We start from the raw sequence: 72,089 nt of genomic DNA, 5'->3' as shown, positions 1-72,089 counted from the left end.
GGCCCTTTTAGGCCACTTGATGTCACAATGAATCATTTGATTCTTGGCCTCCACGGTGGCATAATTGATCCTTGCTTCTATTGGTCCCCGTGCTGTAACAATCCATCCCTGGCCCTTTTTATAGCCCCTGGTGCCACAAGGGATCATTAGATTGTTAGCCTGCATTGGGTCACAATGGTTCCTTGCTTCTCTTAACCCCTGTGGTGTCACAATGCATTCCAAGCCCTTTTAGGCCACTTGGTCTTACAATGAACCATTTGATTCTTGGCCTTCATGGTGTCATAATGGTTCCTTGCTTCTATAGGTCCCCATGCTGTCAGAGATCATCCGTGGTCCTTTTGCGCCCCCTGGTTTCAAAAGGGATTCTTAGATTGTTAGCCTGCATTGGGTCACAATGGTTCCTTGCTTCTCTTAACCCCTGTGGTGTCACAATGCATCCCATGCCCTTTTAGGCCACTTGATGTCACAATGAATTATTAGTTTCTTGGCCTCCATGGTGGCATAATAGATCCTTGCTTCTATTGGTCCCCGTGCTGTAACAATTCATTCCTGGCCCTTTTAGGCCCATTGGTGTCACAAGGGATCATGAGATTGTTAGCCTGCATTGGGTCACAATGGTTCCTTGCTTCTCTTAACCTCTGTGGTGTCACAATGCATCCCATGCCCTTTTAGGCCACTTGATGTCACAATGAATCATTTGATTCTTGGCCTCCATGGTGTCATAATGGTTCCTTGTTTCTATTGGGCCCCATGCTGTCACAATTCATCCCTGGCCCTTTTACGCCCCCTGGTGTCAAATGGGATCCTGGGATTATTAGCCTCCATTGGGTTACAATGGATCCTTGTTTCTCTTAACCTCTGTGGTGTCACAATGCATTCCAAGCCCTTTTAGGCCACTTGGTCTTACAATGAGCCATTTGATTCTTGGCCTTCATGGTGTCATAATGGTTCCTTGCTTCTATAGGTCCCCATGCTGTCAGAGTTCATCCATGGTCCTTTTGCGCCCCCTGGCGTCAAAAGGGATTCTTAGATTGTTAGCCTGCATTGGGTCACCATGGTTCCTTGCTTCTCTTAACCCCTGTGGTGTCACAATGGATCCCATGCCCTTTTAGGCCACTTGATGTCACAATGAATCATTTGATTCTTGGTCTCCATGGTGGCATAATTGTACCAGGTTTTACTTGGGCCCCATGCTTTCACAATTCATCCCAGCCCCTTTTAGGCCCATTGGTGTCACAAGGGATCATTAGATTGTTAGCCTGCATTGGGTCACAATGGTTCCTTGCTTCTCTTAACCCCTGTGGTGTCACAATGCATCCCATGCCCTTTTAGGCCACTTGATGTCACAATGAATCATTTGATTCTTGGCCTTCACGGTGGCATAATAGATCCTTGCTTTTATTGTTCCCCGTGCTGTAACAATCCATCCCTGGCCGTTTTTATACCGCCTGGTGCCACAAGGGATCATTAGATTGTTAGCCTGCATTGGGTCACAATGGCTCCTTGCTTCTCTTAACCTCTGTGGTGTCACAATGCATCCCATGCCCTTTTAGGCCACTAGATGTCACAATGAATCATTTGATTCTTGGCCTCCATGGTGTCATAATGGTTCCTTGTTTCTATTGGGCCCCATGCTGTCACAATTCATCCCTGGCCCTTTTACGCCCCCTGGTGTCAAATGGGATCCTGGGATTATTAGCCTCCATTGGGTCACAATGCATCCTTGCTTTTCTTAACCCCTGTGCTTTCACAATGCATCCCATGCCCTTTTAGGCCACATGATGTCACAATGAATCATTTGATTCTTGGCCTCCACCGAGGCATAATTGATCCTTGCTTCTATTGTTCCCCGTGCTGCAACAATCCATCCCTGGCCCTTTTTATACCCCCTGGTGCCACAAGGGATCATTAGATTGTTAGCCTGCATTGGGTCACAATGGTTCCTTGCTTCTCTTAACCTCTGTGGTGTCACAAAGCATTCCAAGCCCTTTTAGGCCACTTCATGTCACAATGAATCATTTGATTCTTGGCCTTCATGGTGTCATAATGGTTCCTTGCTTCTATAGGTCCCCATGCTGTCAGTGTTCATCTGTGGTCCTTTTGCGCCCCCTGGTGTCAAAAGGGATTCTTAGATTGTTAGCCTGCATTGGGTCACAATGGTTCCTTGCTTCTCTTAACCCCTGTGCTGTCACAATGCATCCCATGCCCTTTTATGCCACTTGATGTCACAATGAATTATTAGTTTCTTGGCCTCCATGGTGGCATAATAGATCCTTGCTTCTATTGGTCCCCGTGCTGTAACAATTCATTCCTGGCCCTTTTAGGCCCATTGGTGTCACAAGGGATCATGAGATTGTTAGCCTGCATTGGGTCACAATGGTTCCTTGCTTCTCTTAACCTCTGTGGTGTCACAATGCATCCCATGCCCTTTTAGGCCACTTGATGTCACAATGAATCATTTGATTCTTGGCCTCCATGGTGTCATAATGGTTCCTTGTTTCTATTGGGCCCCATGCTGTCACAATTCATCCCTGGCCCTTTTACGCCCCCTGGTGTCAAATGGGATCCTGGGATTATTAGCCTCCATTGGGTTACAATGGATCCTTGTTTCTCTTAACCTCTGTGGTGTCACAATGCATTCCAAGCCCTTTTAGGCCACTTGGTCTTACAATGAGCCATTTGATTCTTGGCCTTCATGGTGTCATAATGGTTCCTTGCTTCTATAGGTCCCCATGCTGTCAGAGTTCATCCATGGTCCTTTTGCGCCCCCTGGCGTCAAAAGGGATTCTTAGATTGTTAGCCTGCATTGGGTCACCATGGTTCCTTGCTTCTCTTAACCCCTGTGGTGTCACAATGGATCCCATGCCCTTTTAGGCCACTTGATGTCACAATGAATCATTTGATTCTTGGCCTCCATGGTGGCATAATTGTACCAGGTTTTACTTGGGCCCCATGCTTTCACAATTCATCCCAGCCCCTTTTAGGCCCATTGGTGTCACAAGGGATCATTAGATTGTTAGCCTGCATTGGGTCACAATGGTTCCTTGCTTCTCTTAACCCCTGTGGTGTCACAATGCATCCCATGCCCTTTTAGGCCACTTGATGTCACAATGAATCATTTGATTCTTGGCCTTCACGGTGGCATAATAGATCCTTGCTTTTATTGTTCCCCGTGCTGTAACAATCCATCCCTGGCCGTTTTTATACCGCCTGGTGCCACAAGGGATCATTAGATTGTTAGCCTGCATTGGGTCACAATGGATCCTTGCTTCTCTTAACCTCTGTGGTGTCACAATGCATCCCATGCCCTTTTAGGCCACTAGATGTCACAATGAATCATTTGATTCTTGGCCTCCATGGTGTCATAATGGTTCCTTGTTTCTATTGGGCCCCATGCTGTCACAATTCATCCCTGGCCCTTTTACGCCCCCTGGTGTCAAATGGGATCCTGGGATTATTAGCCTCCATTGGGTCACAATGCATCCTTGCTTTTCTTAACCCCTGTGCTTTCACAATGCATCCCATGCCCTTTTAGGCCACATGATGTCACAATGAATCATTTGATTCTTGGCCTCCACCGAGGCATAATTGATCCTTGCTTCTATTGTTCCCCGTGCTGCAACAATCCATCCCTGGCCCTTTTTATACCCCCTGGTGCCACAAGGGATCATTAGATTGTTAGCCTGCATTGGGTCACAATGGTTCCTTGCTTCTCTTAACCTCTGTGGTGTCACAAAGCATTCCAAGCCCTTTTAGGCCACTTCATGTCACAATGAATCATTTGATTCTTGGCCTTCATGGTGTCATAATGGTTCCTTGCTTCTATAGGTCCCCATGCTGTCAGTGTTCATCTGTGGTCCTTTTGCGCCCCCTGGTGTCAAAAGGGATTCTTAGATTGTTAGCCTGCATTGGGTCACAATGGTTCCTTGCTTCTCTTAACCCCTGTGGTGTCACAATGCATCCCATGCCCTTTTATGCCACTTGATGTCACAATGAATCATTTGATTCTTGGCGTCCATGGTGGCATAATTGTACCAGGTATTACTGGGGCCCCATGCTTTCACAATTCATCCCTGCCCCTTTTAGGCCCATTGGTGTCACAAGGGATCATTAGATTGTTAGCCTGCATTGGGTCACAATGGTTCCTTGCTTCTCTTAACCTCTGTGGTGTCACAATGCATCCCATGCCCTTTTAGGCCACTTGATGTCACAATGAATCATTTGATTCTTGGCCTGCATGGTGTCATAATGGTTCCTTGCTTCTATAGGTCCCCATGCTGTCACAATTCATCCCTGGCCCTTTTACGCCCCCTGGTGTCAAATGGGATCCTGGGATTATTAGCCTCCATTGGGTCACAATGGATACTTGCTTCTCTTAACCCCTGTGGTGTCACAATGCATCCCATGCCCTTTTAGGCCACTTGGACTTACAATGAACCATTTGATTCCAGGCCTTCAGGGTGTCATAATGGTTTCTTGCTTCTATAGGTCCCCATGCTGTCAGAGTTCATCCGTGGTCCTTTTGCGCCCCCTGGTGCCACAAGGGATTCTTAGATTGTTAGCCTGCATTGGGTCACAATGGTTCCTTGCTTCTCTTAACCCCTGTGGTGTCACAATGCATCCCATGCCCTTTTAGGCCACTTGATGTCACAATGAATCATTTGATTCTTGGCCTCCATGGTGGCATAATTGTACCAGGTTTTACTTGGGCCCCATGCTTTCACAATTCATCCCTGCCTCTTTTAGGCCCATTGGTGTCACAAGGGATCATTAGATTGTTAGCCTGCATTGGGTCACAATGGTTCCTTGCTTCTCTTAACCCCTGTGGTGTCACAATGCATCCCATGCCCTTTTAGGCCACTTGATGTCACAATGAATCATTTGATTCTTGGCCTCCACGGTGGCATAATTGATCCTTGCTTCTATTGGTCCCCGTGCTGCAACAATCCATCCCTGGCCCTTTTTATAACCCCTGGTGCCACAAGGGATCATTAGATTGTTAGCCTGCATTGGGTCACAATGGTTCCTTGCTTCTCTTAACCTCTGTGGTGTCACAATGCATTCCAAGCCCTTTTAGGCCACTTGGTCTTACAATGAACCATTTGATTCTTGGCCTTCATGGTGTCATAATGGTTCCTTGCTTCTATAGGTCCCCATGCTGTCAGAGTTCATCCATGGTCCTTTTGCGCCCCCTGGTGTCAAAAGGGATCATTAGATTGTTAGCCTACATTGGGTCACAATGGTTCCTTGCTTCTCTTAACCCCTGTGGTGTCACAATGCATCCCATGCCCTTTTAGGCCACTTGATGTCACAATGAATCATTTGATTCTTGGCCTCCATGGTGGCATAATTGTACCAGGTTTTACTGGGGCCCCATGCTTTCACAAATCATCCCTGCCCCTTTTAGGCACATTGGTGTCAAAAGGGATCATTAGATTGTTAGCCTGCATTGGGTCACAATGGTTCCTTGCTTCTCTTAACCCCTGTGGTGTCACAATGCATCCCATGCCCTTTTAGGCCACTAGATGTCACAATGAATCATTTGATTCTTGACCTCCATGGTGTCATTATGGTTCCTTGTTTCTATTGGGCTCCATGCTGTCACAATTCATCCCTGGCCCTTTTACGGCCCCTGGTGTCAAATGGGATCCTGGGATTATTAGCCTCCTTTGGGTCACAATGGATCCTTGCTTCTCTTAACCCCTGTGCTGTCACAATGCATCCCATGCCCTTTTAGGCCACTTGATGTCACAATGAAAAATTTGATTCTTGGCCTCCACGGTGGCATAATTGATCCTTGCTTCTATTGGTCCCCGTGCTGTAACAATCCATCCCTGGCCCTTTTTATACCCCCTGGTGCCACAAGGGATCATTAGATTGTTAGCCTGCATTGGGTCACAATGGTTCCTTGCTTATCTTAACCTCTGTGGTGTCACAATGCATTCCAAGCCCTTTTAGGCCACTTGGTCTTACAATGAACCATTTGATTCTTGGCCTTCATGGTGTCATAATGGTTCCTTGCTTCTATAGGTCCCCATGCTGTCAGAGTTCATCCGTGGTCCTTTTGCGCCCCCTGGTTTCAAAAGGGATTCTTAGATTGTTAGCCTGCATTGGGTCACAATGGTTCCTTGCTTCTCTTAACCCCTGTGGTGTCACAAAGCATCGCATGCCCTTTTAGGCCACTTAATATCGCAATGAATCATTTGATTCTTGGCCTCCATGATGGCGTAATTGTACCAGGTTTTAATTGGGCCCCATGCTTTCACAATACATCCCTGCCCCTTTTAGGCCCATTGGTGTCACAAGGGATCATTAGATTGTTAGCCTCCATTGGGTCACAATGGATCCTTGCTTCTCTTAACCCCTGTGCTGTCACAATGCATCCCATGCCTTTTTGGCCACTTGATGTCACAATGAATTATTTGATTCTTGGCCTCCATGGTGGCATAATAGATCCCTGCTTCTATTGGTCCCCGTGCTGTAACAATTCATTCCTGGCCCTTTTAGGCCCATTGGTGTCACAAGGGATCATGAGATTGTTAGCCTGCATTGGGTCACAATGGTTCCTTGCTTCTCTTAACCTCTGTGGTGCCACAATGCATCCCATGCCCTTTTAGGCCACTTGATGTCACAATGAATCATTTGATTCTTGGCCTCCATGGTGGCATAATTGTACCAGGTTTTACTTGGGCCCCATGCTTTCACAATTCATCCCTGCCCCTTTTAGGCCCATTGGTGTCAAATGGGATCATTAGATTGTTAGCCTGCATTGGGTCACAATGGTTCCTTGCTTCTCTTAACCTCTGTGGTGTCACAATGCATCCCATGCCCTTTTAGGCCACTAGATGTCACAATGAACCATTTGATTCTTGGCCTCCATGGTGTCATAATGGTTCCTTGTTTCTATTGGGCCCCATGCTGTCACAATTCATCCCTGGCCCTTTTACGGCCCCTGGCGTCAAATGGGATCCTGGGATTATTAGCCTCCATTGGGTCACAATGGATCCTTGCTTTTCTTAACCCCTGTGCTGTCACAATGCATCCCATGCCCTTTCAGGCCACTTGATGTCACAATGAATCATTTGATTCTAGGCCTTCATGGTGTCTTAATAGATCCTTGGTTCTACTTGTCCCCGTGATGTAACAATTCATCGCTGCCCCTTTTAGGCCCATTGGTGTCACAAGGGACCATTAGATTGTTAGCCTGCATTGGGTCACAATGGTTCCTTGCTTCTCTTAACCCCTGTGGTGTCACAATGCATCCCATGCCCTTTTAGGCCACTTGATGTCACAATGAATCATTTGATTCTTGGCCTCCATGGTGGCGTAATTGTACGAGGTTTCTCTTGGGCCCCATGCTTTCAAAATTCATCCCTGCCCCTTTTACGCCCCATGGTGTCAAAAGGGATTCTTAGATTGTTAGGCCGCATTGGATCACAATAGTTCCTTGCTTCTCTTAACCCCTGTGCTGTCACAATGCATCCCATGCCCTTTTAGGCCACTAGATGTCACAATGAATCATTTGATTCTTGGCCTTCATGGTGGCATAATAGATCCTTGCTTCTATTGGTCCCCGTGCTGTAACAATCCATCCCTGGCCCTTTTTATACCCCCTGGTGCCACAAGGGATCATTAGATTGTTAGCCTGCATTGGGTCACAATGGTTCCTTGCTTCTCTTAACCCCTGTGGTGTCACAAAGCATCGCATGCCCTTTTAGGCCACTTAATATCGCAATGAATCATTTGATTCTTGGCCTCCATGATGGCGTAATTGTACCAGGTTTTAATTGGGCCCCATGCTTTCACAATACATCCCTGCCCCTTTTAGGCCCATTGGTGTCACAAGGGATCATTAGATTGTTAGCCTCCATTGGGTCACAATGGATCCTTGCTTCTCTTAATCCCTGTGCTGTCACAATGCATCCCATGCCCTTTTAGGCCACATGATGTCACAATGAATCATTTGATTCTTGGCCTCCACGGTGGCATAATTGATCCTTGCTTCTATTGGTCCCCGTGCTGCAACAATCCATCCCTGGCCCTTTTTATACCCCCTGGTGCCACAAGGGATCATTAGATTGTTAGCCTGCATTGGGTCACAATGGTTCCTTGCTTCTCTTAACCTCTGTGGTGCCACAATGCATCCCATGCCCTTTTAGGCCACTTGATGTCACAATGAATCATTTGATTCTTGGCCTCCATGGTGGCATAATTGTACCAGGTTTTACTTGGGCCCCATGCTTTCACAATTCATCCCTGCCCCTTTTAGGCCCATTGGTGTCAAATGGGATCATTAGATTGTTAGCCTGCATTGGGTCACAATGGTTCCTTGCTTCTCTTAACCTCTGTGGTGTCACAATGCATCCCATGCCCTTTTAGGCCACTAGATGTCACAATGAACCATTTGATTCTTGGCCTCCATGGTGTCATAATGGTTCCTTGTTTCTATTGGGCCCCATGCTGTCACAATTCATCCCTGGCCCTTTTACGGCCCCTGGCGTCAAATGGGATCCTGGGATTATTAGCCTCCATTGGGTCACAATGGATCCTTGCTTTTCTTAACCCCTGTGCTGTCACAATGCATCCCATGCCCTTTTAGGCCACATGATGTCACAATGAATTATTTGATTCTTGGCCTCCATGGTGTCATAATAGATCCTTGGTTCTACTTGTCCCCGTGATGTAACAATTCATCGCTGCCCCTTTTAGGCCCATTGGTGTCACAAGGGACCATTAGATTGTTAGCCTGCATTGGGTCACAATGGTTCCTTGCTTCTCTTAACCCCTGTGGTGTCACAATGCATCCCATGCCCTTTTAGGCCACTTGATGTCACAATGAATCATTTGATTCTTGGCCTCCATGGTGGCGTAATTGTACGAGGTTTCTATTGGGCCCCATGCTTTCACAATTCATCCCTGCCCCTTTTACGCCCCATGGTGTCAAAAGGGATTCTTAGATTGTTAGGCCGCATTGGATCACAATAGTTCCTTGCTTCTCTTAACCCCTGTGCTGTCACAATGCATCCCATGCCCTTTTAGGCCACTAGATGTCACAATGAATCATTTGATTCTTGGCCTTCATGGTGGCATAATAGATCCTTGCTTCTATTGGTCCCCGTGCTGTAACAATCCATCCCTGGCCCTTTTTATACCCCCCTGGTGCCACAAGGGATCATTAGATTGTTAGCCTGCATTGGGTCACAATGGTTCCTTGCTTCTCTTAACCTCTGTGGTGTCACAATGCATTCCAAGCCCTTTTAGGCCACTTGATGTCACAATGAATCATTTGATTCTTGGCACACATGGTGGCATAACTGTAGCAGGTTTTACTGGGGCCCCATGCTTTCACAATACATCCCTGCCCCTTTTAGGCCCATTGGTGTCACAAGGGATCATTAGATTGTTAGCCTGCATTGGGTCACAATGGTTCCTTGCTTCTCTTAACCCCTGTGGTGTCACAATGCATCCCATGCACTTTTAGGCCACTTGATGTCACAATGAATCATTTGATTCTTGGCCTCCACGGTGGCATAATAGATCCTTGCTTCTATTGGTCCCCGTGCTGTGACACTCCATCCCTGGCCCTTTTTATAGCCCCTGGTGCCACAAGGGATCATTAGATTGTTAGCCTGCATTGGGTCACAATGATTCCTTGCTTCTCTTAACCTCTGTGGTGTCACAATGCATTCCAAGCCCTTTTAGGCCACTTGGTCTTACAATGAACCATTTGATTCTTGGCCTTCATGGTGTCATAATGGTTCCTTGCTTCTATAGGTCCCCATGATGTCAGAGTTCATCCATGGTCCTTTTGCGCCCCCTGGTGTCAAAAGGGATCCTTAGATTGTTATCCTGCATTGGGTCACAATGGTTCCTTGCTTCTTTTAACCTCTGTGGTGTCACAATGCATCCCATGCCCTTTTAGGCCACTTGATGTCACAATGAATCATTTGATTCTTGGCCTGCATGGTGGCATAATCGTACGAGGATTCTATTGGGCCCCATGCTGTCACAATTCATCCCTGCCCCTATTAGGCCCATAGGTGTAACAAGGGATCATTAGATTGTTAGCCTGCATTGGGTCACAATGGTTCCTTGCTTCTCTTAACCTCTGTGGTGTCACAATTCATCCCATGCCCTTTTAGGCCACTTGATGTCACAATGAATCATTTGATTCTTGGCCTCCACGGTGGCATAATAGATCCTTGCTTCTATTGGTCCCCGTGCTGTAACAATCCATCCCTGGCCCTTTTAGGCCCTTTGGTGTCACAAGGGATCATTAGATTGTTAGCCTGCATTGGGTCACAATGGTTCCTTGCTTCTCTTAACCTCTGTGGTGTCACAATGCATTCCAAGCCCTTTTAGGCCACTTGATGTCACAATGAACCATTTGATTCTTGGCCTTCCTGGTGTCATAATGGTTCCTTGCTTCTATAGGTCCCCATGCTGTCAGTGTTCATCCGTGGTCCTTTTGCGCCCCCTGGTGTCAAAAGGGATTCTTAGATTGTTAGCCTGCATTGGGTCACAATGGTTCCTTGCTTCTCTTAACCCCTGTGGTGTCACAATGCATCCCATGCCCTTTTAGGCCACTTGATGTCACAATGAATCATTTGATTCTTGGCCTCCATGGTGGCATAATTGTACCAGGTTTTACTGGGGCCCCATACTTTCACAAATCATCCCTGCCCCTTTTAGGCCCATTGGTGTCACAAGGGATCATTAGATTGTTAGCCTGCATTGGGTCACAATGGTTCCTTGCTTCTCTTAACCCCTGTGGTGTCACAATGCATCCCATGACCTTTTAGGCCACTTGATGTCACAATGAATCATTTGATTCTTGGCCTCCATGGTGGCATAATTGTACCAGGTTTTACTTGGGCCCCATGCTTTCACAAATCATCCCTGCCCCTTTTAGGCCTATTGGTGTCACAAGGGATCATTAGATTGTTAGCCTGCATTGGGTCACAATGGTTCCTTGCTTCTCTTAACCCCTGTGGTGTCACAATGCATCCCATGCCCTTTTAGGCCACTTGATGTCACAATGAATCATTTGATTCTTGGCCTCCACGGTGGCATAATAGATCCTTGCTTCTATTGGTCCCCGTGCTGTAACAATCCATCCCTGGCCCTTTTTATAGCCCCTGGTGCTACAAGGGATCATTAGATTGTTAGCCTGCATTGGGTCACAATGGTTCCTTGCTTCTCTTAACCTCTGTGGTGTCACAATGCATTCCAAGCCCTTTTAGGCCACTTGGTCTTACAATGAACAATTTGATTCTTGGCCTCCATGGTGGCATAATTGTACCAGGTTTTATTGGGGCCCCATGCTTTCACAAATCATCCCTGCCCCTTTTAGGCCCATTGGTGTCAAAAGGGATCATTAGATTGTTAGCCTGCATTGGGTCACAATGGTTCCTTGCTTCTCTTAACCTCTGTGGTGTCACAATGCATCCCATGCCCTTTTAGGCCACTTGATGTCACAATGAATCATTTGATTCTTGGCCTCCTCGGTGGCATAATAGATCCTTGCTTCTATTGGTCCCCGTGCTGGAACAATCCATCCCTGGCCCTTTTACGCCCCCTGGTGTCAAATGGGATCCTGGGATTATTAGCCTCCATTGGGTTACAATGGATCCTTGTTTCTCTTAACCTCTGTCGTGTCACAATGCATTCCAAGCCCTTTTAGGCCACTTGGTCTTACAAAGAGCCATTTGATTCTTGGCCTTCATGGTGTCATAATGGTTCCTTGCTTCTATAGGTCCCCATGCTGTCAGAGTTCATCCATGGTCCTTTTGCGCCCCCTGGCGTCAAAAGGGATTCTTAGATTGTTAGCCTGCATTGGGTCACAATGGTTCCTTGCTTCTCTTAACCCCTGTGGTGTCACAATGCATCCCATGCCCTTTTAGGCCACTTGATGTCACAATGAATCATTTGATTCTTGGCCTCCATGGTGGCATAATTGTACCAGGTTTTACTTGGGCCCCATGCTTTCACAATTCATCCCTGCCCCTTTTAGGCCCATTGGTGTCAAAAGGGATCATTAGATTGTTAGCCTCCATTGGGTCACAATGGATCCTTGCTTTTCTTAACCCCTGTGCTGTCACAATGCATCCCATGCCCTTTCAGGCCACTTGATGTCACAATGAATCATTTGATTCTAGGCCTTCATGGTGTCTTAATAGATCCTTGGTTCTACTTGTCCCCGTGATGTAACAATTCATCGCTGCCCCTTTTAGGCCCATTGGTGTCACAAGGGACCATTAGATTGTTAGCCTGCATTGGGTCACAATGGTTCCTTGCTTCTCTTAACCCCTGTGGTGTCACAATGCATCCCATGCCCTTTTAGGCCACTTGATGTCACAATGAATCATTTGATTCTTGGCCTCCATGGTGGCGTAATTGTACGAGGTTTCTCTTGGGCCCCATGCTTTCAAAATTCATCCCTGCCCCTTTTACGCCCCATGGTGTCAAAAGGGATTCTTAGATTGTTAGGCCGCATTGGATCACAATAGTTCCTTGCTTCTCTTAACCCCTGTGCTGTCACAATGCATCCCATGCCCTTTTAGGCCACTAGATGTCACAATGAATCATTTGATTCTTGGCCTTCATGGTGGCATAATAGATCCTTGCTTCTATTGGTCCCCGTGCTGTAACAATCCATCCCTGGCCCTTTTTATACCCCCTGGTGCCACAAGGGATCATTAGATTGTTAGCCTGCATTGGGTCACAATGGTTCCTTGCTTCTCTTAACCCCTGTGGTGTCACAAAGCATCGCATGCCCTTTTAGGCCACTTAATATCGCAATGAATCATTTGATTCTTGGCCTCCATGATGGCGTAATTGTACCAGGTTTTAATTGGGCCCCATGCTTTCACAATACATCCCTGCCCCTTTTAGGCCCATTGGTGTCACAAGGGATCATTAGATTGTTAGCCTCCATTGGGTCACAATGGATCCTTGCTTCTCTTAATCCCTGTGCTGTCACAATGCATCCCATGCCCTTTTAGGCCACATGATGTCACAATGAATCATTTGATTCTTGGCCTCCACGGTGGCATAATTGATCCTTGCTTCTATTGGTCCCCGTGCTGCAACAATCCATCCCTGGCCCTTTTTATACCCCCTGGTGCCACAAGGGATCATTAGATTGTTAGCCTGCATTGGGTCACAATGGTTCCTTGCTTCTCTTAACCTCTGTGGTGCCACAATGCATCCCATGCCCTTTTAGGCCACTTGATGTCACAATGAATCATTTGATTCTTGGCCTCCATGGTGGCATAATTGTACCAGGTTTTACTTGGGCCCCATGCTTTCACAATTCATCCCTGCCCCTTTTAGGCCCATTGGTGTCAAATGGGATCATTAGATTGTTAGCCTGCATTGGGTCACAATGGTTCCTTGCTTCTCTTAACCTCTGTGGTGTCACAATGCATCCCATGCCCTTTTAGGCCACTAGATGTCACAATGAACCATTTGATTCTTGGCCTCCATGGTGTCATAATGGTTCCTTGTTTCTATTGGGCCCCATGCTGTCACAATTCATCCCTGGCCCTTTTACGGCCCCTGGCGTCAAATGGGATCCTGGGATTATTAGCCTCCATTGGGTCACAATGGATCCTTGCTTTTCTTAACCCCTGTGCTGTCACAATGCATCCCATGCCCTTTTAGGCCACATGATGTCACAATGAATTATTTGATTCTTGGCCTCCATGGTGTCATAATAGATCCTTGGTTCTACTTGTCCCCGTGATGTAACAATTCATCGCTGCCCCTTTTAGGCCCATTGGTGTCACAAGGGACCATTAGATTGTTAGCCTGCATTGGGTCACAATGGTTCCTTGCTTCTCTTAACCCCTGTGGTGTCACAATGCATCCCATGCCCTTTTAGGCCACTTGATGTCACAATGAATCATTTGATTCTTGGCCTCCATGGTGGCGTAATTGTACGAGGTTTCTATTGGGCCCCATGCTTTCACAATTCATCCCTGCCCCTTTTACGCCCCATGGTGTCAAAAGGGATTCTTAGATTGTTAGGCCGCATTGGATCACAATAGTTCCTTGCTTCTCTTAACCCCTGTGCTGTCACAATGCATCCCATGCCCTTTTAGGCCACTAGATGTCACAATGAATCATTTGATTCTTGGCCTTCATGGTGGCATAATAGATCCTTGCTTCTATTGGTCCCCGTGCTGTAACAATCCATCCCTGGCCCTTTTTATACCCCCCTGGTGCCACAAGGGATCATTAGATTGTTAGCCTGCATTGGGTCACAATGGTTCCTTGCTTCTCTTAACCTCTGTGGTGTCACAATGCATTCCAAGCCCTTTTAGGCCACTTGATGTCACAATGAATCATTTGATTCTTGGCACACATGGTGGCATAACTGTAGCAGGTTTTACTGGGGCCCCATGCTTTCACAATACATCCCTGCCCCTTTTAGGCCCATTGGTGTCACAAGGGATCATTAGATTGTTAGCCTGCATTGGGTCACAATGGTTCCTTGCTTCTCTTAACCCCTGTGGTGTCACAATGCATCCCATGCACTTTTAGGCCACTTGATGTCACAATGAATCATTTGATTCTTGGCCTCCACGGTGGCATAATAGATCCTTGCTTCTATTGGTCCCCGTGCTGTGACACTCCATCCCTGGCCCTTTTTATAGCCCCTGGTGCCACAAGGGATCATTAGATTGTTAGCCTGCATTGGGTCACAATGATTCCTTGCTTCTCTTAACCTCTGTGGTGTCACAATGCATTCCAAGCCCTTTTAGGCCACTTGGTCTTACAATGAACCATTTGATTCTTGGCCTTCATGGTGTCATAATGGTTCCTTGCTTCTATAGGTCCCCATGATGTCAGAGTTCATCCATGGTCCTTTTGCGCCCCCTGGTGTCAAAAGGGATCCTTAGATTGTTATCCTGCATTGGGTCACAATGGTTCCTTGCTTCTTTTAACCTCTGTGGTGTCACAATGCATCCCATGCCCTTTTAGGCCACTTGATGTCACAATGAATCATTTGATTCTTGGCCTGCATGGTGGCATAATCGTACGAGGATTCTATTGGGCCCCATGCTGTCACAATTCATCCCTGCCCCTATTAGGCCCATAGGTGTAACAAGGGATCATTAGATTGTTAGCCTGCATTGGGTCACAATGGTTCCTTGCTTCTCTTAACCTCTGTGGTGTCACAATTCATCCCATGCCCTTTTAGGCCACTTGATGTCACAATGAATCATTTGATTCTTGGCCTCCACGGTGGCATAATAGATCCTTGCTTCTATTGGTCCCCGTGCTGTAACAATCCATCCCTGGCCCTTTTAGGCCCTTTGGTGTCACAAGGGATCATTAGATTGTTAGCCTGCATTGGGTCACAATGGTTCCTTGCTTCTCTTAACCTCTGTGGTGTCACAATGCATTCCAAGCCCTTTTAGGCCACTTGATGTCACAATGAACCATTTGATTCTTGGCCTTCCTGGTGTCATAATGGTTCCTTGCTTCTATAGGTCCCCATGCTGTCAGTGTTCATCCGTGGTCCTTTTGCGCCCCCTGGTGTCAAAAGGGATTCTTAGATTGTTAGCCTGCATTGGGTCACAATGGTTCCTTGCTTCTCTTAACCCCTGTGGTGTCACAATGCATCCCATGCCCTTTTAGGCCACTTGATGTCACAATGAATCATTTGATTCTTGGCCTCCATGGTGGCATAATTGTACCAGGTTTTACTGGGGCCCCATACTTTCACAAATCATCCCTGCCCCTTTTAGGCCCATTGGTGTCACAAGGGATCATTAGATTGTTAGCCTGCATTGGGTCACAATGGTTCCTTGCTTCTCTTAACCCCTGTGGTGTCACAATGCATCCCATGACCTTTTAGGCCACTTGATGTCACAATGAATCATTTGATTCTTGGCCTCCATGGTGGCATAATTGTACCAGGTTTTACTTGGGCCCCATGCTTTCACAAATCATCCCTGCCCCTTTTAGGCCTATTGGTGTCACAAGGGATCATTAGATTGTTAGCCTGCATTGGGTCACAATGGTTCCTTGCTTCTCTTAACCCCTGTGGTGTCACAATGCATCCCATGCCCTTTTAGGCCACTTGATGTCACAATGAATCATTTGATTCTTGGCCTCCACGGTGGCATAATAGATCCTTGCTTCTATTGGTCCCCGTGCTGTAACAATCCATCCCTGGCCCTTTTTATAGCCCCTGGTGCTACAAGGGATCATTAGATTGTTAGCCTGCATTGGGTCACAATGGTTCCTTGCTTCTCTTAACCTCTGTGGTGTCACAATGCATTCCAAGCCCTTTTAGGCCACTTGGTCTTACAATGAACAATTTGATTCTTGGCCTCCATGGTGGCATAATTGTACCAGGTTTTATTGGGGCCCCATGCTTTCACAAATCATCCCTGCCCCTTTTAGGCCCATTGGTGTCAAAAGGGATCATTAGATTGTTAGCCTGCATTGGGTCACAATGGTTCCTTGCTTCTCTTAACCTCTGTGGTGTCACAATGCATCCCATGCCCTTTTAGGCCACTTGATGTCACAATGAATCATTTGATTCTTGGCCTCCTCGGTGGCATAATAGATCCTTGCTTCTATTGGTCCCCGTGCTGGAACAATCCATCCCTGGCCCTTTTACGCCCCCTGGTGTCAAATGGGATCCTGGGATTATTAGCCTCCATTGGGTTACAATGGATCCTTGTTTCTCTTAACCTCTGTCGTGTCACAATGCATTCCAAGCCCTTTTAGGCCACTTGGTCTTACAAAGAGCCATTTGATTCTTGGCCTTCATGGTGTCATAATGGTTCCTTGCTTCTATAGGTCCCCATGCTGTCAGAGTTCATCCATGGTCCTTTTGCGCCCCCTGGCGTCAAAAGGGATTCTTAGATTGTTAGCCTGCATTGGGTCACAATGGTTCCTTGCTTCTCTTAACCCCTGTGGTGTCACAATGCATCCCATGCCCTTTTAGGCCACTTGATGTCACAATGAATCATTTGATTCTTGGCCTCCATGGTGGCATAATTGTACCAGGTTTTACTTGGGCCCCATGCTTTCACAATTCATCCCTGCCCCTTTTAGGCCCATTGGTGTCAAAAGGGATCATTAGATTGTTAGCCTGCATTGGGTCACAATGGTTCCTTGCTTCTCTTAACCTCTGTGGTGTCACAATGCATCCCATGCCCTTTTAGGCCACTTGATGTCACAATGAATCATTTGATTCTTGGCCTTCACGGTGGCATAATAGATCCTTGCTTTTATTGTTCCCCGTGCTGTAACAATCCATCCCTGGCCGTTTTTATACCGCCTGGTGCCATAAGGGATCATTAGATTGTTAGCCTGCATTGGGTCACAATGGTTCCTTGCTTCTCTTAACCTCTGTGGTGTCACAATGCATCCCATGCCCTTTTAGGCCACTTGATGTCACAATGAATCATTTGATTCTTGGCCTCCATGGTGTCATAATGGTTCCTTGTTTCTATTGGGCCCCATGCTGTCACAATTCATCCCTGGCCCTTTTACGCCCCCTGGTGTCAAATGGGATCCTGGGATTATTAGCCTCCATTGGGTCACAATGGATCCTTGCTTTTCTTAACCCCTGTGCTTTCACAATGCATCCCATGCCCTTTTAGGCCACATGATGTCACAATGAATCATTTGATTCTTGGCCTCCACGGTGGCATAATTGATCCTTGCTTCTATTGGTCCCCGTGCTGCAACAATCCATCCCTGGCCCTTTTTATACCCCCTGGTGCCACAAGGGATCATTAGATTGTTAGCCTGCATTGGGTCACAATGGTTCATTGCTTCTCTTAACCCCTGTGGTGTCACAATGCATCCCATGCCCTTTTAGGCCACTTGATGTCACAACGAATCATTTGATTATTGGCCTCCATGGTGGCGTAATTGTACGAGGTTTCTATTGGGCCCCATGCTTTCACAATACATCCCTGCCCCTTTTAGGCCCATTGGTGTCACAAGGGATCATTAGATTGTTAGCCTGCATTGGGTCACAATGGTTCCTTGCTTCTCTTAACCTCTGTGGTGTCACAAAGCATTCCAAGCCCTTTTAGGCCACTTCATGTCACAATAAATCATTTGATTCTTGGCCTTCATGGTGTCATAATCTTTCCTTGCTTCTATAGGTCCCCATGCTGTCAGTGTTCATCCGCGGTCCTTTTGCGCCCCCTGGTGTCAAAAGGGATTCTTAGATTATTAGCCTGCATTGGGTCACAATGGATCCTTGCTTCTCTTAACCCCTGTGGTGTCACAATGCATCCCATGCCCTTTTAGGCCACTTGGACTTACAATGAACCATTTGATTCTAGGCCTTCATGGTGTCATAATGGTTCCTTGCTTCTATAGGTCCCCATGCTGTCCGAGTTCATCCGTGGTCCTTTTGCGCCCCCTGGTGCCACAAGGGATTCTTAGATTGTTAGCCTGCATTGGGTCACAATGGTTCCTTGCTTCTCTTAACCTCTGTGGTGTCACAATGCATCCCATGCCCTTTTAGGCCACTAGATGTCACAATGAATCATTTGATTCTTGGCCTCCATGGTGGCATAATAGATCCTTGCTTCTATTGGTCCCCGTGCTGTAACAATCCATCCCTGGCCCTTTTAGGCGCATTGGTGTCACAAGGGATCATTAGATTGTTAGCCTGCATTGGGTCACAATGTTTCCTTGCTTCTCTTAACCTCTGTGGTGTCACAATGCATCCCATGACCAGTTAGGCCACTTGATGTCACAATGAATCATTTGATTCTTGGCCTCCACGGTGTCATAGTGGTTCCTTGTTTCTATTGGGCTCCATGCTGTCACAATTCATCCCTGGCCCTTTTACGCCCCCTGGTGTCAAATGGGATCATTAGATTATTAGCCTCCATTGGGTCACAATGGATCCTTGCTTCTCTTAACCCCTGTGGTGTCACAATGCATCCCATGCCCTTTTAGGCCACTTGATGTCACAATGAATCATTTGATTCTTGACCTCCACGGTGGCATAATAGATCCTTGTTTCTATTGGTCCCCGTGCTGTAACAATCCATCCCTGGCCCTTTTTATACCCCCTGGTGCCACAAGGGATCATTAGAGTGTTAGCCTCCATTGGGTCACAATGGTTCCTTGCTTCTCTTAACCTCTGTGGTGTCACAATGCATTCCAAGCCCTTTTAGGCCACTTCATGTCACAATGAACCATTTGATTCTTGGCCTTCATGGTGTCATAATGGTTCCTTGCTTCTATAGATCCCCATGCTGTCAGAGTTAATCCGTGGCCCTTTTCCGCCCCCTGGTGTCAAAAGGGATTCTTAGATTGTTAGCCTGCATTGGGTCACAATGGTTCCTTGCTTCTCTTAACCCCTGTGGTGTCACAATGCATCCCATGCCCTTTTAGGCCACTTGATGTCACAATGAATCATTTGATTCTTGGCCTCCATGGTGGCATAATTGCACCAGGTTTTACTTGGGCCCCATGCTTTCACAATTCATCCCTGCCTCTTTTAGGCCCATTGGTGTCACAAGGGATCATTAGATTGTTAGCCTGCATTGGGTCACAATGGTTCCTTGCTTCTCTTAACCCCTGTGGTGTCACAATGCATCCCATGCCCTTTTAGGCCACTTGATGTCACAATGAATCATTTGATTCTTGGCCTCCATGGTGTCATAATGGTTCCTTGTTTCTATTGGGCCCCATGCTGTCACAATTCATCCCTGGCCCTTTTACGCCCCCTGGTGTCAAATGGGATCCTGGGAATATTAGCCTCCATTGGGTCACAATTGATCCTTGCTTCTCTTAACCTCTGTGGTGTCACAATGCATTCCAAGCCCTTTTAGGCCACTTGATGTCACAATGAATCATTTGATTCTAGGCCTTCATGGTGTCATAATGGTTCCTTGCTTCTATAGGTCCCCATGCTGTCAGAGTTCATCCGTGGTCCTTTTTCGCCCCCTGGTGTCAAAAGGGATTCTTAGATTGTTAGCCTGCATTGGGTCACAATGGTTCCTTGCTTCTCTTTACCCCTGTGGTGTCACAATGCATCCCATGCCCTTTTAGGCCACTTGATGTCACAATGAATCATTTGATTCTTGGCCTCCATGGTGGCGTAATTGTACGAGGTTTCTATTGGGCCCCATGCTTTCACAATACATCCCTGCCCCTTTTAGGCCCATTGGTGTCACAAGGGATCAATAGATTGTTAGCCTGCATTGGGTCACAATGGTTCCTTGCTTCTCTTAACCTCTGTGGTGTCACAATGCATCCCATGCCCTTTTAGGCCACATGATGTCACAATGAATTATTTGATTCTTGGCTTCCATGGTGGCATAATAGATCCTTGCATCTATTGGTCCCCGTGCTGTAACAATTCATCCCTGGCCCTTTTAGGCCCATTGGTGTCACAAGGTATCATTAGATTGTTAGCCTGCATTGGGTCACAATGTTTCCTTGCTTCTCTTAACCTCTGTGGTGTCACAATGCATCCCATGCCCTTTTAGGCCACTTGATGTCACAATGAATTATTTGATTCTTGGCCTCCATGGTGTCATAATGGTTCCTTGATTCTATTGGGCCCCATGCTGCCACAATTGATACCTGCCTCTTTTACGCCCCCTGGTGTCAAAAGGGATTCTTAGATTGTTAGCCTGCATTGGGTCACAATGGTTCCTTGCTTCTCTTAACCCCTGTGGTGTCACAATGCATCCCATGCCCTTTTAGGCCACTTGTTGTCACAATGAATCATTTGATTCTTGTCCTCCATGGTGGCATAATCGATCCTTGCTTCTATTGGTCCCCGTGCTGTAACAATCCATCCCTGGCCCTTTTTATACCCCCTGGTGCCACAAGGGATCATTAGATTGTTAGCCTGCATTGGGTCACAATGGTTCCTTGCTTCTCTTAACCTCTGTGGTGTCACAATGCATTCCAAGCCCTTTTAGGCCACTTGATGTCACAATGAATCATTTGATTCTTGGCCTCCATGGTGGCATAATTGTACCAGGTTTTACTTGGGCCCCATGCTTTCACAATTCATCCCTGCCCCTTTTAGGCCCATTGGTGTCACAAGGGATCATTAGATTGTTAGCCTCCATTGGGTCACAATGGTTCCTTGCTTCTCTTAACCTCTGTGGTGTCACAATGCATCCCATGCCCTTTTAGGCCACTAGATGTCACAATGAACCATTTGATTCTTGGCCTCCATGGTGTCATAATGGTTCCTTGTTTCTATTGGGCCCCATGCTGTCACAATTCATCCCTGGCCCTTTTACGCCCCCTGGTGTCAAATGGGATCCTGGGATTATTAGCCTCCATTGGGTCACAATGCATCCTTGCTTTTCTTAACCCCTGTGCTTTCACAATGCATCCCATGCCCTTTTAGGCCACATGATGTCACAATGAATCATTTGATTCTTGGCCTCCACCGAGGCATAATTGATCCTTGCTTCTATTGTTCCCCGTGCTGCAACAATCCATCCCTGGCCCTTTTTATACCCCCTGGTGCCACAAGGGATCATTAGATTGTTAGCCTGCATTGGGTCACAATGGTTCCTTGCTTCTCTTAACCTCTGTGGTGTCACAAAGCATTCCAAGCCCTTTTAGGCCACTTCATGTCACAATGAATCATTTGATTCTTGGCCTTCATGGTGTCATAATGGTTCCTTGCTTCTATAGGTCCCCATGCTGTCAGTGTTCATCTGTGGTCCTTTTGCGCCCCCTGGTGTCAAAAGGGATTCTTAGATTGTTAGCCTGCATTGGGTCACAATGGTTCCTTGCTTCTCTTAACCCCTGTGGTGTCACAATGCATCCCATGCCCTTTTATGCCACTTGATGTCACAATGAATTATTAGTTTCTTGGCCTCCATGGTGGCATAATAGATCCTTGCTTCTATTGGTCCCCGTGCTGTAACAATTCATTCCTGGCCCTTTTAGGCCCATTGGTGTCACAAGGGATCATGAGATTGTTAGCCTGCATTGGGTCACAATGGTTCCTTGCTTCTCTTAACCTCTGTGGTGTCACAATGCATCCCATGCCCTTTTAGGCCACTTGATGTCACAATGAATCATTTGATTCTTGGCCTCCATGGTGTCATAATGGTTCCTTGTTTCTATTGGGCCCCATGCTGTCACAATTCATCCCTGGCCCTTTTACGCCCCCTGGTGTCAAATGGGATCCTGGGATTATTAGCCTCCATTGGGTTACAATGGATCCTTGTTTCTCTTAAACTCTGTGGTGTCACAATGCATTCCAAGCCCTTTTAGGCCACTTGGTCTTACAATGAGCCATTTGATTCTTGGCCTTCATGGTGTCATAATGGTTCCTTGCTTCTATAGGTCCCCATGCTGTCAGAGTTCATCCATGGTCCTTTTGCGCCCCCTGGCGTCAAAAGGGATTCTTAGATTGTTAGCCTGCATTGGGTCACCATGGTTCCTTGCTTCTCTTAACCCCTGTGGTGTCACAATGGATCCCATGCCCTTTTAGGCCACTTGATGTCACAATGAATCATTTGATTCTTGGCCTCCATGGTGGCATAATTGTACCAGGTTTTACTTGGGCCCCATGCTTTCACAATTCATCCCAGCCCCTTTTAGGCCCATTGGTGTCACAAGGGATCATTAGATTGTTAGCCTGCATTGGGTCACAATGGTTCCTTGCTTCTCTTAACCTCTGTGGTGTCACAAAGCATTCCAAGCCCTTTTAGGCCACTTCATGTCACAATGAATCATTTGATTCTTGGCCTTCATGGTGTCATAATGGTTCCTTGCTTCTATAGGTCCCCATGCTGTCAGTGTTCATCTGTGGTCCTTTTGCGCCCCCTGGTGTCAAAAGGGATTCTTAGATTGTTAGCCTGCATTGGGTCACAATGGTTCCTTGCTTCTCTTAACCCCTGTGGTGTCACAATGCATCCCATGCCCTTTTATGCCACTTGATGTCACAATGAATCATTTGATTCTTGGCGTCCATGGTGGCATAATTGTACCAGGTATTACTGGGGCCCCATGCTTTCACAATTCATCCCTGCCCCTTTTAGGCCCATTGGTGTCACAAGGGATCATTAGATTGTTAGCCTGCATTGGGTCACAATGGAATCTTGCTTCTCTTAACCTCTGTGGTGTCACAATGCATCCCATGCCCTTTTAGGCCACTTGATGTCACAATGAATCATTTGATTCTTGGCCTGCATGGTGTCATAATGGTTCCTTGCTTCTATAGGTCCCCATGCTGTCACAATTCATCCCTGGCCCTTTTACGCCCCCTGGTGTCAAATGGGATCCTGGGATTATTAGCCTCCATTGGGTCACAATGGATACTTGCTTCTCTTAACCCCTGTGGTGTCACAATGCATCCCATGCCCTTTTAGGCCACTTGGACTTACAATGAACCATTTGATTCCAGGCCTTCAGGGTGTCATAATGGTTTCTTGCTTCTATAGGTCCCCATGCTGTCAGAGTTCATCCGTGGTCCTTTTGCGCCCCCTGGTGCCACAAGGGATTCTTAGATTGTTAGCCTGCATTGGGTCACAATGGTTCCTTGCTTCTCTTAACCCCTGTGGTGTCACAATGCATCCCATGCCCTTTTAGGCCACTTGATGTCACAATGAATCATTTGATTCTTGGCCTCCATGGTGGCATAATTGTACCAGGTTTTACTTGGGCCCCATGCTTTCACAATTCATCCCTGCCTCTTTTAGGCCCATTGGTGTCACAAGGGATCATTAGATTGTTAGCCTGCATTGGGTCACAATGGTTCCTTGCTTCTCTTAACCCCTGTGGTGTCACAATGCATCCCATGCCCTTTTAGGCCACTTGATGTCACAATGAATCATTTGATTCTTGGCCTCCACGGTGGCATAATTGATCCTTGCTTCTATTGGTCCCCGTGCTGCAACAATCCATCCCTGGCCCTTTTTATAACCCCTGGTGCCACAAGGGATCATTAGATTGTTAGCCTGCATTGGGTCACAATGGTTCCTTGCTTCTCTTAACCTCTGTGGTGTCACAATGCATTCCAAGCCCTTTTAGGCCACTTGGTCTTACAATGAACCATTTGATTCTTGGCCTTCATGGTGTCATAATGGTTCCTTGCTTCTATAGGTCCCCATGCTGTCAGAGTTCATCCATGGTCCTTTTGCGCCCCCTGGTGTCAAAAGGGATCATTAGATTGTTAGCCTACATTGGGTCACAATGGTTCCTTGCTTCTCTTAACCCCTGTGGTGTCACAATGCATCCCATGCCCTTTTAGGCCACTTGATGTCACAATGAATCATTTGATTCTTGGCCTCCATGGTGGCATAATTGTACCAGGTTTTACTGGGGCCCCATGCTTTCACAAATCATCCCTGCCCCTTTTAGGCACATTGGTGTCAAAAGGGATCATTAGATTGTTAGCCTGCATTGGGTCACAATGGTTCCTTGCTTCTCTTAACCCCTGTGGTGTCACAATGCATCCCATGCCCTTTTAGGCCACTAGATGTCACAATGAATCATTTGATTCTTGACCTCCATGGTGTCATTATGGTTCCTTGTTTCTATTGGGCTCCATGCTGTCACAATTCATCCCTGGCCCTTTTACGGCCCCTGGTGTCAAATGGGATCCTGGGATTATTAGCCTCCATTGGGTCACAATGGATCCTTGCTTCTCTTAACCCCTGTGCTGTCACAATGCATCCCATGCCCTTTTAGGCCACTTGATGTCACAATGAAAAATTTGATTCTTGGCCTCCACGGTGGCATAATTGATCCTTGCTTCTATTGGTCCCCGTGCTGTAACAATCCATCCCTGGCCCTTTTTATACCCCCTGGTGCCACAAGGGATCATTAGATTGTTAGCCTGCATTGGGTCACAATGGTTCCTTGCTTATCTTAACCTCTGTGGTGTCACAATGCATTCCAAGCCCTTTTAGGCCACTTGGTCTTACAATGAACCATTTGATTCTTGGCCTTCATGGTGTCATAATGGTTCCTTGCTTCTATAGGTCCCCATGCTGTCAGAGTTCATCCGTGGTCCTTTTGCGCCCCCTGGTTTCAAAAGGGATTCTTAGATTGTTAGCCTGCATTGGGTCACAATGGTTCCTTGCTTCTCTTAACCCCTGTGGTGTCACAAAGCATCGCATGCCCTTTTAGGCCACTTAATATCGCAATGAATCATTTGATTCTTGGCCTCCATGATGGCGTAATTGTACCAGGTTTTAATTGGGCCCCATGCTTTCACAATACATCCCTGCCCCTTTTAGGCCCATTGGTGTCACAAGGGATCATTAGATTGTTAGCCTCCATTGGGTCACAATGGTTCCTTGCTTCTCTTAACCCCTCTGCTGTCACAATGCATCCCATGCCTTTTTGGCCACTTGATGTCACAATGAATTATTTGATTCTTGGCCTCCATGGTGGCATAATAGATCCCTGCTTCTATTGGTCCCCGTGCTGTAACAATTCATTCCTGGCCCTTTTAGGCCCATTGGTGTCACAAGGGATCATTAGATTGTTAGCCTGCATTGGGTCACAATGGTTCCTTGCTTCTCTTAACCTCTGTGGTGCCACAATGCATCCCATGCCCTTTTAGGCCACTTGATGTCACAATGAATCATTTGATTCTTGGCCTCCATGGTGGCATAATTGTACCAGGTTTTACTTGGGCCCCATGCTTTCACAATTCATCCCTGCCCCTTTTAGGCCCATTGGTGTCAAATGGGATCATTAGATTGTTAGCCTGCATTGGGTCACAATGGTTCCTTGCTTCTCTTAACCTCTGTGGTGTCACAATGCATCCCATGCCCTTTTAGGCCACTAGATGTCACAATGAACCATTTGATTCTTGGCCTCCATGGTGTCATAATGGTTCCTTGTTTCTATTGGGCCCCATGCTGTCACAATTCATCCCTGGCCCTTTTACGGCCCCTGGCGTCAAATGGGATCCTGGGATTATTAGCCTCCATTGGGTCACAATGGATCCTTGCTTTTCTTAACCCCTGTGCTGTCACAATGCATCCCATGCCCTTTTAGGCCACATGATGTCACAATGAATTATTTGATTCTTGGCCTCCATGGTGTCATAATAGATCCTTGGTTCTACTTGTCCCCGTGATGTAACAATTCATCGCTGCCCCTTTTAGGCCCATTGGTGTCACAAGGGACCATTAGATTGTTAGCCTGCATTGGGTCACCATGGTTCCTTGCTTCTCTTAACCCCTGTGGTGTCACAATGCATCCCATGCCCTTTTAGGCCACTTGATGTCACAATGAATCATTTGATTCTTGGCCTCCATGGTGGCGTAATTGTACGAGGTTTCTCTTGGGCCCCATGCTTTCACAATTCATCCCTGCCCCTTTTACGCCCCATGGTGTCAAAAGGGATTCTTAGATTGTTAGGCCGCATTGGATCACAATAGTTCCTTGCTTCTCTTAACCCCTGTGCTGTCACAATGCATCCCATGCCCTTTTAGGCCACTAGATGTCACAATGAATCATTTGATTCTTGGCCTTCATGGTGGCATAATAGATCCTTGCTTCTATTGGTCCCCGTGCTGTAACAATCCATCCCTGGCCCTTTTTATACCCCCTGGTGCCACAAGGGATCATTAGATTGTTAGCCTGCATTGGGTCACAATGGTTCCTTGCTTCTCTTAACCCCTGGGGTGTCACAAAGCATCGCATGCCCTTTTAGGCCACTTAATATCGCAATGAATCATTTGATTCTTGGCCTCCATTATGGCGTAATTGTACCAGGTTTTAATTGGGCCCCATGCTTTCACAATACATCCCTGCCCCTTTTAGGCCCATTGGTGTCACAAGGGATCATTAGATTGTTAGCCTCCATTGGGTCACAATGGATCCTTGCTTCTCTTAACCCCTGTGCTGTCACAATGCATCCCATGCCTTTTTGGCCACTTGATGTCACAATGAATTATTTGATTCTTGGCCTCCATGGTGGCATAATAGATCCCTGCTTCTATTGGTCCCCGTGCTGTAACAATTCATTCCTGGCCCTTTTAGGCCCATTGGTGTCACAAGGGATCATTAGATTGTTAGCCTGCATTGGGTCACAATGGTTCCTTGCTTCTCTTAACCTCTGTGGTGCCACAATGCATCCCATGCCCTTTTAGGCCACTTGATGTCACAATGAATCATTTGATTCTTGGCCTCCATGGTGGCATAATTGTACCAGGTTTTACTTGGGCCCCATGCTTTCACAATTCATCCCTGCCCCTTTTAGGCCCATTGGTGTCAAATGGGATCATTAGATTGTTAGCCTGCATTGGGTCACAATGGTTCCTTGCTTCTCTTAACCTCTGTGGTGTCACAATGCATCCCATGCCCTTTTAGGCCACTAGATGTCACAATGAACCATTTGATTCTTGGCCTCCATGGTGTCATAATGGTTCCTTGTTTCTATTGGGCCCCATGCTGTCACAATTCATCCCTGGCCCTTTTACGGCCCCTGGCGTCAAATGGGATCCTGGGATTATTAGCCTCCATTGGGTCACAATGGATCCTTGCTTTTCTTAACCCCTGTGCTGTCACAATGCATCCCATGCCCTTTTAGGCCACATGATGTCACAATGAATTATTTGATTCTTGGCCTCCATGGTGTCATAATAGATCCTTGGTTCTACTTGTCCCCGTGATGTAACAATTCATCGCTGCCCCTTTTAGGCCCATTGGTGTCACAAGGGACCATTAGATTGTTAGCCTGCATTGGGTCACAATGGTTCCTTGCTTCTCTTTACCCCTGTGGTGTCACAATGCATCCCATGCCCTTTTAGGCCACTTGATGTCACAATGAATCATTTGATTCTTGGCCTCCATGGTGGCGTAATTGTACGAGGTTTCTATTGGGCCCCATGCTTTCACAATTCATCCCTGCCCCTTTTACGCCCCATGGTGTCAAAAGGGATTCTTAGATTGTTAGGCCGCATTGGATCACAATAGTTCCTTGCTTCTCTTAACCCCTGTGCTGTCACAATGCATCCCATGCCCTTTTAGGCCACTAGATGTCACAATGAATCATTTGATTCTTGGCCTTCATGGTGGCATAATAGATCCTTGCTTCTATTGGTCCCCGTGCTGTAACAATCCATCCCTGGCCCTTTTTATACCCCCCTGGTGCCACAAGGGATCATTAGATTGTTAGCCTGCATTGGGTCACAATGGTTCCTTGCTTCTCTTAACCTCTGTGGTGTCACAATGCATTCCAAGCCCTTTTAGGCCACTTGATGTCACAATGAATCATTTGATTCTTGGCACACATGGTGGCATAACTGTAGCAGGTTTTACTGGGGCCCCATGCTTTCACAATACATCCCTGCCCCTTTTAGGCCCATTGGTGTCACAAGGGATCATTAGATTGTTAGCCTGCATTGGGTCACAATGGTTCCTTGCTTCTCTTAACCCCTGTGGTGTCACAATGCATCCCATGCACTTTTAGGCCACTTGATGTCACAATGAATCATTTGATTCTTGGCCTCCACGGTGGCATAATAGATCCTTGCTTCTATTGGTCCCCGTGCTGTGACACTCCATCCCTGGCCCTTTTTATAGCCCCTGGTGCCACAAGGGATCATTAGATTGTTAGCCTGCATTGGGTCACAATGATTCCTTGCTTCTCTTAACCTCTGTGGTGTCACAATGCATTCCAAGCCCTTTTAGGCCACTTGGTCTTACAATGAACCATTTGATTCTTGGCCTTCATGGTGTCATAATGGTTCCTTGCTTCTATAGGTCCCCATGATGTCAGAGTTCATCCATGGTCCTTTTGCGCCCCCTGGTGTCAAAAGGGATCCTTAGATTGTTATCCTGCATTGGGTCACAATGGTTCCTTGCTTCTTTTAACCTCTGTGGTGTCACAATGCATCCCATGCCCTTTTAGGCCACTTGATGTCACAATGAATCATTTGATTCTTGGCCTGCATGGTGGCATAATCGTACGAGGATTCTATTGGGCCCCATGCTGTCACAATTCATCCCTGCCCCTATTAGGCCCATAGGTGTAACAAGGGATCATTAGATTGTTAGCCTGCATTGGGTCACAATGGTTCCTTGCTTCTCTTAACCTCTGTGGTGTCACAATTCATCCCATGCCCTTTTAGGCCACTTGATGTCACAATGAACCATTTGATTCTTGGCCTTCCTGGTGTCATAATGGTTCCTTGCTTCTATAGGTCCCCATGCTGTCAGTGTTCATCCGTGGTCCTTTTGCGCCCCCTGGTGTCAAAAGGGATTCTTAGATTGTTAGCCTGCATTGGGTCACAATGGTTCCTTGCTTCTCTTAACCCCTGTGGTGTCACAATGCATCCCATGCCCTTTTAGGCCACTTGATGTCACAATGAATCATTTGATTCTTGGCCTCCATGGTGGCATAATTGTACCAGGTTTTACTGGGGCCCCATACTTTCACAAATCATCCCTGCCCCTTTTAGGCCCATTGGTGTCACAAGGGATCATTAGATTGTTAGCCTGCATTGGGTCACAATGGTTCCTTGCTTCTCTTAACCCCTGTGGTGTCACAATGCATCCCATGACCTTTTAGGCCACTTGATGTCACAATGAATCATTTGATTCTTGGCCTCCATGGTGGCATAATTGTACCAGGTTTTACTTGGGCCCCATGCTTTCACAATTCATCCCTGCCCCTTTTAGGCCTATTGGTGTCACAAGGGATCATTAGATTGTTAGCCTGCATTGGGTCACAATGGTTCCTTGCTTCTCTTAACCCCTGTGGTGTCACAATGCATCCCATGCCCTTTTAGGCCACTTGATGTCACAATGAATCATTTGATTCTTGGCCTCCACGGTGGCATAATAGATCCTTGCTTCTATTGGTCCCCGTGCTGTAACAATCCATCCCTGGCCCTTTTTATAGCCCCTGGTGCTACAAGGGATCATTAGATTGTTAGCCTGCATTGGGTCACAATGGTTCCTTGCTTCTCTTAACCTCTGTGGTGTCACAATGCATTCCAAGCCCTTTTAGGCCACTTGGTCTTACAATGAACCATTTGATTCTTGGCCTCCATGGTGGCATAATTGTACCAGGTTTTATTGGGGCCCCATGCTTTCACAAATCATCCCTGCCCCTTTTAGGCCCATTGGTGTCAAAAGGGATCATTAGATTGTTAGCCTGCATTGGGTCACAATGGTTCCTTGCTTCTCTTAACCTCTGTGGTGTCACAATGCATCCCATGCCCTTTTAGGCCACTTGATGTCACAATGAATCATTTGATTCTTGGCCTCCTCGGTGGCATAATAGATCCTTGCTTCTATTGGTCCCCGTGCTGGAACAATCCATCCCTGGCCCTTTTACGCCCCCTGGTGTCAAATGGGATCATTAGATTGTTAGCCTGCATTGGGTCACAATGGCTCCTTGCTTCTCTTAACCTCTGTGGTGTCACAATGCATTCCAAGCCCTTTCAGGCCACTTGGTCTTACAAAGAGCCATTTGATTCTTGGCCTTCACGGTGGCATAATAGATCCTTGCTTTTATTGTTCCCCGTGCTGTAACAATCCATCCTTGGCCGTTTTTATACCGCCTGGTGCCATAAGGGATCATTAGATTGTTAGCCTGCATTGGGTCACAATGGTTCCTTGCTTCTCTTAACCTCTGTGGTGTCACAATGCATCCCATGCCCTTTTAGGCCACTTGATGTCACAATGAATCATTTGATTCTTGGCCTCCATGGTGTCATAATGGTTCCTTGTTTCTATTGGGCCCCATGCTGTCACAATTCATCCCTGGCCCTTTTACGCCCCCTGGTGTCAAATGGGATCCTGGGATTATTAGCCTCCATTGGGTCACAATGGATCCTTGCTTTTCTTAACCCCTGTGCTTTCACAATGCATCCCATGCCCTTTTAGGCCACATGATGTCACAATGAATCATTTGATTCTTGGCCTCCACGGTGGCATAATTGATCCTTGCTTCTATTGGTCCCCGTGCTGCAACAATCCATCCCTGGCCCTTTTTATACCCCCTGGTGCCACAAGGGATCATTAGATTGTTAGCCTGCATTGGGTCACAATGGTTCCTTGCTTCTCTTAACCCCTGTGCTGTCACAATGCATCCCATGCCCTTTTAGGCCACTTGATGTCACAACGAATCATTTGATTATTGGCCTCCATGGTGGCGTAATTGTACGAGGTTTCTATTGGGCCCCATGCTTTCACAATACATCCCTGCCCCTTTTAGGCCCATTGGTGTCACAAGGGATCATTAGATTGTTAGCCTGCATTGGGTCACAATGGTTCCTTGCTTCTCTTAACCTCTGTGGTGTCACAAAGCATTCCAAGCCCTTTTAGGCCACTTCATGTCACAATAAATCATTTGATTCTTGGCCTTCATGGTGTCATAATCTTTCCTTGCTTCTATAGGTCCCCATGCTGTCAGTGTTCATCCGCGGTCCTTTTGCGCCCCCTGGTGTCAAAAGGGATTCTTAGATTATTAGCCTGCATTGGGTCACAATGGATCCTTGCTTCTCTTAACCCCTGTGGTGTCACAATGCATCCCATGCCCTTTTAGGCCACTTGGACTTACAATGAACCATTTTATTCTAGGCCTTCATGGTGTCATAATGGTTCCTTGCTTCTATAGGTCCCCATGCTGTCCGAGTTCATCCGTGGTCCTTTTGCGCCCCCTGGTGCCACAAGGGATTCTTAGATTGTTAGCCTGCATTGGGTCACAATGGTTCCTTGCTTCTCTTAACCCCTGTGGTGTCACAATGCATCCCATGCACTTTTAGGCCACTTGATGTCACAATGAATCATTTGATTCTTGGCCTCCACGGTGGCATAATTGTACCAGGTTTTACTTGGGCCCCATGCTTTCACAAATCATCCCTGCCCCTTTTAGGCCCATTGGTGTCACAAGGGATCATTAGATTGTTAGCCTGCATTGGGTCACAATGGTTCCTTGCTTCTCTTAACCTCTGTGGTGTCACAATGCATCCCATGCCCTTTTAGGCCACTAGATGTCACAATGAATCATTTGATTCTTGGCCTCCATGGTGGCATAATAGATCCTTGCTTCTATTGGTCCCCGTGCTGTAACAATCCATCCCTGGCCCTTTTAGGCGCATTGGTGTCACAAGGGATCATTAGATTGTTAGCCTGCATTGGGTCACAATGTTTCCTTGCTTCTCTTAACCTCTGTGGTGTCACAATGCATCCCATGCCCTTTTAGGCCACTTGATGTCACAATGAATCATTTGATTCTTGGCCTTCATGGTGTCATAATGGTTCCTTGCTTCTATAGGTCCCCATGCTGTCAGTGTTCATCTGTGGTCCTTTTACGCCCCCTGGTGTCAAAAGGGATTCTTAGATTGTTAGCCTGCATTGGGTCACAATGGTTCCTTGCTTCTCTTAACCCCTGTGGTGTCACAATGCATCCCATGCCCTTTTATGCCACTTGATGTCACAATGAATCATTTGATTCTTGGCGTCCATGGTGGCATAATTGTACCAGGTATTACTGGGGCCCCATGCTTTCACAATTCATCCCTGCCCCTTTTAGGCCCATTGGTGTCACAAGGGATCATTAGATTGTTAGCCTGCATTGGGTCACAATGGAATCTTGCTTCTCTTAACCTCTGTGGTGTCACAATGCATCCCATGCCCTTTTAGGCCACTTGATGTCACAATGAATCATTTGATTCTTGGCCTGCATGGTGTCATAATGGTTCCTTGCTTCTATAGGTCCCCATGCTGTCACAATTCATCCCTGGCCCTTTTACGCCCCCTGGTGTCAAATGGGATCCTGGGATTATTAGCCTCCATTGGGTCACAATGGATACTTGCTTCTCTTAACCCCTGTGGTGTCACAATGCATCCCATGCCCTTTTAGGCCACTTGGACTTACAATGAACCATTTGATTCCAGGCCTTCAGGGTGTCATAATGGTTTCTTGCTTCTATAGGTCCCCATGCTGTCAGAGTTCATCCGTGGTCCTTTTGCGCCCCCTGGTGCCACAAGGGATTCTTAGATTGTTAGCCTGCATTGGGTCACAATGGTTCCTTGCTTCTCTTAACCCCTGTGGTGTCACAATGCATCCCATGCCCTTTTAGGCCACTTGATGTCACAATGAATCATTTGATTCTTGGCCTCCATGGTGGCATAATTGTACCAGGTTTTACTTGGGCCCCATGCTTTCACAATTCATCCCTGCCTCTTTTAGGCCCATTGGTGTCACAAGGGATCATTAGATTGTTAGCCTGCATTGGGTCACAATGGTTCCTTGCTTCTCTTAACCCCTGTGGTGTCACAATGCATCCCATGCCCTTTTAGGCCACTTGATGTCACAATGAATCATTTGATTCTTGGCCTCCACGGTGGCATAATTGATCCTTGCTTCTATTGGTCCCCGTGCTGCAACAATCCATCCCTGGCCCTTTTTATAACCCCTGGTGCCACAAGGGATCATTAGATTGTTAGCCTGCATTGGGTCACAATGGTTCCTTGCTTCTCTTAACCTCTGTGGTGTCACAATGCATTCCAAGCCCTTTTAGGCCACTTGGTCTTACAATGAACCATTTGATTCTTGGCCTTCATGGTGTCATAATGGTTCCTTGCTTCTATAGGTCCCCATGCTGTCAGAGTTCATCCATGGTCCTTTTGCGCCCCCTGGTGTCAAAAGGGATCATTAGATTGTTAGCCTACATTGGGTCACAATGGTTCCTTGCTTCTCTTAACCCCTGTGGTGTCACAATGCATCCCATGCCCTTTTAGGCCACTTGATGTCACAATGAATCATTTGATTCTTGGCCTCCATGGTGGCATAATTGTACCAGGTTTTACTGGGGCCCCATGCTTTCACAAATCATCCCTGCCCCTTTTAGGCACATTGGTGTCAAAAGGGATCATTAGATTGTTAGCCTGCATTGGGTCACAATGGTTCCTTGCTTCTCTTAACCCCTGTGGTGTCACAATGCATCCCATGCCCTTTTAGGCCACTAGATGTCACAATGAATCATTTGATTCTTGACCTCCATGGTGTCATTATGGTTCCTTGTTTCTATTGGGCTCCATGCTGTCACAATTCATCCCTGGCCCTTTTACGGCCCCTGGTGTCAAATGGGATCCTGGGATTATTAGCCTCCATTGGGTCACAATGGATCCTTGCTTCTCTTAACCCCTGTGCTGTCACAATGCATCCCATGCCCTTTTAGGCCACTTGATGTCACAATGAAAAATTTGATTCTTGGCCTCCACGGTGGCATAATTGATCCTTGCTTCTATTGGTCCCCGTGCTGTAACAATCCATCCCTGGCCCTTTTTATACCCCCTGGTGTCACAAGGGATCATTAGATTGTTAGCCTGCATTGGGTCACAATGGTTCCTTGCTTATCTTAACCTCTGTGGTGTCACAATGCATTCCAAGCCCTTTTAGGCCACTTGGTCTTACAATGAACCATTTGATTCTTGGCCTTCATGGTGTCATAATGGTTCCTTGCTTCTATAGGTCCCCATGCTGTCAGAGTTCATCCGTGGTCCTTTTGCGCCCCCTGGTTTCAAAAGGGATTCTTAGATTGTTAGCCTGCATTGGGTCACAATGGTTCCTTGCTTCTCTTAACCCCTGTGGTGTCACAAAGCATCGCATGCCCTTTTAGGCCACTTAATATCGCAATGAATCATTTGATTCTTGGCCTCCATGATGGCGTAATTGTACCAGGTTTTAATTGGGCCCCATGCTTTCACAATACATCCCTGCCCCTTTTAGGCCCATTGGTGTCACAAGGGATCATTAGATTGTTAGCCTCCATTGGGTCACAATGGTTCCTTGCTTCTCTTAACCCCTGTGCTGTCACAATGCATCCCATGCCTTTTTGGCCACTTGATGTCACAATGAATTATTTGATTCTTGGCCTCCATGGTGGCATAATAGATCCCTGCTTCTATTGGTCCCCGTGCTGTAACAATTCATTCCTGGCCCTTTTAGGCCCATTGGTGTCACAAGGGATCATTAGATTGTTAGCCTGCATTGGGTCACAATGGTTCCTTGCTTCTCTTAACCTCTGTGGTGCCACAATGCATCCCATGCCCTTTTAGGCCACTTGATGTCACAATGAATCATTTGATTCTTGGCCTCCATGGTGGCATAATTGTACCAGGTTTTACTTGGGCCCCATGCTTTCACAATTCATCCCTGCCCCTTTTAGGCCCATTGGTGTCAAATGGGATCATTAGATTGTTAGCCTGCATTGGGTCACAATGGTTCCTTGCTTCTCTTAACCTCTGTGGTGTCACAATGCATCCCATGCCCTTTTAGGCCACTAGATGTCACAATGAACCATTTGATTCTTGGCCTCCATGGTGTCATAATGGTTCCTTGTTTCTATTGGGCCCCATGCTGTCACAATTCATCCCTGGCCCTTTTACGGCCCCTGGCGTCAAATGGGATCCTGGGATTATTAGCCTCCATTGGGTCACAATGGATCCTTGCTTTTCTTAACCCCTGTGCTGTCACAATGCATCCCATGCCCTTTTAGGCCACATGATGTCACAATGAATTATTTGATTCTTGGCCTCCATGGTGTCATAATAGATCCTTGGTTCTACTTGTCCCCGTGATGTAACAATTCATCGCTGCCCCTTTTAGGCCCATTGGTGTCACAAGGGACCATTAGATTGTTAGCCTGCATTGGGTCACCATGGTTCCTTGCTTCTCTTAACCCCTGTGGTGTCACAATGCATCCCATGCCCTTTTAGGCCACTTGATGTCACAATGAATCATTTGATTCTTGGCCTCCATGGTGGCGTAATTGTACGAGGTTTCTCTTGGGCCCCATGCTTTCACAATTCATCCCTGCCCCTTTTACGCCCCATGGTGTCAAAAGGGATTCTTAGATTGTTAGGCCGCATTGGATCACAATAGTTCCTTGCTTCTCTTAACCCCTGTGCTGTCACAATGCATCCCATGCCCTTTTAGGCCACTAGATGTCACAATGAATCATTTGATTCTTGGCCTTCATGGTGGCATAATAGATCCTTGCTTCTATTGGTCCCCGTGCTGTAACAATCCATCCCTGGCCCTTTTTATACCCCCTGGTGCCACAAGGGATCATTAGATTGTTAGCCTGCATTGGGTCACAATGGTTCCTTGCTTCTCTTAACCCCTGGGGTGTCACAAAGCATCGCATGCCCTTTTAGGCCACTTAATATCGCAATGAATCATTTGATTCTTGGCCTCCATGATGGCGTAATTGTACCAGGTTTTAATTGGGCCCCATGCTTTCACAATACATCCCTGCCCCTTTTAGGCCCATTGGTGTCACAAGGGATCATTAGATTGTTAGCCTCCATTGGGTCACAATGGATCCTTGCTTCTCTTAACCCCTGTGCTGTCACAATGCATCCCATGCCTTTTTGGCCACTTGATGTCACAATGAATTATTTGATTCTTGGCCTCCATGGTGGCATAATAGATCCCTGCTTCTATTGGTCCCCGTGCTGTAACAATTCATTCCTGGCCCTTTTAGGCCCATTGGTGTCACAAGGGATCATTAGATTGTTAGCCTGCATTGGGTCACAATGGTTCCTTGCTTCTCTTAACCTCTGTGGTGCCACAATGCATCCCATGCCCTTTTAGGCCACTTGATGTCACAATGAATCATTTGATTCTTGGCCTCCATGGTGGCATAATTGTACCAGGTTTTACTTGGGCCCCATGCTTTCACAATTCATCCCTGCCCCTTTTAGGCCCATTGGTGTCAAATGGGATCATTAGATTGTTAGCCTGCATTGGGTCACAATGGTTCCTTGCTTCTCTTAACCTCTGTGGTGTCACAATGCATCCCATGCCCTTTTAGGCCACTAGATGTCACAATGAACCATTTGATTCTTGGCCTCCATGGTGTCATAATGGTTCCTTGTTTCTATTGGGCCCCATGCTGTCACAATTCATCCCTGGCCCTTTTACGGCCCCTGGCGTCAAATGGGATCCTGGGATTATTAGCCTCCATTGGGTCACAATGGATCCTTGCTTTTCTTAACCCCTGTGCTGTCACAATGCATCCCATGCCCTTTTAGGCCACATGATGTCACAATGAATTATTTGATTCTTGGCCTCCATGGTGTCATAATAGATCCTTGGTTCTACTTGTCCCCGTGATGTAACAATTCATCGCTGCCCCTTTTAGGCCCATTGGTGTCACAAGGGACCATTAGATTGTTAGCCTGCATTGGGTCACAATGGTTCCTTGCTTCTCTTTACCCCTGTGGTGTCACAATGCATCCCATGCCCTTTTAGGCCACTTGATGTCACAATGAATCATTTGATTCTTGGCCTCCATGGTGGCGTAATTGTACGAGGTTTCTATTGGGCCCCATGCTTTCACAATTCATCCCTGCCCCTTTTACGCCCCATGGTGTCAAAAGGGATTCTTAGATTGTTAGGCCGCATTGGATCACAATAGTTCCTTGCTTCTCTTAACCCCTGTGCTGTCACAATGCATCCCATGCCCTTTTAGGCCACTAGATGTCACAATGAATCATTTGATTCTTGGCCTTCATGGTGGCATAATAGATCCTTGCTTCTATTGGTCCCCGTGCTGTAACAATCCATCCCTGGCCCTTTTTATACCCCCCTGGTGCCACAAGGGATCATTAGATTGTTAGCCTGCATTGGGTCACAATGGTTCCTTGCTTCTCTTAACCTCTGTGGTGTCACAATGCATTCCAAGCCCTTTTAGGCCACTTGATGTCACAATGAATCATTTGATTCTTGGCACACATGGTGGCATAACTGTAGCAGGTTTTACTGGGGCCCCATGCTTTCACAATACATCCCTGCCCCTTTTAGGCCCATTGGTGTCACAAGGGATCATTAGATTGTTAGCCTGCATTGGGTCACAATGGTTCCTTGCTTCTCTTAACCCCTGTGGTGTCACAATGCATCCCATGCACTTTTAGGCCACTTGATGTCACAATGAATCATTTGATTCTTGGCCTCCACGGTGGCATAATAGATCCTTGCTTCTATTGGTCCCCGTGCTGTGACACTCCATCCCTGGCCCTTTTTATAGCCCCTGGTGCCACAAGGGATCATTAGATTGTTAGCCTGCATTGGGTCACAATGATTCCTTGCTTCTCTTAACCTCTGTGGTGTCACAATGCATTCCAAGCCCTTTTAGGCCACTTGGTCTTACAATGAACCATTTGATTCTTGGCCTTCATGGTGTCATAATGGTTCCTTGCTTCTATAGGTCCCCATGATGTCAGAGTTCATCCATGGTCCTTTTGCGCCCCCTGGTGTCAAAAGGGATCCTTAGATTGTTATCCTGCATTGGGTCACAATGGTTCCTTGCTTCTTTTAACCTCTGTGGTGTCACAATGCATCCCATGCCCTTTTAGGCCACTTGATGTCACAATGAATCATTTGATTCTTGGCCTGCATGGTGGCATAATCGTACGAGGATTCTATTGGGCCCCATGCTGTCACAATTCATCCCTGCCCCTATTAGGCCCATAGGTGTAACAAGGGATCATTAGATTGTTAGCCTGCATTGGGTCACAATGGTTCCTTGCTTCTCTTAACCTCTGTGGTGTCACAATTCATCCCATGCCCTTTTAGGCCACTTGATGTCACAATGAACCATTTGATTCTTGGCCTTCCTGGTGTCATAATGGTTCCTTGCTTCTATAGGTCCCCATGCTGTCAGTGTTCATCCGTGGTCCTTTTGCGCCCCCTGGTGTCAAAAGGGATTCTTAGATTGTTAGCCTGCATTGGGTCACAATGGTTCCTTGCTTCTCTTAACCCCTGTGGTGTCACAATGCATCCCATGCCCTTTTAGGCCACTTGATGTCACAATGAATCATTTGATTCTTGGCCTCCATGGTGGCATAATTGTACCAGGTTTTACTGGGGCCCCATACTTTCACAAATCATCCCTGCCCCTTTTAGGCCCATTGGTGTCACAAGGGATCATTAGATTGTTAGCCTGCATTGGGTCACAATGGTTCCTTGCTTCTCTTAACCCCTGTGGTGTCACAATGCATCCCATGACCTTTTAGGCCACTTGATGTCACAATGAATCATTTGATTCTTGGCCTCCATGGTGGCATAATTGTACCAGGTTTTACTTGGGCCCCATGCTTTCACAATTCATCCCTGCCCCTTTTAGGCCTATTGGTGTCACAAGGGATCATTAGATTGTTAGCCTGCATTGGGTCACAATGGTTCCTTGCTTCTCTTAACCCCTGTGGTGTCACAATGCATCCCATGCCCTTTTAGGCCACTTGATGTCACAATGAATCATTTGATTCTTGGCCTCCACGGTGGCATAATAGATCCTTGCTTCTATTGGTCCCCGTGCTGTAACAATCCATCCCTGGCCCTTTTTATAGCCCCTGGTGCTACAAGGGATCATTAGATTGTTAGCCTGCATTGGGTCACAATGGTTCCTTGCTTCTCTTAACCTCTGTGGTGTCACAATGCATTCCAAGCCCTTTTAGGCCACTTGGTCTTACAATGAACCATTTGATTCTTGGCCTCCATGGTGGCATAATTGTACCAGGTTTTATTGGGGCCCCATGCTTTCACAAATCATCCCTGCCCCTTTTAGGCCCATTGGTGTCAAAAGGGATCATTAGATTGTTAGCCTGCATTGGGTCACAATGGTTCCTTGCTTCTCTTAACCTCTGTGGTGTCACAATGCATCCCATGCCCTTTTAGGCCACTTGATGTCACAATGAATCATTTGATTCTTGGCCTCCTCGGTGGCATAATAGATCCTTGCTTCTATTGGTCCCCGTGCTGGAACAATCCATCCCTGGCCCTTTTACGCCCCCTGGTGTCAAATGGGATCATTAGATTGTTAGCCTGCATTGGGTCACAATGGCTCCTTGCTTCTCTTAACCTCTGTGGTGTCACAATGCATTCCAAGCCCTTTTAGGCCACTTGGTCTTACAAAGAGCCATTTGATTCTTGGCCTTCATGGTGTCATAATGGTTCCTTGCTTCTATAGGTCCCCATGCTGTCAGAGTTCATCCATGGTCCTTTTGCGCCCCCTGGCGTCAAAAGGGATTCTTAGATTGTTAGCCTGCATTGGGTCACAATGGTTCCTTGCTTCTCTTAACCCCTGTGGTGTCACAATGCATCCCATGCCCTTTTAGGCCACTTGATGTCACAATGAATCATTTGATTCTTGGCCTCCATGGTGGCATAATTGTACCAGGTTTTACTTGGGCCCCATGCTTTCACAATTCATCCCTGCCCCTTTTAGGCCCATTGGTGTCAAAAGGGATCATTAGATTGTTAGCCTGCATTGGGTCACAATGGTTCCTTGCTTCTCTTAACCTCTGTGGTGTCACAATGCATCCCATGCCCTTTTAGGCCACTTGATGTCACAATGAATCATTTGATTCTTGGCCTTCACGGTGGCATAATAGATCCTTGCTTTTATTGTTCCCCGTGCTGTAACAATCCATCCCTGGCCGTTTTTATACCGCCTGGTGCCATAAGGGATCATTAGATTGTTAGCCTGCATTGGGTCACAATGGTTCCTTGCTTCTCTTAACCTCTGTGGTGTCACAATGCATCCCATGCCCTTTTAGGCCACTTGATGTCACAATGAATCATTTGATTCTTGGCCTCCATGGTGTCATAATGGTTCCTTGTTTCTATTGGGCCCCATGCTGTCACAATTCATCCCTGGCCCTTTTACGCCCCCTGGTGTCAAATGGGATCCTGGGATTATTAGCCTCCATTGGGTCACAATGGATCCTTGCTTTTCTTAACCCCTGTGCTTTCACAATGCATCCCATGCCCTTTTAGGCCACATGATGTCACAATGAATCATTTGATTCTTGGCCTCCACGGTGGCATAATTGATCCTTGCTTCTATTGGTCCCCGTGCTGCAACAATCCATCCCTGGCCCTTTTTATACCCCCTGGTGCCACAAGGGATCATTAGATTGTTAGCCTGCATTGGGTCACAATGGTTCCTTGCTTCTCTTAACCCCTGTGCTGTCACAATGCATCCCATGCCCTTTTAGGCCACTTGATGTCACAACGAATCATTTGATTATTGGCCTCCATGGTGGCGTAATTGTACGAGGTTTCTATTGGGCCCCATGCTTTCACAATACATCCCTGCCCCTTTTAGGCCCATTGGTGTCACAAGGGATCATTAGATTGTTAGCCTGCATTGGGTCACAATGGTTCCTTGCTTCTCTTAACCTCTGTGGTGTCACAAAGCATTCCAAGCCCTTTTAGGCCACTTCATGTCACAATAAATCATTTGATTCTTGGCCTTCATGGTGTCATAATCTTTCCTTGCTTCTATAGGTCCCCATGCTGTCAGTGTTCATCCGCGGTCCTTTTGCGCCCCCTGGTGTCAAAAGGGATTCTTAGATTATTAGCCTGCATTGGGTCACAATGGATCCTTGCTTCTCTTAACCCCTGTGGTGTCACAATGCATCCCATGCCCTTTTAGGCCACTTGGACTTACAATGAACCATTTTATTCTAGGCCTTCATGGTGTCATAATGGTTCCTTGCTTCTATAGGTCCCCATGCTGTCCGAGTTCATCCGTGGTCCTTTTGCGCCCCCTGGTGCCACAAGGGATTCTTAGATTGTTAGCCTGCATTGGGTCACAATGGTTCCTTGCTTCTCTTAACCCCTGTGGTGTCACAATGCATCCCATGCACTTTTAGGCCACTTGATGTCACAATGAATCATTTGATTCTTGGCCTCCACGGTGGCATAATTGTACCAGGTTTTACTTGGGCCCCATGCTTTCACAAATCATCCCTGCCCCTTTTAGGCCCATTGGTGTCACAAGGGATCATTAGATTGTTAGCCTGCATTGGGTCACAATGGTTCCTTGCTTCTCTTAACCTCTGTGGTGTCACAATGCATCCCATGCCCTTTTAGGCCACTAGATGTCACAATGAATCATTTGATTCTTGGCCTCCATGGTGGCATAATAGATCCTTGCTTCTATTGGTCCCCGTGCTGTAACAATCCATCCCTGGCCCTTTTAGGCGCATTGGTGTCACAAGGGATCATTAGATTGTTAGCCTGCATTGGGTCACAATGTTTCCTTGCTTCTCTTAACCTCTGTGGTGTCACAATGCATCCCATGCCCTTTTAGGCCACTTGATGTCACAATGAATCATTTGATTCTTGGCCTCCATGGTGTCATAGTGGTTCCTTGTTTCTATTGGGCTCCATGCTGTCACAATTCATCCCTGGCCCTTTTACGCCCCCTGGTGTCAAATGGGATCATTAGATTATTAGCCTCCATTGGGTCACAATGGATCCTTGCTTCTCTTAACCCCTGTGGTGTCACAATGCATCCCATGCCCTTTTAGGCCACTTGATGTCACAATGAATCATTTGATTCTTGACCTCCACGGTGGCATAATAGATCCTTGTTTCTATTGGTCCCCGTGCTGTAACAATCCATCCCTGGCCCTTTTTATACCCCCTGGTGCCACAAGGGATCATTAGAGTGTTAGCCTCCATTGGGTCACAATGGTTCCTTGCTTCTCTTAACCTCTGTGGTGTCACAATGCATTCCAAGCCCTTTTAGGCCACTTCATGTCACAATGAACCATTTGATTCTTGGCCTTCATGGTGTCATAATGGTTCCTTGCTTCTATAGATCCCCATGCTGTCAGAGTTAATCCGTGGCCCTTTTCCGCCCCCTGGTGTCAAAAGGGATTCTTAGATTGTTAGCCTGCATTGGGTCACAATGGTTCCTTGCTTCTCTTAACCCCTGTGGTGTCACAATGCATCCCATGCCCTTTTAGGCCACTTGATGTCACAATGAATCATTTGATTCTTGGCCTCCATGGTGGCATAATTGCACCAGGTTTTACTTGGGCCCCATGCTTTCACAATTCATCCCTGCCTCTTTTAGGCCCATTGGTGTCACAAGGGATCATTAGATTGTCAGCCTGCATTGGGTCACAATGGTTCCTTGCTTCTCTTAACCCCTGTGGTGTCACAGTGCATCCCATGCCCTTTTAGGCCACTTGATGTCACAATGAATCATTTGATTCTTGGCCTCCATGGTGTCATAATGGTTCCTTGTTTCTATTGGGCCCCATGCTGTCACAATTCATCCCTGGCCCTTTTACGCCCCCTGGTGTCAAATGGGATCCTGGGAATATTAGCCTCCATTGGGTCACAATGGATCCTTGCTTCTCTTAACCTCTGTGGTGTCACAATGCATTCCAAGCCCTTTTAGGCCACTTGATGTCACAATGAATCATTTGATTCTAGGCCTTCATGGTGTCATAATGGTTCCTTGCTTCTATAGGTCCCCATGCTGTCAGAGTTCATCCGTGGTCCTTTTTCGCCCCCTGGTGTCAAAAGGGATTCTTAGATTGTTAGCCTGCATTGGGTCACAATGGTTCCTTGCTTCTCTTTACCCCTGTGGTGTCACAATGCATCCCATGCCCTTTTAGGCCACTTGATGTCACAATGAATCATTTGATTCTTGGCCTCCATGGTGGCGTAATTGTACGAGGTTTCTATTGGGCCCCATGCTTTCACAATACATCCCTGCCCCTTTTAGGCCCATTGGTGTCACAAGGGATCAATAGATTGTTAGCCTGCATTGGGTCACAATGGTTCCTTGCTTCTCTTAACCTCTGTGGTGTCACAATGCATCCCATGCCCTTTTAGGCCACTTGATGTCACAATGAATCATTTGATTCTTGGCCTCCATGGTGTCATAGTGGTTCCTTGTTTCTATTGGGCTCCATGCTGTCACAATTCATCCCTGGCCCTTTTACGCCCCCTGGTGTCAAATGGGATCATTAGATTATTAGCCTCCATTGGGTCACAATGGATCCTTGCTTCTCTTAACCCCTGTGGTGTCACAATGCATCCCATGCCCTTTTAGGCCACTTGATGTCACAATGAATCATTTGATTCTTGACCTCCACGGTGGCATAATAGATCCTTGTTTCTATTGGTCCCCGTGCTGTAACAATCCATCCCTGGCCCTTTTTATACCCCCTGGTGCCACAAGGCATCATTAGAGTGTTAGCCTCCATTGGGTCACAATGGTTCCTTGCTTCTCTTAACCTCTGTGGCGTCACAATGCATTCCAAGCCCTTTTAGGCCACTTCATGTCACAATGAACCATTTGATTCTTGGCCTTCATGGTGTCATAATGGTTCCTTGCTTCTATAGATCCCCATGCTGTCAGAGTTAATCCGTGGCCCTTTTCCGCCCCCTGGTGTCAAAAGGGATTCTTAGATTGTTAGCCTGCATTGGGTCACAATGGTTCCTTGCTTCTCTTAACCCCTGTGGTGTCACAATGCATCCCATGCCCTTTTAGGCCACTTGATGTCACAATGAATCATTTGATTCTTGGCCTCCATGGTGGCATAATTGCACCAGGTTTTACTTGGGCCCCATGCTTTCACAATTCATCCCTGCCTCTTTTAGGCCCATTGGTGTCACAAGGGATCATTAGATTGTCAGCCTGCATTGGGTCACAATGGTTCCTTGCTTCTCTTAACCCCTGTGGTGTCACAGTGCATCCCATGCCCTTTTAGGCCACTTGATGTCACAATGAATCATTTGATTCTTGGCCTCCATGGTGTCATAATGGTTCCTTGTTTCTATTGGGCCCCATGCTGTCACAATTCATCCCTGGCCCTTTTACGCCCCCTGGTGTCAAATGGGATCCTGGGAATATTAGCCTCCATTGGGTCACAATGGATCCTTGCTTCTCTTAAACTCTGTGGTGTCACAATGCATTCCAAGCCCTTTTAGGCCACTTGATGTCACAATGAATCATTTGATTCTAGGCCTTCATGGTGTCATAATGGTTCCTTGCTTCTATAGGTCCCCATGCTGTCAGAGTTCATCCGTGGTCCTTTTTCGCCCCCTGGTGTCAAAAGGGATTCTTAGATTGTTAGCCTGCATTGGGTCACAATGGTTCCTTGCTTCTCTTTACCCCTGTGGTGTCACAATGCATCCCATGCCCTTTTAGGCCACTTGATGTCACAATGAATCATTTGATTCTTGGCCTCCATGGTGGCGTAATTGTACGAGGTTTCTATTGGGCCCCATGCTTTCACAATACATCCCTGCCCCTTTTAGGCCCATTGGTGTCACAAGGGATCATTAGATTGTTAGCCTGCATTGGGTCACAATGGTTCCTTGCTTCTCTTAACCTCTGTGGTGTCACAATGCATCCCATGCCCTTTTAGGCCACATGATGTCACAATGAATTATTTGATTCTTGGCTTCCATGGTGGCATAATAGATCCTTGCATCTATTGGTCCCCGTGCTGTAACAATTCATCCCAGCCCCTTTTAGGCCCATTGGTGTCACAAGGTATCATTAGATTGTTAGCCTGCATTGGGTCACAATGTTTCCTTGCTTCTCTTAACCTCTGTGGTGTCACAATGCATCCCATGCCCTTTTAGGCCACTTGATGTCACAATGAATTATTTGATTCTTGGCCTCCATGGTGTCATAATGGTTCCTTGATTCTATTGGGCCCCATGCTGCCACAATTGATACCTGCCTCTTTTACGCCCCCTGGTGTCAAAAGGGATTCTTAGATTGTTAGCCTGCATTGGGTCACAATGGTTCCTTGCTTCTCTTAACCCCTGTGGTGTCACAATGCATCCCATGCCCTTTTAGGCCACTTGTTGTCACAATGAATCATTTGATTCTTGTCCTCCATGGTGGCATAATCGATCCTTGCTTCTATTGGTCCCCGTGCTGTAACAATCCATCCCTGGCCCTTTTTATACCCCCTGGTGCCACAAGGGATCATTAGATTGTTAGCCTGCATTGGGTCACAATGGTTCCTTGCTTCTCTTAACCTCTGTGGTGTCACAATGCATTCCAAGCCCTTTTAGGCCACTTGATGTCACAATGAATCATTTGATTCTTGGCCTCCATGGTGGCATAATTGTACCAGGTTTTACTTGGGCCCCATGCTTTCACAATTCATCCCTGCCCCTTTTAGGCCCATTGGTGTCACAAGGGATCATTAGATTGTTAGCCTCCATTGGGTCACAATGGTTCCTTGCTTCTCTTAACCTCTGTGGTGTCACAATGCATCCCATGCCCTTTTAGGCCACTAGATGTCACAATGAACCATTTGATTCTTGGCCTCCATGGTGTCATAATGGTTCCTTGTTTCTATTGGGCCCCATGCTGTCACAATTCATCCCTGGCCCTTTTACGCCCCCTGGTGTCAAATGGGATCCTGGGATTATTAGCCTCCATTGGGTCACAATGGATCCTTGCTTCTCTTAACCCCTGTGCTGTCACAATGCATCCCATGCCCTTTTAGGCCACTTGATGTCACAATGAATCATTTGATTCTTGGCCTCCATGGTGGCATAATAGATCCTTGCTTCTATTGGTCCCCGTGCTGTAACAATCCATCCCTGGCCCTTTTTATACCCCCTGGTGCCACAAGGGATCATTAGATTGTTAGCCTGCATTGGGTCACAATGGTTCCTTGCTTCTCTTAACCTCTGTGGTGTCACAATGCATTCCAAGCCCTTTTAGGCCACTTGGTCTTACAATGAACCATTTGATTCTTGGCCTTCATGGTGTCATAATGGTTCCTTGCTTCTATAGGTCCCCATGCTGTCAGAGTCCATCCGTGGTCCTTTTGCGCCCCCTGGTGTCAAAAGGGATTCTTAGATTGTTAGCCTGCATTGGGTCACAATGGTTCCTTGCTTCTCTTTACCCCTGTGGTGTCACAATGCATCCCATGCCCTTTTAGGCCACTTGATGTCACAATGAATCATTTGATTCTTGGCCTCCATGGTGGCGTAATTGTACGAGGTTTCTATTGGCCCCCATGCTTTCACAATTCATCCCAGCCCCTTTTAGGCCCATTGGTGTCACAAGGGATCAATAGATTGTTAGCCTGCATTGGGTCACAATGGTTCCTTGCTTCTCTTAACCTCTGTGGTGTCACAATGCATCCCATGCCCTTTTAGGCCACATGATGTCACAATGAATTATTTGATTCTTGGCTTCCATGGTGGCATAATAGATCCTTGCATCTATTGGTCCCCGTGCTGTAACAATTCATCCCTGGCCCTTTTAGGCCCATTGGTGTCACAAGGTATCATTAGATTGTTAGCCTGCATTGGGTCACAATGTTTCCTTGCTTCTCTTAACCTCTGTGGTGTCACAATGCATCCCATGCCCTTTTAGGCCACTTGATGTCACAATGAATTATTTGATTCTTGGCCTCCATGGTGTCATAATGGTTCCTTGATTCTATTGGGCCCCATGCTGCCACAATTGATACCTGCCTCTTTTACGCCCCCTGGTGTCAAAAGGGATTCTTAGATTGTTAGCCTGCATTGGGTCACAATGGTTCCTTGCTTCTCTTAACCCCTGTGGTGTCACAATGCATCCCATGCCCTTTTAGGCCACTTGTTGTCACAATGAATCATTTGATTCTTGTCCTCCATGGTGGCATAATAGATCCTTGCTTCTATTGGTCCCCGTGCTGTAACAATCCATCCCTGGCCCTTTTTATACCCCCTGGTGCCACAAGGGATCATTAGATTGTTAGCCTGCATTGGGTCACAATGGTTCCTTGCTTCTCTTAACCTCTGTGGTGTCACAATGCATTCCAAGCCCTTTTAGGCCACTTGATGTCACAATGAATCATTTGATTCTTGGCCTCCATGGTGGCATAATTGTACCAGGTTTTACTTGGGCCCCATGCTTTCACAATTCATCCCTGCCCCTTTTAGGCCCATTGGTGTCACAAGGGATCATTAGATTGTTAGCCTCCATTGGGTCACAATGGTTCCTTGCTTCTCTTAACCTCTGTGGTGTCACAATGCATCCCATGCCCTTTTAGGCCACTAGATGTCACAATGAACCATTTGATTCTTGGCCTCCATGGTGTCATAATGGTTCCTTGTTTCTATTGGGCCCCATGCTGTCACAATTCATCCCTGGCCCTTTTACGCCCCCTGGTGTCAAATGGGATCCTGGGATTATTAGCCTCCATTGGGTCACAATGGATCCTTGCTTCTCTTAACCCCTGTGCTGTCACAATGCATCCCATGCCCTTTTAGGCCACTTGATGTCACAATGAATCATTTGATTCTTGGCCTCCATGGTGGCATAATAGATCCTTGCTTCTATTGGTCCCCGTGCTGTAACAATCCATCCCTGGCCCTTTTTATACCCCCTGGTGCCACAAGGGATCATTAGATTGTTAGCCTGCATTGGGTCACAATGGTTCCTTGCTTCTCTTAACCTCTGTGGTGTCACAATGCATTCCAAGCCCTTTTAGGCCACTTGGTCTTACAATGAACCATTTGATTCTTGGCCTTCATGGTGTCATAATGGTTCCTTGCTTCTATAGGTCCCCATGCTGTCAGAGTCCATCCGTGGTCCTTTTGCGCCCCCTGGTGTCAAAAGGGATTCTTAGATTGTTAGCCTGCATTGGGTCACAATGGTTCCTTGCTTCTCTTTACCCCTGTGGTGTCACAATGCATCCCATGCCCTTTTAGGCCACTTGATGTCACAATGAATCATTTGATTCTTGGCCTCCATGGTGGCGTAATTGTACGAGGTTTCTATTGGCCCCCATGCTTTCACAATTCATCCCAGCCCCTTTTAGGCCCATTGGTGTCACAAGGGATCAATAGATTGTTAGCCTGCATTGGGTCACAATGGTTCCTTGCTTCTCTTAACCTCTGTGGTGTCACAATGCATCCCATGCCCTTTTAGGCCACATGATGTCACAATGAATTATTTGATTCTTGGCTTCCATGGTGGCATAATAGATCCTTGCATCTATTGGTCCCCGTGCTGTAACAATTCATCCCTGGCCCTTTTAGGCCCATTGGTGTCACAAGGTATCATTAGATTGTTAGCCTGCATTGGGTCACAATGTTTCCTTGCTTCTCTTAACCTCTGTGGTGTCACAATGCATCCCATGCCCTTTTAGGCCACTTGATGTCACAATGAATTATTTGATTCTTGGCCTCCATGGTGTCATAATGGTTCCTTGATTCTATTGGGCCCCATGCTGCCACAATTGATACCTGCCTCTTTTACGCCCCCTGGTGTCAAAAGGGATTCTTAGATTGTTAGCCTGCATTGGGTCACAATGGTTCCTTGCTTCTCTTAACCCCTGTGGTGTCACAATGCATCCCATGCCCTTTTAGGCCACTTGTTGTCACAATGAATCATTTGATTCTTGTCCTCCATGGTGGCATAATAGATCCTTGCTTCTATTGGTCCCCGTGCTGTAACAATCCATCCCTGGCCCTTTTTATACCCCCTGGTGCCACAAGGGATCATTAGATTGTTAGCCTGCATTGGGTCACAATGGTTCCTTGCTTCTCTTAACCTCTGTGGTGTCACAATGCATTCCAAGCCCTTTTAGGCCACTTGATGTCACAATGAATCATTTGATTCTTGGCCTCCATGGTGGCATAATTGTACCAGGTTTTACTTGGGCCCCATGCTTTCACAATTCATCCCTGCCCCTTTTAGGCCCATTGGTGTCACAAGGGATCATTAGATTGTTAGCCTCCATTGGGTCACAATGGTTCCTTGCTTCTCTTAACCTCTGTGGTGTCACAATGCATCCCATGCCCTTTTAGGCCACTAGATGTCACAATGAATTATTTGATTCTTGGCCTCCATGGTGTCATAATGGTTCCTTGTTTCTATTGGGCCCCATGCTGTCACAATTCATCCCTGGCCCTTTTACGCCCCCTGGTGTCAAATGGGATCCTGGGATTATTAGCCTCCATTGGGTCACAATGGATCCTTGCTTCTCTTAACCCCTGTGCTGTCACAATGCATCCCATGCCCTTTTAGGCCACTTGATGTCACAATGAATCATTTGATTCTTGGCCTCCATGGTGGCATAATAGATCCTTGCTTCTATTGGTCCCCGTGCTGTAACAATCCATCCCTGGCCCTTTTTATACCCCCTGGTGCCACAAGGGATCATTAGATTGTTAGCCTGCAATGGGTCACAATGGTTCCTTGCTTCTCTTAACCTCTGTGGTGTCACAATGCATTCCAAGCCCTTTTAGGCCACTTGGTCTTACAATGAACCATTTGATTCTTGGCCTTCATGGTGTCATAATGGTTCCTTGCTTCCATAGGTCGCCATGCTGTCAGAGTCCATCCGTGGTCCTTTTGCGCCCCCTGGTGTCAAAAGGGATTCTTAGATTGTTAGCCTGCATTGGGTCACAATGGTTCCTTGCTTCTCTTAACCCCTGTGGTGTCACAATGCATCCCATGCCCTTTTTAGGCCACTTGATGTCACAATGAATCATTTGATTCTTGGCCTCCATGGTGGCGTAATTGTACCAGGTTTTCATTGGGCCCCATGCTTTCACAATACATCCCTGCTCCTTTTAGGCCCATTGGTGTCAAAAGGGATTATTAGATTGTTAGCCTCCATTGGGTCACAATGGATCCTTGCTTCTCTTAACCCCTGTGGTGTCACAATGCATCCCATGCCCTTTTAGGCCACTTGATGTCACAATGAATTATTTGATTCTTGGCCTCCATGGTGGCATAATAGACCCTTGCTTCTATTGGTCCCCGTGCTGTAACAATTCATCCCTGCCCCTTTTAGGCCCATTGGTGTCACAAGGCATCATTAGATTGTTAGCCTGCATTGGGTCACAATGGTTCCTTGCTTCTCTTAACCTCTGTCGTGTCATAATGCATCCCATGCCCTTTTAGGCCACTTGATGTCACAATGAATCATTTGATTCTTGGCCTCCATTGTGTCAAAATGGTTCCTTGTTTCTATTGGGCCCCATGCTGTCACAATTCATCCCTGGCCCTTTTACGCCCCCTGGTGTCAAATGGGATCCTGGGATTATTAGCCTCCATTGGGTCACAATGGATCCTTGCTTCTCGTAACCCCTGTGGTGTCACAATGCATCCCATGCCCTTTTAGGCCACTTGATGTCACAATGAATCATTTGATTCTTGGCCTCCATGGTGGCATAATAGATCCTTGCTTCTATTGGTCCCCGTGCTGTAACAATCCATCCCTGGCACTTTTTATACCCCCTGGTGCCACAAGGGATCATTAGATTGTTAGCCTGCATTGGGTCACAATGGTTCCTTGCTTCTCTTAACCTCTGTGGTGTCACAATGCATTCCAAGCCTTTTAGGCCACTTGGTCTTACAATGAACCATTTGATTCTTGGCCTTCATGGTGTCATAATGGTTCCTTGCTTCTATAGGTCCCCATGCTGTCAGAGTCCATCCGTGGTCCTTTTGCGCCCCCTGGTGTCAAAAGGGATTCTTAGATTGTTAGCCTGCATTGGGTCACAATGGTTCCTTGCTTCTCTTAACCCCTGTGGTGTCACAATGCATCCCATGCCCTTTTAGGCCACTTGATGTCACAATGAATCATTTGATTCTTGGCCTCCATGGTGGCGTAATTGTACCAGGTTTTACTTGGGCCCCATGCTTTCACAATACATCCCTGCCCCTTTTAGGCCCATTGGTGTCAAAAGGGATCATTAGATTGTTAGCCTCCATTGGGTCACAATGGATCCTTGCTTCTCTTAACCCCTGTGCTGTCACAATGCATCCCATGCCCTTTTAGGCCACATGATGTCACAATGAATTATTTGATTCTTGGCCTCCATGGTGGCATAATAGATCCTTGCTTCTATTGGTCCCCGTGCTATAATAATTCATCCCTGGACCTTTTAGGCCCATTGGTGACACAAGGGATCATTAGATTGTTAGCCTGCAATGGGTCACAATGGTTCCTTGCTTCTCTTAACCTCTGTGGTGTCACAATGCATCCCATGCCCTTTTAGGCCACTTGATGTCACAATGAATCATTTGATTCTTGGCCTTCATGGTGTCATAACTTTTCCTTGCTTCTATAGGTCCCCATGCTGTCAGAGTTCATCCGTGGTCCTTTTGCGCCCCCTGGTGTCAAAAGGGATTCTTAGATTGTTAGCCTGCATTGGGTCACAATGGTTCCTTGCTTCTCTTAACCTCTGTGGTGTCACCATGCATCCCATGCCCTTTTAGGCCACTTGATGTCACAATGAATCATTTGATTCTTGGCCTCCATGGTGTCATAATGGTTCCTTGTTTCTATTGGGCCCCATGCTGTCACAATTCATCCCTGGCCCTTTTTATTCCCCCCTGGTGCCACAAGGGATCATTAGATTGTTAGCCTGCATTGGGTCACAATGGTTCCTTGCTTCTCTTAACCTCTGTGGTGTCACAATGCATTCCAAGCCCTTTTAGGCCACTTGGTCTTACAATGAACCATTTGATTCTTGGCCTTCATGGTGTCATAATGGTTCCTTGCTTCCATAGGTCCCCATGCTATCAGAGTCCATCCGTGGTCCTTTTGCGCCCCCTGGTGCCAAAAGGGATTCTAAGATTGTTAGCCTGCATTGGGTCGCAATGGTGCCTTGCTTCTCTTAACCCCTGTGGTGTCACAATGCATCCCATGGCCTTTTAGGCCACTTGATGTCACAATGAATCATTTGATTCTTGGCCTCCACGGTGGCATAATTGATCCTTGCTTCTATTGGTCCCCATGCTGTAACAATCCATCCCTGGCCCTTTTAGGCCCTTTGGTGTCACAAGGGATCATTAGATTGTTAGCCTGCATTGGGTCACAATGGTTCCTTGCTTCTCTTAACCTCTGTGGTGTCACAATGCATCCCATGCCCTTTTAGGCCACTTGATGTCACAATGAATCATTTGATTCTTGGCCTGCATGGTGTCATAATGGTTCCTTGCTTCTATAGGTCCCCATGCTGTCAGTGTTCATCCGTGGTCCTTTTGCGCCCCCTGGTGTCAAAAGGGATTCTTAGATTGTTAGCCTGCATTGGGTCACAATGGTTCCTTGCTTCTCTTAACCCCTGTGGTGTCACAATGCATCCCATGCCCTTTTAGGCCACTTGATGTCACAATGAATCATTTGATTCTTGACCTCCATGGTGTCATAATGGTTCCTTGTTTCTATTGGGCTCCATGCTGTCACAATTCATCCCTGGCCCTTTTACGCCCCCTGGTGTCAAATGGGATCCTGGGATTATTAGCCTCCATTGGGTCACAATGGATCCTTGCTTCTCTTAACCCCTGTGCTGTCACAATGCATCCCATGCCCTTTTAGGCCACTTGATGTCACAATGAATCATTTGATTCTTGGCCTCCACGGTGGCATAATTGATCCTTGCTTCTATTGGTCCCCGTGCTGTAACAATCCATCCCTGGCACTTTTTATACCCCCTGGTGCCACAAGGGATCATTAGATTGTTAGCCTGCATTGGGTCACAATGGTTCCTTGCTTCTCTTAACCTCTGTGGTGTCACAATGCATTCCAAGCCCTTTTAGGCCACTTGGTCTTACAATGAACCATTTGATTCTTGGCCTTCATGGTGTCATAATGGTTCCTTGCTTCTATAGGTCCCCATGCTGTCAGAGTTCATCCGTGGTCCTTTTGCGCCCCCTGGTTTCAAAAGGGATTCTTAGATTGTTAGCCTGCATTGGGTCACAATGGTTCCTTGCTTCTCTTAACCCCTGTGGTGTCACAAAGCATCGCATGCCCTTTTAGGCCACTTAATATCGCAATGAATCATTTGATTCTTGGCCTCCATGATGGCGTAATTGTACCAGGTTTCTATTGGGTCCCATGCTTTCACAATACATCCCTGGCCCTTTTAGGCCCATTGGTGTCACAAGGGATCATTAGATTGTTAGCCTCCATTGGGTCACAATGGTTCCTTGCTTCTCTTAACCCCTGTGGTGTCACAATGCATCCCATGCCCTTTTAGGCCACTTGATGTCACAATGAATTATTGGTTTCTTGGCCTCCATGGTGGCATAATAGATCCTTGCTTCTATTGGTCCCCGTGCTGTAACAATTCATTCCTGGCCCTTTTAGGCCCATTGGTGTCACAAGGGATCATTAGATTGTTAGCCTGCATTGGGTCACAATGGTTCCTTGCTTCTCTTAACCTCTGTGGTGTCACAATGCATCCCATGCCCTTTTAGGCCACTTGATGTCACAATGAATCATTTGATTCTTGGCCTCCATGGTGGCATAATTGTACCAGGTTTTACTGGGGCCCCATGCTTTCACAATACATCCCTGCCCCTTTTAGGCCCATTGGTGTCAAAAGGGATCATTAGATTGTTAGCCTGCATTGGGTCACAATGGTTCCTTGCTTCTCTTAACCTCTGTGGTGTCACAGTGCATCCCATGCCCTTTTAGGCCACTTGATGTCACAATGAATCATTTGATTCTTGGCCTCCATGGTGTCATAATGGTTCCTTGTTTCTATTGGGCCCCATGCTGTCACAATTCATCCCTGGCCCTTTTACGCCCCCTGGTGTCAAATGGGATCCTGGGAATATTAGCCTCCATTGGGTCACAATGGATCCTTGCTTCTCTTAACCTCTGTGGTGTCACAATGCATTCCAAGCCCTTTTAGGCCACTTGATGTCACAATGAATCATTTGATTCTAGGCCTTCATGGTGTCATAATGGTTCCTTGCTTCTATAGGTCCCCATGCTGTCAGAGTTCATCCGTGGTCCTTTTGCGCCCCCTGGTGTCAAACGGGATTCTTAGATTGTTAGCCTGCATTGGGTCACAATGGTTCCTTGCTTCTCTTTACCCCTGTGGTGTCACAATGCATCCCATGCCCTTTTAGGCCACTTGATGTCACAATGAATCATTTGATTCTTGGCCTCCATGGTGGCGTAATTGTACGAGGTTTCTATTGGGCCCCATGCTTTCACAATACATCCCTGCCCCTTTTAGGCCCATTGGTGTCACAAGGGATCAATAGATTGTTAGCCTGCATTGGGTCACAATGGTTCCTTGCTTCTCTTAACCTCTGTGGTGTCACAATGCATCCCATGCCCTTTTAGGCCACATGATGTCACAATGAATTATTTGATTCTTGGCTTCCATGGTGGCATAATAGATCCTTGCATCTATTGGTCCCCGTGCTGTAACAATTCATCCCTGGCCCTTTTAGGCCCATTGGTGTCACAAGGGATCATTAGATTGTTAGCCTGCATTGGGTCACAATGTTTCCTTGCTTCTCTTAACCTCTGTGGTGTCACAATGCATCCCATGCCCTTTTAGGCCACTTGATGTCACAATGAATTATTTGATTCTTGGCCTCCATGGTGTCATAATGGTTCCTTGATTCTATTGGGCCCCATGCTGCCACAATTGATACCTGCCTCTTTTACGCCCCCTGGTGTCAAAAGGGATTCTTAGATTGTTAGCCTGCATTGGGTCACAATGGTTCCTTGCTTCTCTTAACCCCTGTGGTGTCACAATGCATCCCATGCCCTTTTAGGCCACTTGTTGTCACAATGAATCATTTGATTCTTGTCCTCCATGGTGGCATAATAGATCCTTGCTTCTATTGGTCCCCGTGCTGTAACAATCCATCCCTGGCCCTTTTTATACCCCCTGGTGCCACAAGGGATCATTAGATTGTTAGCCTGCATTGGGTCACAATGGTTCCTTGCTTCTCTTAACCTCTGTGGTGTCACAATGCATTCCAAGCCCTTTTAGGCCACTTGATGTCACAATGAATCATTTGATTCTTGGCCTCCATGGTGGCATAATTGTACCAGGTTTTACTTGGGCCCCATGCTTTCACAATTCATCCCTGCCCCTTTTAGGCCCATTGGTGTCACAAGGGATCATTAGATTGTTAGCCTCCATTGGGTCACAATGGTTCCTTGCTTCTCTTAACCTCTGTGGTGTCACAATGCATCCCATGCCCTTTTAGGCCCCTATATGTCACAATGAACCATTTGATTCTTGGCCTCCATGGTGTCATAATGGTTCCTTGTTTCTATTGGGCCCCATGCTGTCACAATTCATCCCTGGCCCTTTTACGCCCCCTGGTGTCAAATGGGATCCTGGGATTATTAGCCTCCATTGGGTCACAATGGATCCTTGCTTCTCTTAACCCCTGTGCTGTCACAATGCATCCCATGACCAGTTAGGCCACTTGATGTCACAATGAATCATTTGATTCTTGGCCTCCATGGTGGCATAATAGATCCTTGCTTCTATTGGTCCCCGTGCTGTAACAATCCATCCCTGGCCCTTTTTATACCCCCTGGTGCCACAAGGGATCATTAGATTGTTAGCCTGCATTGGGTCACAATGGTTCCTTGCTTCTCTTAACCTCTGTGGTGTCACAATGCATTCCAAGCCCTTTTAGGCCACTTGGTCTTACAATGAACCATTTGATTCTTGGCCTTCAAGGTGTCATAATGGTTCCTTGCTTCTATAGGTCCCCATGCTGTCAGAGTCCATCCGTGGTCCTTTTGCGCCCCCTGGTGTCAAAAGGGATTCTTAGATTGTTAGCCTGCATTGGGTCACAATGGTTCCTTGCTTCTCTTAACCCCTGTGGTGTCACAATGCATCCCATGCCCTTTTAGGCCACTTGATGTCACAATGAATCATTTGATTCTTGGCCTCCATGGTGGCGTAATTGTACCAGGTTTTACTTGGGCCCCATGCTTTCATAATACATCCCTGCCCCTTTTAGGCCCATTGGTGTCAAAAGGGATCATTAGATGGTTAGCCTCCATTGGGTCACAATGGTTCCTTGCTTCTCTTAACCCCTGTGCTGTCACAATGCATCCCATGCCCTTTTAGGCCACTTGATGTCACAATGAATTATTTGATTCTTGGCCTCCATGGTGGCATAATAGATCCTTGCTTCTATTGGTCCCCGTGCTGTAACAATTCATCCCTGGACCTTTTAGGCCCATTGGTGTCACAAGGGATCATTAGATTGTTAGCCTGCAATGGGTCACAATGGTTCCTTGCTTCTCTTAACCTCTGTGGTGTCACAATGCATCCCATGCCCTTTTAGGCCACTTGATGTCACAATGAATCATTTGATTCTTGGCCTCCATGGTGTCATAATAGATCCTTGTTTCTATTGGGCCCCATGCTGTCACAATTCATCCCTGGCCCGTTTTATACCCCCTGGTGCCACAAGGGATCATTAGATTGTTAGCCTGCAATGGGTCACAATGGTTCCTTGCTTCTCTTAACCTCTGTGGTGTCACAATGCATTCCAAGCCCTTTTAGGCCACTTGGTCTTACAATGAACCATTTGATTCTTGGCCTTCATGGTGTCATAATGGTTCCTTGCTTCCATAGGTCGCCATGCTGTCAGAGTCCATCCGTGGTCCTTTTGCGCCCCCTGGTGTCAAAAGGGATTCTTAGATTGTTAGCCTGCATTGGGTCACAATGGTTTCTTGGTTCTCTTAACCCCTGTGGTGTCACAATGCATCCCATGCCCTTTTTAGGCCACTTGATGTCACAATGAATCATTTGATTCTTGGCCTCCATGGTGGCGTAATTGTACCAGGTTTTCATTGGGCCCCATGCTTTCACAATACATCCCTGCTCCTTTTAGGCCCATTGGTGTCAAAAGGGATTATTAGATTGTTAGCCTCCATTGGGTCACAATGGATCCCTGCTTCTCTTAACCCCTGTGGTGTCACAATGCATCCCATGCCCTTTTAGGCCACTTGATGTCACAATGAATTATTTGATTCTTGGCCTCCATGGTGGCATAATAGACCCTTGCTTCTATTGGTCCCCGTGCTGTAACAATTCATCCCTGCCCCTTTTAGGCCCATTGGTGTCACAAGGGATCATTAGATTGTTAGCCTGCATTGGGTCACAATGGTTCCTTGCTTCTCTTAACCTCTGTCGTGTCATAATTCATCCCATGCCCTTTTAGGCCACTTGATGTCACAATGAATCATTTGATTCTTGGCCTCCATTGTGTCAAAATGGTTCCTTGTTTCTATTGGGCCCCATGCTGTCACAATTCATCCCTGGCCCTTTTACGCCCCCTGGTGTCAAATGGGATCCTGGGATTATTAGCCTCCATTGGGTCACAATGGATCCTTGCTTCTCTTAACCCCTGTGGTGTCACAATGCATCCCATGCCCTTTTAGGCCACTTGATGTCACAATGAATCATTTGATTCTTGGCCTCCATGGTGGCATAATAGATCCTTGCTTCTATTGGTCCCCGTGCTGTAACTATCCATCCCTGGCACTTTTTATACCCCCTGGTGCCACAAGGGATCATTAGATTGTTAGCCTGCATTGGGTCACAATGGTTCCTTGCTTCTCTTAACCTCTGTGGTGTCACAATGCATTCCAAGCCTTTTAGGCCACTTGGTCTTACAATGAACCATTTGATTCTTGGCCTTCATGGTGTCATAATGGTTCCTTGCTTCTATAGGTCCCCATGCTGTCAGAGTCCATCCGTGGTCCTTTTGCGCCCCCTGGTGTCAAAAGGGATTCTTAGATTGTTAGCCTGCATTGGGTCTCAATGGTTCCTTGCTTCTCTTAACCCCTGTGGTGTCACAATGCATCCCATGCCCTTTTAGGCCACTTGATGTCACAATGAATCATTTGATTCTTGGCCTCCATGGTGGCGTAATTGTACCAGGTTTTACTTGGGCCCCATGCTTTCACAATACATCCCTGCCCCTTTTAGGCCCATTGGTGTCAAAAGGGATCATTAGATTGTTAGCCTCCATTGGGTCACAATGGATCCTTGCTTCTCTTAACCCCTGTGCTGTCACAATGCATCCCATGCCCTTTTAGGCCACATGATGTCACAATGAATTATTTGATTCTTGGCCTCCATGGTGGCATAATAGATCCTTGCTTCTATTGGTCCCCGTGCTATAATAATTCATCCCTGGACCTTTTAGGCCCATTGGTGACACAAGGGATCATTAGATTGTTAGCCTGCAATGGGTCACAATGGTTCCTTGCTTCTCTTAACCTCAGTGGTGTCACAATGCATCCCATGCCCTTTTAGGCCACTTGATGTCACAATGAATCATTTGATTCTTGGCCTTCATGGTGTCATAACGTTTCCTTGCTTCTATAGGTCCCCATGCTGTCAGAGTTCATCCATGGTCCTTTTGCGCCCCCTGGTGTCAAAAGGGATTCTTAGATTGTTAGCCTGCATTGGGTCACAATGGTTCCTTGCTTCTCTTAACCTCTGTGGTGTCACAATGCATCCCATGCCCTTTTAGGCCACTTGATGTCACAATGAATCATTTGATTCTTGGCCTCCATGGTGGCATAATTGTACCAGGTTTTACTGGGGCCCCATGCTTTCACAAATCATCCCTGCCTCTTTTAGGCCCATTGGTGTCACAAGGGATCATTAGATTGTTAGCCTGCATTGGGTCACAATGGTTCCTTGCTTCTCTTAACCTCTGTGGTGTCACAATGCATCCCATGCCCTTTTAGGCCACTTGATGTCAAAATGAATCATTTGATTCTTGGCCTCCATGGTGTCATAATGGTTCCTTGTTTCTATTGGGCCCCATGCTGTCACAATTCATCCCTGGCCCTTTTTATTCCCCCCTGGTGCCACAAGGGATCATTAGATTGTTAGCCTGCATTGGGTCACAATGGTTCCTTGCTTCTCTTAACCTCTGTGGTGTCACAATGCATTCCAAGCCCTTTTAGGCCACTTGGTCTTACAATGAACCATTTGATTCTTGGCCTTCATGGTGTCATAATGGTTCCTTGCTTCCATAGGTCCCCATGCTATCAGAGTCCATCCGTGGTCCTTTTGCGCCCCCTGGTGTCAAAAGGGATTCTTAGATTGTTAGCCTGCGTTGGGTCGCAATGGTGCCTTGCTTCTCTTAACCCCTGTGGTGTCACAATGCATCCCATGCCCTTTTAGGCCACTTGATGTCACAATGAATCATTTGATTCTTGGCCTCCACGGTGGCATAATAGATCCTTGCTTCTATTGGTCCCCATGCTGTAACAATCCATCCCTGGCCCTTTTAGGCCCTTTGGTGTCACAAGGGATCATTAGATTGTTAGCCTGCATTGGGTCACAATGGTTCCTTGCTTCTCTTAACCTCTGTGGTGTCACAATGCATTCCAAGCCCTTTTAGGCCACTTGGTCTTACAATGAACCATTTGATTCTTGGCCTTCATGGTGTCATAATGGTTCCTTGCTTCTATAGGTCCCCATGCTGTCAGAGTTCATCCGTGGTCCTTTTGCGCCCCCTGGTTTCAAAAGGGATTCTTAGATTGTTAGCCTGCATTGGGTCACAATGGTTCCTTGCTTCTCTTAACCCCTGTGGTGTCACAATGCATCCCATGCCCTTTTAGGCCACTTAATATCGCAATGAATCATTTGATTCTTGGCCTCCATGATGGCGTAATTGTACCAGGTTTCTATTGGGTCCCATGCTTTCACAATACATCCCTGGCCCTTTTAGGCCCATTGGTGTCACAAGGGATCATTAGATTGTTAGCCTGCATTGGGTCACAATGGTTCCTTGCTTCTCTTAACCCCTGTGGTGTCACAATGCATCCCATGCCCTTTTAGGCCACTTGATGTCACAATGAATTATTTGTTTCTTGGCCTCCATGGTGGCATAATAGATCCTTGCTTCTATTGGTCCCCGTGCTGTAACAATTCATTCCTGGCCCTTTTAGGCCCATTGGTGTCACAAGGGATCATTAGATTGTTAGCCTGCATTGGGTCACAATGGTTCCTTGCTTCTCTTAACCTCTGTGGTGTCACAATGCATCCCATGCCCTTTTAGGCCACTTGATGTCACAATGAATCATTTGATTCTTGGCCTCCATGGTGGCATAATTGTACCAGGTTTTACTGGGGCCCCATGCTTTCACAATACATCCCTGCCCCTTTTAGGCCCATTGGTGTCAAAAGGGATCATTAGATTGTTAGCCTGCATTGGGTCACAATGGATCCTTGCTTCTCTTAACCCCTGTGCTGTCACAATGCATCCCATGCCCTTTTAGGCCACTTGATGTCACAATGAATCATTTGATTCTTGGCCTCCATGGTGTCATAATGGTTCCTTGTTTCTATTGGGCCCCATGCTGTCACAATTCATCCCTGGCCCTTTTACGCCCCCTGGTGTCAAATGGGATCCTGGGAATATTAGCCTCCATTGGGTCACAATGGATCCTTGCTTCTCTTAACCTCTGTGGTGTCACAATGCATTCCAAGCCCTTTTAGGCCACTTGATGTCACAATGAATCATTTGATTCTAGGCCTTCATGGTGTCATAATGGTTCCTTGCTTCTATAGGTCCCCATGCTGTCAGAGTTCATCCGTGGTCCTTTTGCGCACCCTGGTGTCAAACGGGATTCTTAGATTGTTAGCCTGCATTGGGTCACAATGGTTCCTTGCTTCTCTTTACCCCTGCGGTGTCACAATGCATCCCATGCCCTTTTAGGCCACTTGATGTCACAATGAATCATTTGATTCTTGGCCTCCATGGTGGCGTAATTGTACGAGGTTTCTATTGGGCCCCATGCTTTCACAATACATCCCTGCCCCTTTTAGGCCCATTGGTGTCACAAGGGATCAATAGATTGTTAGCCTGCATTGGGTCACAATGGTTCCTTGCTTCTCTTAACCTCTGTGGTGTCACAATGCATCCCATGCCCTTTTAGGCCACATGATGTCACAATGAATTATTTGATTCTTGGCTTCCATGGTGGCATAATAGATCCTTGCATCTATTGGTCCCCGTGCTGTAACAATTCATCCCTGGCCCTTTTAGGCCCATTGGTGTCACAAGGGATCATTAGATTGTTAGCCTGCATTGGGTCACAATGTTTCCTTGCTTCTCTTAACCTCTGTGGTGTCACAATGCATCCCATGCCCTTTTAGGCCACTTGATGTCACAATGAATTATTTGATTCTTGGCCTCCATGGTGTCATAATGGTTCCTTGATTCTATTGGGCCCCATGCTGCCACAATTGATACCTGCCTCTTTTACGCCCCCTGGAGTCAAAAGGGATTCTTAGATTGTTAGCCTGCATTGGGTCACAATGGTTCCTTGCTTCTCTTAACCCCTGTGGTGTCACAATGCATCCCATGCCCTTTTAGGCCACTTGTTGTCACAATGAATCATTTGATTCTTGTCCTCCATGGTGGCATAATAGATCCTTGCTTCTATTGGTCCCCGTGCTGTAACAATCCATCCCTGGCCCTTTTTATACCCCCTGGTGCCACAAGGGATCATTAGATTGTTAGCCTGCATTGGGTCACAATGGTTCCTTGCTTCTCTTAACCTCTGTGGTGTCACAATGCATTCCAAGCCCTTTTAGGCCACTTGATGTCACAATGAATCATTTGATTCTTGGCCTCCATGGTGGCATAATTGTACCAGGTTTTACTTGGGCCCCATGCTTTCACAATTCATCCCTGCCCCTTTTAGGCCCATTGGTGTCACAAGGGATCATTAGATTGTTAGCCTCCATTGGGTCACAATGGTTCCTTGCTTCTCTTAACCTCTGTGGTGTCACAATGCATCCCATGCCCTTTTAGGCCACTAGATGTCACAATGAACCATTTGATTCTTGGCCGCCATGGTTTCATAATGGTTCCTTGTTTCTATTGGGCCCCATGCTGTCACAATTCATCCCTGGCCCTTTTACGCCCCCTGGTGTCAAATGGGATCCTGGGATTATTAGCCTCCATTGGGTCACAATGGATCCTTGCTTCTCTTAACCCCTGTGCTGTCACAATGCATCCCATGACCAGTTACGCCACTTGATGTCACAATGAATCATTTGATTCTTGGCCTCCATGGTGGCATAATAGATCCTTGCTTCTATTGGTCCCCGTGCTGTAACAATCCATCCCTGGCCCTTTTTATACCCCCTGGTGCCACAAGGGATCATTAGATTGTTAGCCTGCATTGGGTCACAATGGTTCCTTGCTTCTCTTAACCTCTGTGGTGTCACAATGCATTCCAAGCCCTTTTAGGCCACTTGGTCTTACAATGAACCATTTGATTTTGGCCTTCATGGTGTCATAATGGTTCCTTGCTTCTATAGGTCCCCATGCTGTCAGAGTCCATCCGTGGTCCTTTTGCGCCCCCTGGTGTCAAAAGGGATTCTTAGATTGTTAGCCTGCATTGGGTCACAATGGTTCCTTGCTTCTCTTAACCCCTGTGGTGTCACAATGCATCCCATGCCCTTTTAGGCCACTTGATGTCACAATGAATCATTTGATTCTTGGCCTCCATGGTGGCGTAATTGTACCAGGTTTTACTTGGGCCCCATGCTTTCATAATACATCCCTGCCCCTTTTAGGCCCATTGGTGTCAAAAGGGATCATTAGATGGTTAGCCTCCATTGGGTCACAATGGTTCCTTGCTTCTCTTAACCCCTGTGCTGTCACAATGCATCCCATGCCCTTTTAGGCCACTTGATGTCACAATGAATTATTTGATTCTTGGCCTCCATGGTGGCATAATAGATCCGTGCTTCTATTGGTCCCCGTGCTGTAACAATTCATCCCTGGACCTTTTAGGCCCATTGGTGTCACAAGGGATCATTAGATTGTTAGCCTGCAATGGGTCACAATGGTTCCTTGCTTCTCTTAACCTCTGTGGTGTCACAATGCATCCCATGCCCTTTTAGGCCACTTGATGTCACAATGAATCATTTGATTCTTGCCCTTCATGGTGTCATAACGTTTCCTTGCTTCTATAGGTCCCCATGCTGTCAGAGTTCATCCGTGGTCCTTTTGCGCCCCCTGGTGTCAAAAGGGATTCTTAGATTGTTAGCCTGCATTGGGTCACAATGGCTCCTTGCTTCTCTTAACCTCTGTGGTGTCACAATGCATCCCATGCCCTTTTAGGCCACTTGATGTCACAATGAATCATTTGATTCTTGGCCTCCATGGTGGCATAATTGTACCAGGTTTTACTGGGGCCCCATGCTTTCACAAATCATCCCTGCCTCTTTTAGGCCCATTGGTGTCACAAGGGATCATTAGATTGTTAGCCTGCATTGGGTCACAATGGTTCCTTGCTTCTCTTAACCTCTGTGGTGTCACAATGCATCCCATGCCCTTTTAGGCCACTTGATGTCACAATGAATCATTTGATTCTTGGCCTCCATGGTGTCATAATGGTTCCTTGTTTCTATTGGGCCCCATGCTGTCACAATTCATCCCTGGCCCTTTTTATTCCCCCCTGGTGCCACAAGGGATCATTAGATTGTTAGCCTGCATTGGGTCACAATGGTTCCTTGCTTCTCTTAACCTCTGTGGTGTCACAATGCATTCCAAGCCCTTTTAGGCCACTTGGTCTTACAATGAACCATTTGATTCTTGGCCTTCATGGTGTCATAATGGTTCCTTGCTTCCATAGGTCCCCATGCTATCAGAGTCCATCCGTGGTCCTTTTGCGCCCCCTGGTGTCAAAAGGGATTCTTAGATTGTTAGCCTGCATTGGGTCACAATGGATCCTTGCTTCTCTTAACCCCTGTGGTGTCACAATGCATCCCATGCCCTTTTAGGCCACTTGATGTCACAATGAATCATTACATTCATGGCCTCCACGGTGGCATAATAGATCCTTGCTTCTATTGGTCCCCGTGCTGTAGCAATCCATCCCTGGCCCTTTTTATACGCCCTGGTGCCACAAGGGATCATTAGATTGTTAGCCTGCATTGGGTCACAATGGTTCCTTGCTTCTCTTAACCTCTGTGGTGTCACAATGCATTCCAAGCCCTTTTAGGCCACTTGGTCTTACAATGAACCATTTGATTTCGGCCTTCATGGTGTCATAATGGTTCCTTGCCTCTATAGGTCCCAATGCTGACAGAGTTCATCCGTGGTCCTTTTGCGCCCCCTGGTGTCCAAAGGGATTCTTAGATTGTTAGCCTGCATTGGGTCACAATGGTTCCTTGCTTCTCTTAACCCCTGTGGTGTCACAATGCATCCCATGCCCTTTTAGGCCACTTGATGTCACAATGAATCATTTGATTCTTGGCCTCCATGGTGTCATAATGGTTCCTTGTTTCTATTGGGCCCCATGCTATCACAATTCATCCCTGGACCTTTTAGGCCCATTGGTGACACAAGGGATCATTAGATTGTTAGCCTGCAATGGGTCACAATGGATCCTTGCTTCTCTTAACCTCTGTGGTGTCACAATGCATCCCATGCCCTTTTAGGCCACTAGATGTCACAATGAATCATTACATTCATGGCCTCCACGGTGGCATAATAGATCCTTGCTTCTATTGGTCCCCGTGCTGTAACAATCCATCCCTGGCCCTTTTTATACACCCTGGTGCCACAAGGGATCATTAGATTGTTAGCCTGCATTGGGTCACAATGTTTCCTTGCTTCTCTTAACCTCTGTGGTGTCACAATGCATTCCAAGCCCTTTTAGGCCACTTGATGTCACAATGAACCATTTGATTCTTGGCCTTCCTGGTGTCATAATGGTTCCTTGCCTCTACAGGTCCCCATGCTGTCAGAGTTCATCCGTGGTCCTTTTGCGCCCCCTGGTGTCAAAAGGGATTCTTAGATTGTTAGCCTGCATTGGGTCACAATGGTTCCTTGCTTCTCTTAACCCCTGTGGTGTCACAATGCATCCCATGCCCTTTTAGGCCACTTGATGTCACAATGAATCATTTGAATCTTGGCCTCCATGGTGTCATAATGGTTCCTTGTTTCTATTGGGCCCCATGCTGTCACAATTCATCCCTGGCCCTTTTACGCCCCCTGGTGTCAAATGGGATCCCGGGATTATTAGCCTCCATTTGGTCTCAATGGATCCTTGCTTCTCTTAACCTCTGTGCTGTCACAATGCATTCCAAGCCCTTTTAGCCCACTTGATGTCACAATGAACCATTTGATTCTTGGCCTTCATGGTGTCATAATGGTTCCTTGCTTCTATAGGTCCCCATGCTGTCAGAGTTCATCCGTGGTCCTTTTGCGCACCCTGGTGTCAAAAGGGATTCTTACCTTGTTAGCCTGCATTGGGTCACAATGGATCCTTGCTTCTCTTAACCCCTGTGGTGTTATAATGCATCCCATGCCCTTTTAGGCCACTTGATGTCACAATGAATCATTTGATTCTTGGCCTCCATGGTGGCGAAATTGTACCAGGTTTTAATTGGGCCCCATGCTTTCACAATACATCCCTGCCCCTTTTAGGCCTATTGGTGTCAAAAGGTATCATTAGATTGTTAGCCTCCATTGGGTCACAATGGATCCTTGCTTCTCTTAACCCCTGTGCTGTCACAATGCATCCCATGCCCTTTTAGGCCACTTGATGTCACAATGAATCATTTGATTCTTGGCCTCCATGGTGTCATAATGGTTCCTTGTTTCTATTGGGCCCCATGCTTTCACAATTCATCCCTGGCCCTTTTAAGCCCCCTGGTGTCAAATGGGATCCCGGGATCATTAGCCTCCATTGGGTCACAATGGTTCCTTGCTTCTCTTAACCCCTGTGCTGTCACAATGCATCCCATGCCCTTTTAGGCCACTTGATGTCACAATGAATCATTTGATTCTTGGCCTCCACGGTGGCATAATAGATCCTTGCTTCTATTGGTCCCCGTGCTGTAACAATCAATCCCTGGCCCTTTTTATACCCCCTGGTGCCACAAGGGATCATTAGATTGTTAGCCTGCATTGGGTCACAATGGTTCCTTGCTTCTCTTGACCTCTGTGGTGTCACAATGCATTCCAAGCCCTTTTAGGCCACTTGATGTCACAATGAACCATTTGATTCTTGGCCTTCATGGTGTCATAATGGTTCCTTGCTTCTATAGGTCTCCATGCTGTCAGAGTTCATCCGTGGTCCTTTTGCGCCCCCTGGTGTCAAAAGGGATTCTTACCTTGTTAGCCTGCATTGGGTCACAATGGATCCTTGCTTCTCTTAACCCCTGTGCTGTCACAATGCATCCCATGCCCTTTTAGGCCACTTGATGTCACAATGAATCATTTGATTCTTGGCCTCCATGGTGGCGAAATTGTACCAGGTTTTAATTAGGCCCCATGCTTTCACAATACATCCCTACCCCTTTTAGGCCCATTGGTGTCAAAAGGTATTCTTAGATTGTTAGCCTGCATTGGGTCACAATGGATCCTTGCTTCTCTTAACCCCTGTGCTGTCACAATGCATCCCATGCCCTTTTAGGCCACATGATTTCACAATGAATTATTTGATTCTTGGCCTTCATGGTGGCATAATAGATCCTTGATTCTATTGGTCCCCGTGCTGTAACAATTCATCCCTGCCCCTTTGTCCTGGTTTACAATACAACATACATATTCTATTACCATCTGAGAAGTGTGATCATCCTTATCTCTGTGGGAAATGTCTTCTGTTGATGGGCCATCACTGATAAGGTTGATCATCCTTATCTCTGTGGGAAGTATCTTCTGTTAATGGGCCATTGAGTCCTACTATAGAACTGATAAGATTACTTCATCCCATTGGGAGATGCTCCAGCCAGGAGGATGAGCCAAGCCTTTCCTACCTAGATAAAAACTGAGGTTTAGAACGCCAAAGGCAGCCTTTCTCCACTGGATTCCAGAGGAAGAACCAGGTCCTTATCCACATCATCGCTGGACCCTTTGGAGGAAAACTGCACCAGCACCCTGACTGACAGGGTATCAGGTTGTATTCTGACTCTGTCAGTGGTTTTATTTTTATTATTGCATGTATTTTGTTTTTTTCTTCTTTTTTTTTTCTCTTCCCTATTAAAAATTGTATTACTGACTTGAAGTCTCACTGGTTTTGCTTTCCAAACCAGTACATTTTTTTTGGCGCCCAATGTGGGGCAAGAAGGTACTGAGAAAAAAGTCAGCATTACAATTTTGAATTTTGCCAGCCACCTATTCACCATGATTCTCAACATGCTTACGTGGGTTTTATATCTTACTCTCTATATTTTTCCGCACATGGGGAACTATCTGCCGGTTGTAATGCTCCTGTGTAGACCAGGGTATGGTATAAAAATTGCTTTATTGGTCTATTATGTCTATTGCATGATAACCTCTGAGGCAATGAACATCATTCGGAATATATACTCAACTTTGTTTGTTTGTCCTAGTCTAGGCTGCTACATCTGGGGTCTCAACAATTGCACCCAGCCCCTGGGGGGAGGGGAAAAGGATGATTTTTTCCAATCTTTCAGGCATGGCACAGCAGTTTTTGGAAATGTTGAGTTTTCTCTGGATGCCAAGGACAGCATAATATTGTTGTTAGTTCTGCTTTGTCTTCTCTGCACAGCCTTCACAGCCTGCAACATGCTTAGAAACAAAACACTACATGGTATAGTGCAGCGTATTCTTGAGGAAGAGGAAAAAAGAAACAAATCTACTGCGTCCATGTCTGCACAGACTGTCACAAAGGAGAAAAGAGCCAAAAGAAAAGCAACAGCATCCGTCTCTACACAGACTTTTATCCAGGAAGAAGGAACCAAAAGTGCCACCAGCATCTCCACACAAACTGTCACCGAACCAGAACAGCCCAGACCAGTAGCAGTTGCCCCCGTTCAGAAGAAGAAATCAAAGAGCAAATCAGTTCGCATAGTCACTGATGAGGACGTGGCAGGACCTTCGCACCCAGCAGAAGAGACAGAGCCAGAAATCATCACTCGCTCTCTATCCCTGGGTGAGCTGCGTGACCTGCGGAGGGAATTCACCCGCCAGGCAAACGAGTCCATCCTGACCTGGCTGCTCCGCATCTGGGACGCTGCAGCCAATGACACAGTTCTGGATGGAAGTGAGGCCAGGCAACTGGGATCTCTGTCCCGGGATGTGGTCATTGACCAGGGGATCGGGAAACCCCAAGAAACCCTCAGCCTCTGGCGGCGACTGTTGACAAGTGTGAAGGACAGATACCTTTGTAAAGAAGATCTCCAGGTGCACCAAGGAAAATGGAGCACAATGGAACAAGGTATCCGATGCCTGAGGGAATTGGCTGTGCTGGAGATCATTTTCTCAGAAGATGAGAGATTTCCTAAGAGCCCAGACTGTGTCCGGTGCACCTCACAGATGTGGTTGAGATTCGCACGGCTTGGACCAGAGATATACTCCCGTTACCTGGCAACGCTGCAATGGAGGGAAGGTGAGGACATGGTAGGCGTCTTGGCCAATAAACTAAGAATTTATGAGGACACTGTCACTGCCCCATTTCGTACCCATGTCTCAACCGTGGAAACAAGGCTGGTTGAGCAAGTCCGGAGCTTGATTGAAGAGGGCCATCAGAAGCTTAAAAAAGAACTTAAGGCAGAAAACTACCAGATCTCACCAGAACCAACAAGAGTCTCTGCCATTAGGAGCCGGCGTTTCCCAGCCAGGGAGAAAGGACACACTCCACGAGGTAACCTCTGGTTTTTCCTTCAGGAGCATGGAGAAGACATGAGGAAGTGGGATAGAAAACCCACCTCCTCCTTAGCAGCCCGGGTACGTGAACTGAAAAGAGGGACACCGAACATAAGAAGCTCACCTAGAGTCAACGCTGCTCCAGTCTCTCGTGCACAGAACTCCAAACAGTATCAGAACGATGATATGACTGATCCTCTTGAAGGGACCTCAAGAACCTATCTACAGGAAGAGAGCAACGTGTACCAAGACCAGGAATAGAGGAGCCCTGCCTCTAGCCAGGTAGAGGAGAGGGACAATCGGATCTACTGGACTGTGTGGATCCGATGGCCTGGCACATCCGACCCACAAAAACATAAGGCTTTGGTTGACACCGGCGCCCAATGTACCCTGATGCCATCAAGGTATGTAGGAGAAGAGTCAATCTCTATTTCTGGGGTAACAGGAGGATCCCAGCAGCTGACTGTAGTAGAGGCCGAAGTGAGTTTAACTGGGAAAGGGTGGCAGAAACACCCCATCGTGACTGGCCCAGAGGCCCCATGCATCCTCGGCATAGACTATCTTCGAAATGGGTATTTCAAAGACCCAAAGGGATATCGCTGGGCTTTTGGGATAGCTTCTGTAGAGACAGAAGACATCAGAAAACTGAATACCTTACCTGGTCTCTCAGATGACCCCTCTGCTGTGGGACTATTGAGAGTTGAAGAGCAACAGGTACCAATCGCCACAACAACAGTACACCGTCGGCAATACCGTACCGACAGAGACTCTGTGACTCCCATCCATGAGATGATTCGTAAACTGGAAAGCCAAGGGGTGGTCAGCAAAACCCACTCACCCTTCAACAGCCCCATCTGGCCTGTGCGCAAGTCTGATGGAGAATGGAGATTGACTGTGGACTATCGTGCATTGAATGAAGTGACTCCACCGCTAAGCGCTGCCGTGCCAGATATGCTGGAACTTCAGTACGAGCTGGAGTCCAAGGCAGCAAAGTGGTACGCCACCATTGACATTGCCAATGCATTTTTCTCCATTCCTCTGGCAGCAGAGTGCAGGCCTCAGTTTGCTTTCACCTGGAGGGGGGTGCAGTACACCTGGAACCGACTGCCCCAGGGGTGGAAACACAGTCCCACCATCTGCCATGGACTGATCCAGGCTGCACTGGAAAAGGGTGAGGCTCCTGAACATCTACAGTATATCGATGACATCATTGTATGGGGGAGCACAGCAGGGGAAGTCTTCGAGAAAGGAGAGAAGATTATTCAGATTCTGCTGAAGGCTGGTTTTGCCATTAAGCAAAGTAAGGTAAAGGGACCAGCTCAGGAAATTCAGTTTCTAGGAGTCAAATGGCAAGATGGACGTCGTCAGATCCCAACAGAGGTAATTAACAAGATCACCGCTATGTCTCCACCAACCAACAAGAAGGAAACACAAGCTTTCCTAGGTGCCATAGGCTTTTGGAGAATGCACATCCCTGAGTACAGCCAGATTGTGAGCCCTCTCTACCTGGTTACCCGCAAGAAGAATGATTTCCACTGGGGCCCTGAACAACAGCAAGCCTTCACCCAGATCAAGCAAGAGATCGCTCATGCGGTAGCCCTTGGTCCAGTCAGGACAGGACCAGAGGTAAAGAACGTGCTCTACTCTGCAGCTGGAAATCATGGTCTATCCTGGAGCCTTTGGCAGAAGGTACCTGGTGAGACTCGGGGTCGACCACTGGGATTCTGGAGCAGAAGCTACAAAGGGTCTGAAAACAACTACACTCCCACAGAGAAAGAAATTTTGGCTGCCTATGAAGGAGTTCAAGCAGCCTCTGAAGTAATTGGCACTGAAACACAGCTGCTTCTAGCACCTCGACTACCGGTACTGGGCTGGATGTTCAAGGGAAAGGTTCCTTCCACACATCATGCCACTGACACTACATGGAGCAAATGGATTGCCCTCCTCACTCAGCGCGCCCGTATTGGAAATCCGAATCGCCCTGGGATTCTGGAAATAATTACAAACTGGCCGGAAGGTGAGACTTTTGGGTTATCTTCTGAAGAGGAGGAGCAAGTGGCACGTGCCGAGGAAGCCCCACCATACAATGAGCTACCGGAGACTGAAAGACGATATGCCCTCTTCACTGATGGTTCCTGCCGAGTTGTAGGCACTAACCGAAAATGGAAAGCTGCAGTATGGAGCCCCACACGACAAGTTGCACAAGCTACCGAGGGACAAGGTGGATCGAGTCAGGTTGCAGAGTTAAAAGCCATCCAGCTGGCTTTAGATATTGCCGAACGGGAGAAGTGGTCAAAGCTCTATCTCTACACTGACTCATGGATGGTAGCTAATGCTCTGTGGGGATGGTTGGATCGCTGGAAAAAGGCCAACTGGCAGCGCAGAGGGAAACCCATCTGGGCTGCTGAGATTTGGCAGGACATTGCCACCCGAGTAAAGAAGCTAACCGTGAAGGTTCGACATGTGGATGCGCATGTACCTAAGAGTCGAGCTAATGAAGAGCATCACAACAACGAGCAGGTGGACCGAGCTGCCAAGGTAAAAATATCACAAGTGGATCTAGACTGGCAGCACAAGGGAGAATTATTCCTAGCTCGTTGGGCCCATGATGCCTCTGGTCATCAGGGGAGAGATGCAACATACCGATGGGCCCGTGACCGAGGGGTGGACCTTACTATGGACAGCATCTCACAGGTCATCCAGAACTGTGAGACCTGTGCCACAATCAAACAGGCCAAGCGGGTGAAGCCTCTGTGGTACGGTGGACGATGGTCAAAGTACAGGTATGGGGAAGCCTGGCAAATTGACTACATCACCCTTCCCCAAACCCGCCAAGGCAAGCGCTACGTACTGACCATGGTGGAAGCAACCACAGGATGGTTGGAAACCTACCCTGTGCCTCATGCTACTGCCCGCAACACCATCTTGGGCCTAGAAAAACAA

This window comes from Cinclus cinclus, chromosome 21, assembly GCF_963662255.1.
Source record: "Cinclus cinclus chromosome 21, bCinCin1.1, whole genome shotgun sequence".
NCBI classification, from domain to species: Eukaryota; Metazoa; Chordata; class Aves; order Passeriformes; family Cinclidae; genus Cinclus; species Cinclus cinclus.
The sequence above is the reverse complement of the archived record's forward strand: the minus strand, read 5'-3'. Positions refer to the sequence as shown.